At 33.8% G+C, this 72,089-nt stretch overlaps 1 protein-coding gene across 1 annotated transcript; it reads left to right on the forward strand.

The window, feature by feature from the left end:
- The first annotated feature begins 306 nt into the window (after nt 1–306).
- On the forward strand, nt 307–47,580 carry mirr (iroquois-class homeodomain protein mirror). The gene is made up of 5 exons (XM_013323950.1): nt 307–590; nt 21,185–21,529; nt 25,367–25,476; nt 45,513–45,811; nt 45,888–47,580. The coding sequence occupies exons 1-5, from the start codon at nt 549–551 to the stop codon at nt 46,400–46,402; spliced, it is 1,311 nt and encodes a 436-aa protein (XP_013179404.1). The 5' UTR covers nt 307–548; the 3' UTR covers nt 46,403–47,580.
- The last annotated feature ends 24,509 nt before the right edge of the window (nt 47,581–72,089 follow it).

Raw genomic sequence — 72,089 nt, forward strand, 5'->3', positions numbered from 1 at the left:
GAGAAAAGAAAGAGAAGCTTTTGAAAAAAAGAAAGGAGTGCATCTCCCCACCCGGAGGCTCCCCCACCACCGGGCGGCGGTGAGCGGGAGCGGGCGAGCGGGCGGGCGGCGGCCTCTCGCGGGCACCACCCACCGCAGCGCAAAAATCGAGAGCGTCGGCAGCGCGCGGGGTCAAACGGCGACGTGGAAACGTAAACGCACACAGAGAGAGACGAGGGCGAGAGGGACGGGCGAGGCGCGAGAGGGACGGCGGCGCCAATTACTATCACCTGGCGGGCCGCTACCGCATTACCCACTGGCGGCGCGCGCGCGACGACGCGCCCGCTGCTCTCCGCGGCCGCTCCGCTCCGCTCCAAGCTCCGCCAACACCCGGGCCCCGCGCCATCGATCCCGACGCGCCGTACTCCGCGCCGCACGTCGCACGCTGCACGCTACTCGCTACACGCTACTCGCCCGCGCGGACAACATGAAACTGTGAAGTGTCGTGCCGTGCGGACAGTGATCATTGACTCCAGTGAATATTACACACTTATTTAAAACTGTGAAAAATGACGTCCCAGTTCGCCTTCCGTGGATCGCCCCCCAATCAGGTAATGTCAGGAACCTTTTAATAATTGTTATTTTATTGTGTTTTATCATTATATTGTCATGTTTATTATACAGCCTTGCGATATCTTTGAATTTCTTTAAATATTTTACCATTAATTCAATGCGCTCGTGGTATGTTTATGTGGTTACGGATTTTAGTAAAGTTGTTCGAAAGTTACTCAAAGTTTAAACGGTTAACGTTTACTTCTCGACGAAGTTGTTTGGCTGAATTCAAAAGGAAACAATGTCGGTTATTTTACGGTTTAATATTCATAATACTGTAGGTATTTTACGTATGATTTCTTATTTTGATATGTTAATGTTTTAGTGTAATTTAACTAATTCAGACGATTAAATAAATGTAACTTAAAATAATGTTAGCCGATGCCGACGCTAGCTGATTTTTTACATTTTTCTTAAATTTACGGATTTTAGGATAAACTTATTTCGTAATATTGCAACAATTCAAATAGTTAATTCATTTCCTAATTTACGACAAATAAAAAAAACATTAAAATAAAAACATAATTTTCGCAGTTAATATTTTTAGAATTCAAATAAAACGTACATTAGTTTAATACTCATAAAGCTTCTTTACAAAATTCTAATACAAAACGCACTAACTTAAAATACGACACATTGGATATTTCTATTGAGAAATGTTTAAATTTGCGTTTTGATATAATAAATTAAAAATGTCTTTTAAAAAAATTAAAACAATCATTTTCTTACGCTGTAAGATCGTTTCCAAAAAGAAGCATATTTCTTCATTTAACCAAAATTCATCCGAGCTTTAACATGATCCATTGCATTTATGTTTCGGTAATTTGAGGAGTGTTCATATTAAGGCGTGGTGTAAACCAATACTGTATATTGCCATGTACTGATACTAATTTGATATGTACCATAAAATAAATCTTTAAGCAACGATATTATATTTGACTAAACTATAATGATAAACGCAAAAGAAATTTTGCGATGTAATTAATTTCGTTCGTTGAAAAACTAAATTATTTAAATACTTGTATGTAGTTTTTATTTAATTTAAGTTTTACAATAAAAGAATAGCTTATATTGTTGCTATTGAGGATATCTTCGAATTGGAATATGTAGTATATAATAGTCATATTGAAACAAAAATAATTTAAAGTAACCGAGATTTATAATGAAGAATGTACTACGCATAGTTGAAAAATTTTAATTTGTTGTAGTCCATTTTACGTACCAAAACACAACTGGCTAGAATTTTGTGAAAGCGTTGGTATATTGTTAATAAAAAAATATATTACGACTACTAAATGTCTATTATATCTCACGATCAAAAATTACAGCATGATTAATAGCAAATATCACTGTCTTCGGGATCGTCGAACGAGTCAGATAATTTTTGGAACGTACACTCGTACCTGTTGAATTGTTATTTCCACACATTACCGCTTGGCCGACACCCAAATAATATTCCCCGCTTTTAATATTCAAAATGTTTATTTATTTTTAAATGTCATTATAAATTAAACGTATTAATTTGTGTTTGTTCTATATTTATCTAAATATCATCTAAATTGTTTCTTCTACAGCCATTGTTTCCTTGATTTCAAATATGTAAAAAAAACGCGCCTGTTGATGTTACGTGATAGTTAATTCTATCTATTTTGTTACTTACAATCCATCCCACCGCTATCAGCGCCAAAATGGCGCAAATCGAATGGTCACAAAATACTATGTCTCCTAGCCAGTCCATTTATAGTGGTCAATCTCAAAATCTTCGTTAATTATATACGCTTTATATTATTCTCAGTGATAAAGTTAAAATTCGACATAGTAATGCTTGTCAAAATTCAACTTCATGCCAATTATTAATTTTTCTACTACAATCCTTAAGTTGGAATTTCGTAATTATGCTAGTAATGACGATATGAAGCAAACACGAACCAATTTGGTATATTATATGTTAATTAGTGGTAAGCAAGACAAATTTTATAAACATAAATTTACAATACATTTGACTTATTGACATTATTTATTTATTGCTTTTATTAATACTAAAGTAATTCATTTTTCATTACTTACGAATTACTTACGTTAAAGCAACATTCAGATATGTATACCAAATTGCCTTGTCCTGATATACATTACTATAAAAGTTTTTATACAATGAATAATGTCAAAATGGAATAAGTCAACGCATCAATTAAAGTCACTTAGTCGTAAATGAAGGAACAAAATATTATTCGAGACCATATCATTTTATTGCACCTATTAAAGTAACGAATACGAAAGCCTTACAATTACTGACGATTGCGACGAGAGTTGGCAATACCGCACTGTAATTAATAGCCTAGACATAATTATGTACTGAATAAACACGCGCTATTTGAAGTACGACACTGCAAAGTTTTAATATAAAGAGGCCGCGTTCTGAAGGCTAGGCATCCGCTATGTTAGCTCGATTTTATGCCTCGATCGAGCTGTTTTTTTTTTCGTCTACGTTTATTCAAGTTATTTGTCGTCAGTATATTCTGAGAAGACGCATGTAGCTCAACGACCAACTCTATTTGTATTCATTATTTAAGTATTGTCCTCCTAATTATCTCTTAAGTGCATAGTATTTCAATTATTAGATTCGCTGTCAACGATATTTGTTATCCGATAACGGCTTATTAAATTTCATGGGTGTTTAATATTGTTTGTGGGTTTTATCTGTCCATTGGGATCGCGCTATATTAAAATAGTGAATCCTAAGTAAGTAGAAGTTAATAAAGATAATATTATGGAACGATTCGGTCGGGGCCTCGTGCGTGACGTTCGAGCTCCACTTTTGCTATCTCGTTGATAAGATGCCACCATGTGGTGGGGGAGAGGGGAGAACTCCCTCCCCCCTTGGGAATTATCCTCATTATTTCTTATATCCAAGCTTTGTCCGCATCCAACTGCCTCTTTACTTTGTCTAGGATACGTGAGGACGTTCATTGTTTACTTTGTTTTGATCCACGTTGACTTTAAGTCTAATGCTTTTATTCTATAAATTACACAATCAATAAAGTTTGTTTACTATCTTTAAAAAATAATAAACCACTTTGAACGAATAACGTTCAAATCATTTTTAATTTGGTAAAATAGATTTTTTAACCTCAACAATATTTCGTTTTTCTTAAGACTCAATAATTAATTATTATACCAAAGCGACAGAAGCCAAAAAATGTCGTGGCAAATTTCGCTTGGAAAAAAAAATGTCACAATTTTTTTTTGTCATCTATGTAGTTTACTTCTGTATTTTATTTTGCTATAACGTGCCTGAAATTAATTCACTATTAATGGGTAACCATACTAACGGATAACTATTGAATAATTTTACGTATGAGCCAATACTAAAAGAATAGCTCCATATTTTTATAATAATTTCTCACTTATTTAGTAAACAATAATTATTTATCCTAATGATAAACAATGTATTAGGTTATTTTTAAACATCCTGTGTTTATATAAAACTTCGAACATTTTATTGTCGGCGTTTTTTCTGTGATCGATTATTTAATAAACATGATTTTGACGAAATAATTGTATTAAAAGTACCTTAATCTAAAATCGTTTACTTTTTTGGTTACTTTGACTTTGGAAGATTAAATTATATCTACCATAGTAGTCTAGATATATTAATAACTGATTAGTTTATGGCTCTACATACAGCGTGTTCAAAATTCATATCATACATTCGTAATTCTCAAAGCCTTTTTTTTAAAAGCACACGCTAGCTCGATGTACTCATATTCTTCTTCTATTATTTCTAATAGTGAAATTCTTTTTTTTAATTTCTAACCCTTTCTCAATACCAACTTTATTACAAAAACTAACATTATTAAACCTTTATTATATTAAATAAATACATTTAATGGTGTTGCACTCCGCAACAAGGATTAACCAACATAATAAAACAATTGAAGCGAGCATAAAGTTCAATCTTTAATACGTTCGCTTAATCGGAATTCCGACGGGGTTTTTTCTCCGACACCATTCAAGTCCCATTGCGTTCATGGTGTTTTTATTTAAATAGCAATTAAGTACAAGAATGGGCTGTAAACGTTTATGCCGCGTACGCTTTAAGAGTCTGCGTTCACTAAGCCCCTAGTGGCATCATTTTACTTGCCAAATAAACTGGTTCTCTGCCATTTTATTTCAAGTGGACCACGCTATAACAACTAAGAATTTAAACACATATTATTTCAGTCAGTTGACTAGCAACAATTATAACAACAAATATAATTCTTGCTCTTACGATGCTCCTATAATAATTCCAATGAATTTAATTTCATCGTCACTTTGTTAAGCGCAAGCGGTAATACTTTTTGGACAACGTAGGGTAGACACAATAACGCCTTTTATTATTTTGATAACAGCGCCATCTTTTGACTGTAGTTAAAATTCACTATTCACAATTTAAATTGTAACATAGTTCAAAAAAGAACCAATTTTTTTTTATATCCATGACAGGATCAATTATTATGCCAGATACCGAAGTATTACCTACACTATAACAGCAGCGAAAAAATATAAAATTTTTGTTAGCCATGTTAAATTAGATGAAAATATAAGTTCCGTACGTTTAGGCTTTATAAAAACTGGCCGTAGTAACTGTTAATTCTGTGCCAAGAGGTTTATAACTAAATTAAAAGCGGTATAATAAGGCATTTAAATAAGAAAATCACATCATTATTGCTCTCATTTCCACTATAATTACTCACAAATTAAGATTAAGTAAATGGCTTTTGTAATTGTAACTGTATTAAATTTTCAACGCCTTTTATTTTATAATTATATATACTTTTTTCAGTATTTAACAAATGAAGATAACTGTTCGCATATAAAATAATTTAACAACATCTTTATTCTAAGTAAAAAAAAAATCATTATATTTTATTTCATCCAATTACAAACTTGAAATTTGTAATTTTATTCACTATGAAGTAACATTCTATTGAAAGCACCAATAAGCTGTCTTTCTAACAAAAGGTTTCCATTACCAAACTTTTATAATTTACAACTTAGTAATACAATTACGCGAATTACAAAATATTTTTATATTTGCAAATCTTATCTCGTACAAATTCGATGAATGTGTTACTTCTTATCCTAGCTCATGATAACGAATCGTTCGACTTCTTGACCATGACATGATGTTTCTTGAATTGTTTGACAGCAGACAACAGTCTTATAAAGATGCAATTTAAGTAAAAATACTATTCTTTTGAATTGCATAATCCTAGAACTTTAGTGCTGTAGCAATATTACTGATTCATATTTCGTTTCTTACAACTCTTTACTATAGACTACAATATTGAGACAAGTTTCACTGCAATCGAAACACATACAAGTAATATGGAATACGTCTTCTTTGTATTTCAATGGTATTGCAAGAGGGACAAGTACAGTCAAAACTGTATAGGAACCGTGATTCTCGCTTTTAAAGGGTTCCCTCTTACCCGTTTATGGAGTTTTTCTCGCTTATGAAGGTTTTCTGCTGATCAAGGTTGTACTGTATCAGAATAAATATGAAAAATACGATAATCAAGACGTGCCTTCTTAATCAATTTATTCGTGTGCGTCAGTTACGTTCTCGTCAAAGTCGTTCCAGCCGATTCGGGGATTACCCGGAACAAATGCGGCCTTGCATCTGTATGTCCAGGAAAAACATTTAATAACAGTTTTTTCGTTATCAGCAACTAGAATTCTCCAATTTTATTAATATGTATAGATAAAAAAGTAAATTGAATAGTACAGTCCTTAGTTAACTTTTACAAAAACTTTATCGATTAAAATCGATTAAGTTAGAACATATTAATCATGTTGAGATTGAATCGTTAACGAGTATAGAGGTAACATTTTAATTTCGTTCGAGGTTTTGTGCAGCCGATTCTTAAGTATTTTCATTATGTTAAACGATGTGGAACAAAGGGCGACAAGGTTGCCTTATTCAGGTCGTATGGATATCGACGTCGTACCGACTGTTGTGTTCCAGATTAATATTTCGTGAATGGATCGAAACATCATCATTTACGCATTTCAATATCTATTTTTTTTAGAAATTGTCTATAAATCTTTGTTTATTTACTAAAATCTACATAGCGCTTTTTAAGATATTTTTTATTTAAATTTTATTTTTCAAACACATTTTGTGTTTATTATAATAATTTATAGAATGGTTAAGAAATTATAGAAAAAAAGAGTTTCTGAGAGCTATTTTACGTTCAAGTAATAAATATAATTATAAATTTGATGGTTATGGTTTCCATAAAGCATAAAGTATACACCGTCCTCCTTTACTTCTTTACGTAGAAAAAGCGCTTGAGCATTGTTCCAATATGGCTGACCTCATATTTTACCCCACTACTTAGTAAATGCTAAATAATCCAATAACTAAAGTAGGTATTCAATTTCTGTCAAGTATTCAAACTATAATCTCTGTAACTCAAAGGTTAAAAGAATTTGTACATTTATATTCTATTCGTTTAATATTTTTGGAAGAATTTGTTAAATGAACATGAAATCGAAGTTATGTTTAAAAAGTCAAACATAATAAAGTAAGGGAGAGACAAAGATTATTAGGTATTTATTAAAATTTCAATGTTCAAAATTAAGTTCATTAAGCAATAGCATATTTTCCGTGACTTGGTAGTTCGCTTTGTTACACTTTGTTATAAAAAACACAATTTAAGTTAAACCTAGAATACACATGCCTTCATATTTCAAATTCATAAGAAAACTATTTTATAAAAAGATTGTAATGAAAATCTTTGAGGTGGCTCTTGCGGTGCAAGTGGTCTCCAAGTAATTGACGAGTCAATGTTTGTGTCGGTACGTTAACTTCATTTCGAGCACACTGTACAAGAGGGCTCTAGTAAATTTGTTTACTCTGTCTCCAAAAGCAACGTTTGGTGCAAAATAGTATCAGTCCTCGGGGACGCGTTGAAAATGCAAATACATTTATGTAACTACACCTTAGGTGTTCTCTTGAAATACTGTTCAAAAACATATCGTTATCTTTTTCATTCTTTTTGAAAAAAGCGAGACCACAATACATTTACACTTGTATAGTTATTTCGGCGATGGAAATCCAAAGTAATAATACCTCATGAACAATATTGACCTTCCATTTTGCATTCGACCATCGCCTTGTGGACCTTTTTGTTCTTCTGTAATTTAACGTCCAATGCTTACTTTTTTATTCTTAAAATAAAACGGCCGTAATTAAGTAAACGTGCTTAAGGCTGCCTATTGTTCTCGATGATACGCTGACCGCGTGTGTTGAAGGAAAATAATATTTTAATACACATAACAGACCTGTTTTGATTTTCGGTTCTGAAACTATCGGAATATTCGAAACATTCGAGAATTCATTAATTAAATTCGATTTTTTGAATTTCGAATATGAATTTTTTGTAATTGAATTTTCGTCGCAATATTTTCGTACTAATCTTCTAAACATTTTTAGCGAATTCACTCCCTTCTTACGTAAAACTTTTCACACGCATTGTAAGCATCATATTATGATTACGTTAGCTTTGTATTTCAGTCTTGAATATTAGTGTCTAGATAATTTCCTGTTGGAAATAAGTTATCACAATATTTTCTAATTGGATATTGTCACGACTGACATTGAGTTGAATGCATTTCCTATTAAGGTTGTACCTGCAATAAATTGCTATAAACGATTCTTTGTTACACATACCTCACTTATAAGACCACCCATACTTTTTTATTAAACTTTATTCTTTTACATTATTGAGTTGCCAATTTAATAATCCTGGTATCTAGCCTTTGCCTATTCCTATACTAATTACTATATAAGTCTATTGGTATAATAAATTGTTAAGAATCATAATAATACTACAAAGGATGTTTAAATAGATGTTTGTTTTTCACTAATTATTTTATTATTATGCAAGTCCTTGCACATACATTACGTTATAGCAAATATATGTTAATTAACTTTTTACGAATTTTATAATTTTAATTATAAATTAATTAATAATGACAATAAAAATTATGATTAATTAATTTAAAATTATTACATTAATTAATAGTAATTAATTTAAAATTATTAAATTAATTAATTGTAAATTGTATGTAACATGACATGGTAAAATTTACCATGTAGTTCCTATTATCTATCTTCTAATATATGTGGCAAACAACTGCTTCATTGTACAATAATGTAATCATTAATATAATTTTATTACTTTGAAACTATTTCGTAAGCAAAGACATCAAATTATTATAAAATAATATCCGATAACATTAAAGCGTTCCATTAACCTTTATTAAATACTATCGATACTGACCATTAAAATACTTAGAAAGTTAAATTAAGATGGTGAATAAAATTAAAACGATATCTTAGTATGGACAAGTCATATCGCGTGTATCGAATCGTTTATCAACATCGAGAGGTGGTAGCGGCTTCGCGGCTCCCCCTCATCAGATAGTTGAGCCTGATTCTCAGAAAGTTCAATTAATTTCTCCGAAATGAAGGAAGTGTGTCCACGCTGTACGTAGGACCTTGTTATCTCGTTACAGTGGCATCGGATTGTGGTGGCCGTTCCAATACAACCGGATTTGTGCGAGCGTGCGCCCAGCACCGAGAGAGACAAAATACACATGAACACGTACCTGATGTTACACTGCAATTTGTACCCTCTAAATATACACAGAGAGTTTAATTTACTTTGTAACATTTCACGCCTACCGATTTAAAAAATATATCTCACAATTAAACTCGTATCGAACACAATTATTCATATTGCCGTATTGCATTTTAACAACGAAGAGCCTTTAACCTCGATGAACAGTGACACTCATGAATTAAATTCTTCGTCTGCCAGACTAAAGTGAAAATACGACATGCCAAAAAAGAAGTCGTAACATTATCAACGCCGAGGCCATAAGAAAGGGCGTTGCGGCCACAGATCTTTCGTTAATATTCCTAATCAGGTGACAGTAGTCCCGAGAGATGTTATTATGTGAACTGGAAATACACATGTATGACAATTAGTGGATAACTCTCGCCCACGGTCTGAGGCGATGTATGAAGTGTTAACATGCTATTAGTTGACGCCACGTCGTCACCAAGTTGTCAGCGGAACTGTTTCCTTGCACAAAAGTAAAATGTCTGCTTTATTACATTACAAATTCCTTCTCCGAGTTCTCTACATATTTTAAAAAAGTTAAAAAAGGAGATTCACAATTTGTCTGTATCTTTAAGAGGCAATTAAATATTATTTAACGTAGTACCAATCTTTATAACTTGATTTTTAAAAACATAGGATGTCTCCTTTAATACGACTAATATTTTGAATTTACTTTACTTCTCCTATATTGTTGCTTTAAATTTCATTAAAAAGATATCATGGCTTACTTGTGTCTCTGTCATATTAATAAATAGAACTAAATGTGAAAATTGATGTGAATTTACCGTATTGAAATGGAGTTATTTTGGTATTTCACTCGACGATTAGTGATTAACGACAGGGAGCGAGCAATAAAGGTTCGATCGGGAACCGCACGGGATGTTTTGAATCGCCACTGCTTTAATAGCGTCTGCACTAAACGACAAATCAAATTCCTATAGCGCATTTAAAGTTCTTCCCTGACATTTTGAATTATTTTATATTGTTAACATATTAAAAATGTAAATTTCAATTGATGTAATGTTAGTACAAAACAACATGTCTTTTAAAATAATGCTTGTGTAAACCCACTGAGTCAAGATAATCTTACTAATATAAATCCGAATGTTTGTATGGATGGATGTTCGTTTGAATGTATCTCCGGAACGGCACAATGGATTTTGATAAAATTTTGCACACATGTTGAACACAGTCTGGATGAACACAAAGGCTACTTAATAAGCTTTTTAAGAATATTTTTGTCTTCTCTTTAATGACGATTCGGTATCGAAATACAGTTAAACCCTGAAGCACTTTTAAATTATTTATATTAAAATAAAAATACTCATCGTCCCCCAAAAAATAATAAAACAAACTTATTTAACAACAAAACAACGAAAATGTATGCCTAACGCATTTCAATTCCTAGAAAAGACGCTGATTTTCAGCAGGCTTATGGATTCATATAGATTGGTAGGTTACATTGTCTAGTATATGTTAAAATTTCATTATCTTACCAACTGTTATAATCTCCGAGAGATCATAAAGATTTACTATTCATAATTATCATATTCGGCGTCTTAAGTTACCTCATGGGTATCAGCTTTCAAGAGTGCATTAATGTCAACGTAATTTTGTTGTTAGTGGATGTAGGAATGTTTGCGGCCACGTCACAGGGGTATTAAGCGGTATAATAGCCCAGTTATTATTAGGCCGCTGCCCAAAGCACTAGCACATGTTTAATACGTTGAGGGAGCTCCATAAATTGTGGCGAACACTCTGAAACAACTTCATTAGCGATATGCATGCGCCCGGCTCTAGCATTAGCTTACCGTGATTGAACGTTTATTTTCGGAATTATCAAGAAACTATTTAGAAATTTATCGTGTCTTTTATATCATATATTTTAAGAATAAACTGTATGTGACACTAGTTTTTAGTAATTAAAAATTATATTTATAACTTTAAGATGTTAGCGAATTATTCCGTTCAAATTGAAATCTAAAAAAACGGCCATTTAAATGTTTAGTCCAGCGAAGAATAAAATAAAAATAATACTGAAATTTTAATTACACATTAAATTTTAATAGTACTAACGATAGCTCATGACAAGTCCTTTTTCCAGGATTTTTACGAAGCAGTGTGTCTCAATTACATAGAAACGTTACGAAGCCCTTCAGGTCCAATACAATAATGCGTTTAGAATGATGCGAATACCGGGTAAGAGCGGGCCTTGAATAAATCCGCGGAGACCTTTATGCAATGATGTGGAAAAAGATTCCTTCGCTTGAAAATAATTTGCCAGTGATATAGCTACCGGGCGTTACAATATGATACTGGCAATTATTTGGATATATCTTTTCTTTATAATTTGTTTAAAATAATAAAATATTTATTTACATCCTTATTTCTATGTATACATAAACTCTTAAGCCTATGATATAAAATAAAATTAAAAAACCGAATAATTAACTAAAATATGTTAATAAAAGGAGTCCCTTTAGGCAAGGTCCCGAAGATAAGAATTGTTTAAGAATTTCGATTAAGTGACCAAATTAAAAAGGTAGACAAAAGCGCACTCACTATTATGGAATCTTATTTACATATACCTTGTAAATATAACAATTTGAAATTTTTTTTCAGTGTTATAAAAAATTCTAGAACTATAATTTGGATCGATAGTTCATAAAGTTTGTTTTTATTAACTTTACCGAGACCGAAAGGTAAACTCTATTTTTTTTTAAATCCAGCAACACACAAACTGTAACTTGCTAATTAATGCAGTTTTTGCAACAAAGTCACATCGAACATAGGTTCATTAATTCCCTATGAACTTTGCACAACTTTTAAAATACCATGTGCTTCGTTTAAAGTTAAGGTATTTTTTGCGAACATGATTCCAGTTTTATGTTTTCGTGCCTGGTTAAAAGTTAAATGAAATATATATATAAGTATTAAAATGTTTACCACAATTATTTATATAATCTATACATATATGCAGAATATAAGAAAGTCGTATTAGTTATGGCTGAAAATTGGCGAGGAGGTAGCTCATAGTCAGGAGACGGACATAGGATACGATTTATTCATTTTTTTCGAATTTATGCCTTGAAGAGTGATTTTTATTTTAGTTACTAATATTATAAATGCGAACGTTTCGATGGATGTGATGTGGATATATGGATGGATGTTTGAAGATATTTCTAGAATGGCTGAACGGATATCGATTAAATTTGGCATACGTATAGAACATAGTCTGAAAGAACACATAGGCTACACTAATTATATTTTTTATATATCCACGCGGACGGAGTCGCGGGCGACAGCTACTTGTTAATATTATTGGTTATTAAATAACTACTAAATTAGCAATAAAATATCCAATCTTTTGGTTCAAAATATAGAAACATATTCTACAAAACACAATATTGTCGTAAAGTTAAATTGATTTGTCGAAACAGGACATAAGAAAAAGGATAAAAATAATTTCGGCTACATTTCTTGGTTCACTGAAGTGTGTCGACGGTCGTTTCGAAAAGTTGCAATTTTATGAATGAGCTGTTTGAATGGAACACAATAATAACACGGTCTCGGTCGAGGGCCGAGTCGGAAACTGTACGTGTCCGAATTGCCATTTAAAAATTCATAATAGCTATTCGGGCCAGCGTTAAGATTTCAAATCGCCATAAAACACGTCATAATATACGTCTACAGCACGTATATTCCTCGATAAAGTAATAGTTTAATAAAAAAACAAACATACATTGGATTTCAATGTTCTTTGGGAGACCCAATTTTCCCCAATTCACTCCTTACCATCTCTTGTTACTTGTAAGTTCATTCCTGATAATCGAAGTAACACAAAAATTTTATCTTCGTAGTTACGATTTAATGGAATATGATTCAATATAATAATAAATAATTATATTGTCAATATTTGTCACGAAATTTACTTTCGTCATCGTTTGCTGTTAATATTTATGAATAAGTTCATCAGTGTAGTCGATTGGAACGATTAAAGGAGAAGATTATATAGTTTTCTTCATATATTCAACGTCTCTAGAAAATTATACATTTTTTTTCTTAATAATAACCAACCCTTACTAAAAACTGACATTGTAATCGACCAATGAAAAAAACATATTTCTCTAAAGTATTTTAAAAAGAAAATTCTTAACACTATTACAGTAATAGATTCTTCCATGGTAACTTTTAAATTTTTTACCACGAGTTGATAAAGAGCTGACCAATATTCCTCCAAATAAGTCCCCGTAAAAAGTATAAGGTGAGCGTACTTTTGACTTTGACTATCCTATTATGACCTAATACGTACTTCTTTGAAATAACTTTATCAAGCGTTTACTTTTTGAACTGAACTTTTATAATCCGATTTTAGATCTAAAAATAAGGCAGAATTTTACGCAACACTCTGTATTAAGTGGTTAACCAATAACGGTGTACTGGAGCTTTTATATCCCAAGCATCACATATCGTAATCGTGCCTGTTAAGTATGCGATTTTCAATTTTATGTCAAGGTACTTAGGTTGTTAATTGAGCGTACCCAACATTATCAATAGCATTAGTATATCAAGTCTTGGTGAAATAATATCAGTGAGCTAATGGCCTAAAACCATATTCGATCCAAAAATTATTTTAATTACTTTTTATGAAATTAATTACAATAATTAATAATTATTCGTCGCCATTTAATTAAGAATTAAATCGGTTAAATACGAATTAAATTTATAACACTACCTATAAGCAAAAACCTTTATTTAGGCAGCTAACTAGTGCTGTGAAGACCGAACAATTCTATAATTAAAATTACAATCTTTGCTTAGAAAAAAGATTCAACACTCGTCTTGCCCACTTGCTTGATCAAGATCGGATAAGACTCTATTATAAATTGGCAACACAGTTCATGATTTTTTTCCCCCGCCACAGACCGTATCCGAAACGTATTACAAAAAGACGATGAAGTACGTTTAACGCGTTTGCAGTCATAAATTTTAATTAGTCTCTTATGCTATTTATACAAAAAAAAACATTATTAGCGCAATTATTACACAAGGATTGCCGCGTATACAATCCTATCAAGTCTATCGTGTTTCCCAAATAACACCTGCTTACATAACAAATAAGCAAAACTGCAAAAGACCTTCGACCTTGAAAACCATAAAACAACGTGTATGTTAACTTTATTAGAATCAATTAGTAATTCTATTGTGAATTAGCTATTTAACAGCTATATTTTAAAAATAATTACCGAGCACTAAAAACTTTTTTTAATACTCCTCCACCCTAGTTGAATTCTTTAAAAAAAAACGTTGTTTATGATATTATTAACGTGAATACATTAGCATTATACACCATTATTACGTATTTATCTTTACATTATTCGACGGGATATTAGAATAAACCGGTCCCCCACCAATATTTATTCTTCCCTAATTCCGCCTTAATTAGGGAAGGTGTGAATTTCTTTAAGGCTTTGTGCATTTCAAGGGTGGGCCGAGGCGGTGTCTTATCTCTACGGATATCTCGGGCAGGATGCGGCCGGAATAGACACAAAACATCGACCCGATCCACCATGTAATCGTCCAATTAAAGTCACAATTTTATGTAAATAAGTTTATGAAAGGATACTCATTCAAATATAAAGCTTCGTGGAAAGGTGTTTGCCCATCACGCACTGTAACGGTCGAAGGTCGTTGACTTCATGAGTAGGAATATAAACACCCAAAGATATTTTTAATGATATTCGGTATGAATCATATTATTCTATTATTTTATAACATTAACAATTTCTTAGATATTTTTTTTATATCTAAAAAAAGCAAAGGATAGAACTCCTCTTAATCAATACTCTAAGCGAGTTTGATTTCCATTCAAATATTGTAATTATTTTATAAAATCTGTGTAAATACTTAAAAAATAAAGACTTATTTTATAGTCTGTCTATTGGAATAGAACTTTTTAATTTATTAAGACCAATGCATGTATTGTTAAGACGCCAATATCTTCTATCTTTAAATGAGCAATTCTTGTATATATATAATTGGAATCTCGGAATCGACTTCAACGATTTTCATAAAATTTAGTATATAGGGGGTTTCGGGGGCGATAAATCGATCTAGCTAGGAATCATTTTTAGAAAATGTCATTTTATTCGTGTTTTATCGATAATCAACTTAAACATAAAATTAAATTTTTCTATCGGTAAGATCGAAGAATATTATTCATATTTCATCATTTTATTAGTACTTAAATATAATTTCCAAAAAACACAAGTTAAAAAAAACACCGGTCATCCAGATTTCATTGTATTATGAAAACTGATCGATAAATTAATTACTTTGTTTTGCCTTTGCAAATGAACTGATCGAATATTATGTCAGGGATAACATTAAAAGAGTCTGCAATTAATTTTCACTTTTAACATTAATAAATAATTTAATACATATTACACTTTATATGTTAAAGGCTTTAAAGTGTTTTTAGGCATGAAGTGTGCGAGCTTAATTAATACGTGATGGTCGATGGTTTACCAATACAGCTTAGCACTTAAGTACCCCAAGATAAATTAATCGTGTTAATTATGCCTCGCTTACCCAATTGTCTGTCTATTACGATACAATCTACTATAACGTGCTAATTTCTATATATATGGATGTTTAAACTAAATGTGGAATAGGCAACACCTCGGCATATTCGGAGGCAGCACCAACTTTTTTAAAGTCCATCCGAGCTCTTCTTCAGGGTGTTTGGGGCTGATATATTTTTTGCGCAGTCTGTTTCTCAATGATTTGATGTCAATAAGCCGTTTCATATTTAACATGATGAAATTAGGATTGTATTTAACTGTAATGCATAGGTAATTTTTTTTAATTACAATGAGACATAATCACCGTTGACATTATACACATAAAGTAAAACGTTGTATTTGTACCTTTAGTTGAAATACTTAAGATACAAAAATAAGTTAAAGATTTCGAAGATAAAATTTATCTTAAAGTGTCCATTCACATCGAGATGCGGTCTCTTGATACGTGACACTTTTTTTTTCTCTCAATTTCTTTAAACGTTTTCTCATTTCAAGATACCACCTAAACAATGGCGCTGAACTATTAGATGTCACTTTGGGATAGAACGTAATTTAAGACAATGATATAAAATTATCGAAACCCGATTCTTTTAAAAAGAAATTGAAAATATATAGATAAATGCTTCAACATTAATTTATCAACTAAGTATAAATACAATATTGTCATCATCCTTTCACTCTGTACTACTGTACTCCTTCAATCTCTATCAGCTGTCATATCACAAAATTAATCCATACTTTCTTTGGTCCTACGTACCCAATATATTAATAAAAATATCATTCTCTAGTGATTTTTTTAATGTTTTATTTTGTTCCCATTTTAAATATCTAACTTATTTTTTATACTTTAACCATATAGCTCTATCGTCCAACAAAATTGTAGAACATAAAAAAAGGTAAATGAAAACCAATGTTATAACCAATGAACTGCATTAATCGATTGAGTAACTTACTAAAGTAAGAACACTTCCACAAAAAGTAACTAAATTAAAATACATTTATCTTAATAACAACGGTGATATACAAAATGGATCCGAACATATAGGTAGTTTTTATAACAAATAGTCGAATTAATAAATCAAGAGCGGCAAATCAATCACCGCCTATCGGAACAATCTAGAACAAGGAAAGAACCGCGGCACGACAGCAACTGTTAAACAAATTATTTTATTATTGATTTTAATCATTGCAATTAAGTCGGTGTTAAACCGAAGGAAAAATGTACATGATCGAAATGATTCGCATTACTTTTCACTCGCGGAATGGAATGTACGAGGGCAGCTCGCCGTGACGCCTTCGTCTTATCAACGCATCTGTTATATTGTAATGCTTTTTCTTTAGCCGACTGCGTGAAAGGGATTAGACGGGAACAACGGCACTCCAACTATTCAGGGAGCATGTACGCTTCGAATCCGACCAGAGCTTAGGCAGCATTCTAGTAAGCAATTACTGCATCTGCTGACAGTCCATCTAACTTGTTCTTGATACAATACAAGATCGGATTGATTTGATCCTAAGCAATTTGTCCTCCGTCGATAACGTGCTAATCTTAGAACTTTCTTAGAATTGCTAAATATTGTTCGCGAATTAAATTCGGTATATTTCGTCTAATTCGCATAGGCTCGGACATTCCGATTCGCGAAGTCGCATTCGCTTATCGCTCGGTCTTATCCACGTTAGTAAGAAATGCAGAATTATTTCGGTAATAGGGGTAGCCTTATCGTAAATTTAATACTTTAATGATGTCTGCTAAAGAGCCGCCTTTGATAAAAAAGCTCGACGTTACCTGGCCGCGGCCGGCTTCACCCACGGTTACGAACTGGCTAACATGTCAACGATATTTTTTGCCCGGCTGATGTCTTTAACGAAATTCATGTCATTGGGTCCGATTTCTCTAAGATTAACTTTTTTACATTATTTAACAAATAGATCGGGTCCTTATACGCTCGAATATTCAGTTACATGGTTTAACACTTAAAAGGGCTTAACGACGCTAACACATCCTGCGGGTTACGATAAAAAAAGACGACAAAAAGAGAATACTTCTCGTGTTTGTTTTTTAAAAGATGTCTGCGCGAGATAAGGTGCAGCGGCACTTTAATCCTGGGCCGTCCGATATTTGAAAAGGATATGACGACGAGTTTTTTCCGTGCGTTTTATCTAATAAGCACATATATGTAAGTGCGTAAGCAATAGTTGCGCTGAGCGTTTTGTTCCCCAACTCGTCGTGTTGATAAATGTGTAAGAGACGCACGCACCCACTAACAGAGTGTCGGCCTTATCGGAAACGGTTTGCTACAAATGTAACGTATGTACTAACTTTGATAAACCCGTGCATCTAATAATCTATTCTACTTTTAGGTATTTATTGAGATATCATTCATTTATCGCATCTCGTAAACACACCCGTTTTATTGTTGCAGTAGGTTAGTTAGGTGATCAAAGTACGTACATTTGTGTCATCTTCGCATCATAAGATTCTAGTTGTTTGTGTTTATTTCCGCGTTATCATTTGTGATAGGTCCAATGTTTTCGTTGTGCTTTGTAGATGAAGGAGACACTTTAACGTCGGTAAATTCAAAGCAATATCATTTCGATATAAAGATGATAATTTCAAATAGATATAAGTACTTTATATTAAGTTATTCCATATAAGTACGTGCTTCAATTGTCTTAGATTCATCGAATACTCTTACTCTTTAATAAGTCCTTTTTTGTAGGTCATTGTAATACCCTACAAAATACAAACACTTAATTGCGACTTGACAAATTTAAAACTATACATCTCACCAGAAAAAAACTACGAAATAAAAAACTAAATACAAATCGATATAGTCAACATCGAACTACTAACGCCACCTATGGAGTAAAAAAAATACTAAACTATATTAGCATGTAATAGGGATCTATACGTTCTTACTTAATAATACTACAAAAACAAACGGTAAAACAAAAGTAACTAAGAACAATATTAATTAAATAGCTGAATTATAAAGTATATAACAAAGTGAGAGGTTCATAGCTGGCCGGGCACAAAGTCGGAAGTAGTGCGGAGTCCGCAAACTTTAGTGCCTACTTAATGATAACACGATGCTCATAGTTTCACTGACTAGTTTAAATTCATTTTGCGCACTGTTAACGTCTATATTATGCACTGACTGTCACTTGTTATAAACGTCTGTATTGCTCAGAACATGAAACACCAATTTACATTAAACACAGAAACTATTTCCCAGCGGGTATTAAATACGTAATGAAACTAAAGCATCTCAGACTTCCATTAAATCTTGTAGCTTTGGTTTATTTAAGAATTATTTAAAAGATATTAGGAATTTCAAATATTGTTTAGATATTTAACTATCTGATTATAAATCTGGATACAATTTTGTATACATATAAATGAAATTAAGGAAACAAAAGATTAGAAATAATATGATGTCATGAAGTATTTACGTTAGAACTGTAATCAATTACTTAATTATTGTTTTAAATGTTATAAAATGATCCATACTACTACAACATTGCCCTCTTACTCTTCCCATCGTTTTTCTTATAAGGAAAGGATGGGAAGTGGAAGTGGACTTTCCGGATGAGAGGATGCATGGAAAGGGAAAATATTTTTCTTTCTGTGCATCCTCTCCTCGCGTCTATCTATGAGTATGTCTATGAGCAACGGTCACTTCGCTATTTCAGCGATTTCAGGTGGCTGCTCGTTCGTTTGCCACCTTATAAATAAAAATAAAAAAACATCGCTAAGCCTACTGTAAAATTTCACGTCACGATTACAACAAAATTCGTAGACATAATGTCTACAAAATGGTTGATCGTATAGTCAAACAAGGATATCTGTCCCGTTGAGAGAGGCGCTGCTATCGCGGTTAGTTGAAACAGAAACATATAAAAACTACATTGGCGTAGAGAATAACATAAAAAAACATGACATGATAGCTATATTACGAATAGTATTTTATGATAGGGCGCTAGTAAGCTATCATAATTTAGTTTGACTTTTGTCATTAATGTTGGCAAAGTTAAATAAATTATGTCGGATTGGACTCTTCAAAGCGCCGTTGTTTATATCAAATAACTGGATAAACATTTCATTAATGTAATTAGGTCCAATGGATGAAAATCATATCTATCTAACACATTTGCGGTAGCAATGTTGCGAGCAAGGATTAAATAACGATGCAGGGTGTGTAATGTAGGTAATATAGGGACTCGACGTTTAACGGCTTCGGGATTACCTCAATAATTCCCTCAGCAAAATAAATGTTTTTAGTTAGTCGAGGCGCGGCACAGTAGATCGAAATTTTCTAGTAGCGGGTAACATGGCGCGCCGCTGTGTGCTTGTTAACGTTGACACCGAAGCCATATCTCTAACGGGCGGGTCACAGCTCGTCGTGACTTCACCACGCTTACGTACATACCGCACATTATTTACCTTACAAAAGGTTAAAACGTTTCATATTCAAATTATCTTACCATTTACTTAACAAACTCGTTAACCAAAAGCTTTTCAACACCTATTAGAATTTAACGTCACAAACATCACTACGGATTTATAATAGATATTATAAATCCGTATATTATATTCTAAAAGATTTATAATAGAATATAACATATTTCTTCCGGTAATATCCTATAATAACAAGGAAAGGACACAAAAGTTTTAATTCATATTTTCTTACAACTGTCTGTCACAGAGTTGTATCATAAGCGGTCGACTGGCATTTCTCGGTTTCTAATCCTATTGAGAACACAATGATTGTTAGCCCGCTGAAGACCATTTTTCATTCCAATGACAAATATTTAGAAAGTTATTTATATACGTATGAATTCATGTCGGGCTCAATTAAGAAGGGCAAACGTGGCCGGGTCTCCACTGACGCTTTGTGTTTAGATATCAGACGGATGTTTATTTTGCGACCGCGACATTCATTCAGGTAGTCCGGCGAATAAATCTATTATAACAACAATACGCCAGCCCTGATCCCCATTGTCGGCGTTCGACAATCCCTAGTCGCGTCGCATTATTGCAACGATGCATAATCTAATTTCTTTATACGCATCAAAAGGGTTTCGGTGCGTGACCGATTTGCGTACGGATCATCATCACTGACGAGGTGTCGGCTACGCCCATGATCTACCCCTTCGACTCGTTAAAAGCTCATTTATTATTCGTCGCTTTACTAAATCCGTATCACATACTTATACTGTTATGCTTTGCGACTGTGCGCTGCGCGTTCGGAGGCCTCCTATTTCTCAGATGTCTGCAACTGCGAATGGTTAAACGCGCCATAAAGGCATTTCAAAATTTACAACTTACAGAGCACCATATCGACAGCCTCCAACAGTCCGCCGCCGGCGCAGGCGGGTGTGAGCGGCGGGGGCGGAGGCGGCGCGGGGGGCCCGGCGCGACCTACCTCGCCCGCCGCCGCGCCCCGATGCTGCGACACCGGCCGCCCTATATTTCAAGACCCTATCACAGGACAGACAGTATGCTCGTGCCAGTACGAGTTCCTCAACTACCAGCGGCTTGCTTCAGGCGTGCCTCTGTCAATGTACAGCGCGCCGTATTCGGAGGCAGCCGCTGCCACTGCCGCCACCGCTGCTGGTATGGCTGCGTACTTTCCCGCGCTCTCCGCTGATCAGCCGCCCTTCTATACTAACACAGTAAGTACCAACAACGCTATACACTAGAAAAAATAATAATATCGAATACAATAATTATAACCGACCCTCCTTTATTGGGTAAGATATAGAGTTTGTTTTTCATTAAATTGCGTTTCCAAATGAAAGAATCATTTGTTCATTTCCATATTTTTTGTTAAAATATGATATAATTTGTTTCATGTAATTACAATAAATTGCTATACAATTTTTGATTGCAACAGTAAGATCAATTAAGCTTTATCAATATGAGGTCGAGTAAAGTGTTTACTATAATTACAGCCAGGAACAAGTTATGAAAACTCCTTACTAAAGTTTATATCGTTACTCAAATCATAAGACTATCGTTACACATAATTTAAACAAAAGCTTAGAATTATATAGAGTTGTCATCACAAAATTAATATTTACATTCGTATACAATGATAGTATTAACGTGTTAATCGCACAAATGACAAGCTACTAACTAATTAGATCTATTACAGTTAATGTGACAGCCAAAGACGAGACGGTTATTAAATGGAACGGATTATCAATCCTCAGTTGAGAAGCTTACTGTTTTTTTTTCACCTCCGGTCCCATCATAAAAAGTATTACCTTAAAATAATTAGGACCCGATGTCAAAATAGTACGCTACAGAGTCAGCTATAAGAATCATTCACAATTTTAAGTAGACCCAACAATAAGCTTTACAGCACAAAGAATACGTATAAATTAGAATCGTAATCTGATGACGTATGTTCACCTGTATATCATCTCGAAAAAAAGGTTCCTACCTCGCTGCAGCTTAATAACTTAATGCGTTTAACGATTTCTTAGAGATTAACATTTTTATACAGCATTGCCTTTAACGAAATACAAACAGTAGTTATTCATTTATAATTTACGAGCTTCAGTTTTGTTAATGCCAATATACATGTAACTGGGGCATAACAAAGTATAGCTTCTTTATATTCAATATTCGTATTTATATCATTAAAATTATACTCGCTCTAGACATAAAGTTATAAAACAGAGAGTCGGTATTAGATTAAATGTTAGCGGCGCACCGCTCCAACCGCGTGTGGGTGACTTTGAATGATAATGATCGTAACAACATAAAAGTAGCCACGGATCGTAATATATGACGTGTAGTAAAACTTTGGAGGAAGGTGTTAAAAGGTGGGGCCGTGAACGTGTCCCGGCAGATGATTCAATCATTCATGTAGATATGATCATATATCATCGGTGGCGAAAGTGTTAAACCGAGCCGTGCCTATGAATGGAGCTCTGGTCCTTCGTTTTTTATTCCTTTTTTTTTTATCTACAACTTATTTTCAATTTAAATCTTAGAAGATTATGCTTCGAAGCGTTGATACTTTTTATTAATTTTTACGTAGGTATTAAGATTTACAAAATCACTGTTTTGTTTGTCGCAAAATAAAATCTTAAAAGAAAAAAAAAATTCTTTGAAAACATTTGTTTGGTTAGTTTTGATTCGAATCCGTCCGCACTTCGCACATGTGGCACCATCGCAGGAAGTTGACTGTGTCGTATTGAAAAAATTATAATTTATAGTTCTAATGAAGAGACCCGAAAATAAATCTCCGCCTCTCTAACGGCTCTTAATAGATTTGTGGTGCGATGTCCGTATATTAATGTTTGAATAAAGCGACATTTTGACAAATTCATAAAGTTTAAAAATGATAATTGTTTTACGCAAATGGTTAGGCAACTTATAGTATGATTAATTTAGGTTTGATTTTCACTTCAAAAGATTTATTTCTCATTGTTAAAATTTACGAAACAATTAATCAAGTATATCTGAGTACTATCTCTATTTAATGTAATAATTCATGTTAACTGTTGTGACACAAATTCATTTATATTTCATCTCATTCATAGTGTATTACAATATATATACGGACTGTGTTCAAACACAAATCATAATTTGCAATTAATATCACAAATAAAAAAAAAACTTTACCACATATTTTGACAATTAACAAGGTGTCGTAATACTTACATTCGCCTTATACTGGTAGGTTTGGAACATTGATCGGATTATAAACATGTTCTTACTATAAAAATAGCTAGACATATAATTAATGTAGATTGAATTACGCCACAGTTCCATTAAACAACCAATGTTGGTATGAATAAAGATTATCTAGCTAGATTTTTTTTATTCTTTTCATACATGAACATTTTCTTTACTTATTTGTAAATATCTCATTACTAATGCTTGTAAAGAGTAAAATCGAATAGTTATTTAATATTCGATTTAATATATTTTACTTTTTGTGTTGTTCTGTTTGTCTTCCTTATCTTATATCTTTAAATGAGCAATTCTTGTATATATAATTGGAATCTCGGAATCGGCTCCAACGATTTTCATAAAATTTAGTATATGTCATTTTATTCGTGTTTTATCGATAATCAACTTAAACATAAACTTAACTTTTTCTATCGGTAAGATCGAAAAATATTATTCATATTTCATCATTTTATTAGTAATTCGTACTTAAATATAATTTCCAAAAAACACTATTTAAAAAAAAAACGAGCAAAGGTCGGTCATCCAGATTTTATTTATTAATATACTTACATCGTTACAAAGATATTCTCAAAACTATTCCGACGTGATATAGTTAAACTGCACTAAGGATTCAAAGTTAGGATTCTACTGTGTGTGCCTCTCAGCGGCAAACGGTCAAACATCGTTTCCCCTCACAATAAATCCGAATAACAGATTCGCGTTACAGCTTAGTACGATTATTTGAAGTAACAGAAAACTGGAATTATATCAAAAAGGTCGAAGCAACAAAGAGCGACAGCGCGACTGGATTACGCTGTCGTACTTGAGTAAAATTTATTATCGGATTTTCGATTCGGCCACCAATGAAGTTGTTGGGACAACAAAATCTTTTGATAGATTTATCCTGGTTGACCGCTTTAGGAGTCGCCCCTGAGGTATTTTTAATGCATCGCTATAAATTTTTGTACCGTCCAGGTCCGGACTGTCCGGTCCTTTACGCAATTTTACCTTATAAAATACTAATAATAACTTTGTATATAATTGCATTTGTTATCAACGCAATCAGTTAATGTAAGAATTGAATTCTTACCTACTGTTCATGCAATAGCTTCGGCTGATTACTATCTAAATAAATTTCTATGTAGAACAAAGGACGACAACAGTACGATAAGATTTATATCAAAGTACTTATTTGTTTGATTATTTTATAAAACACAGAACGTATTCAATTCTTAAACAATCAATAAACAAATATTTTATAAAGGGCGATAGTAAAAAAGTAGTCGACAAAGCTCCCCACCGCACCGGTCTGCATTAATATAATTATGTCGAGACGTATCAATAACAAGAAACTAAAAAATACAGGCATTTGTCCTCAGAAAAATGATTGATGCGTGACTCAGATATCCAAAGCCATTAAATAATAATAGTTAAGACGAAAGGATCGGAGCGATCGATCAAGAAATCAATCCGACTAGAAAGAGCGCGCTCATAATGGATTATTTTAAAGCTACTGGAAATGTGAAAGCAGATTTAATAGACTAATTTACTGAGATTATTTGCTTTATTCGCTGACAAGTGAACGTCTAATTGAAAAGGGTTATGATGCGTGGTAACGTTTTGAATATTAAAGAGAGATTGTTTGTTAAAGTCGCGATTGTGCCACATACTGTGTTTGACCTCTTGTGATCTAATTAACAGATAATACACAAGTTGTATACATTATCGTAACCTCACTTTGTCGTTTACTGTTTTGTATACATGTATACTCAACATTTTTATTATTATCTATGTATTTGAAATGATTTATTTTTCTTCAACAGGCTGCAGGAATTGAGCTGAAGGAAAATTTAGCAGCGAGCGCTGCCAGCTGGCCGTATCCTACAGTTTATCACCCCTACGATGCGGCGTTTGCTGGATACCCTTTCAACGGGTGAGTTTTTATTATCATTTTAAACTACAAAGTGTTTTTAAATGTCCGTTACTTCAACGACCGCGTATAAAACATCAGACAACTAACGTATAAAGTAATAAACAAAAAATAATTAAATTCTAGAACAATAAAAAGTATAATCTAACTTGTTTTTGTCAACATGTGTAGTCGGTGGAATTTTATTAACATAAAATTATTTCGGAATTGATTACTGGAAAGAGCAGATTTGAACTGACGCATGCGGGAATGAAAAGATTGTAAATATTTTACGAGGTGCCGAAGTGCGATTGACAAAAGACTGCGGCGCGGTGCCATGAATTATTAGCGCTACTAATAGCACGCGTACAATACCGCTGCACTCTCGGATAGCTGTCCACTTTATTCAATATTAACGCCGCTCACGGGTATTCCCAATTCGTAGCTCTCACTGACAGCGTTCGAGAGTTTAGAGCTTGGCATAATTAATTTTTGAGCGAGATACTGAAGCGGCAGACCCGTACGGTATTGGACTCTCGGCGTTTTTAATGGATAAGTCCCGACGCCGGCAATATCGACGTTCGTTTCAAACGTGCAAATCTACAAAAGAAGTAAAAATATTTTACAATGCACATGAAGTGCAGTCCATCAACTGTGCGCTGTAAACGTTTAGGAAGACGAACATGTCCGTATAACGGACCGAATTATGCAACATCGCAGCTGCGCTCCGTCGAATTTGTTTGTAATAAAGTTCAATTTAAATAGTTGAATTCATTATTGCATAAAGACGTTCTTAAAGGTAAAGGAAACATTATTATCAACGTTCACACACATGTAGGTAGATTTGATATAGACAACGCTCTTATGTAAGGCGATAGCGGTAAATTGTAAAGGTAACATAACATGGGTTTATTAGATATGAATATTGTATCAGATTATCGACACTGTATCGGTGTTTGTCGGCAAAACGAACATGTCGGTAACATGGCGTCGACGCCTAATGCGCAATCACTATCGATCAACATTTACGAAACATTATCTTCTCGGCCCGAACTCGTCTTAAATAATAATATATTAATAATTCTTTTAACATACATCTGAGCATGTTACTACTATTATACATGTTATAAACACATTATTAATTATTATTAATAAAATAATAATAACATTCAATTTATTCAAAGCTTACTTATGCGCCGGACATTCGAAAGGTAAGCATTTTATTAAATTTCAATCCATGGTTAATAATTATTGAAGATGAGAAAAAAGTACATACAAATAAAATAAGAGATTATTGCATTTATCTAAAGTCAAATAACTTTCTTTCTAGAGAGTTCTAAGAGATAGAGAGAGTTAAGTAGAGTTCTAAAACTTCCTTGTGATTTAAATTTACTTAAACCAAATATAAATGAAAAATTAGTAAGTATATGTTATGTTGTTTCCTTACTGTAATGTAAAGTATTCAGAAATTTTATTTTATTTTATATCATTTTTTACACGTTATTTATGATTATCTTTTGTATATAAATATCTATAATACCTACGGTTGTTATCAAATTGATAATTAACATAAAGGAAAACTGACTTCTTAATAGTGTAGGTAAAACTCTTAGCATCTTACTAATATTATAAATACAAAAGTTTACATTTATGTATTATATGTATGTATGGTTAGGTGTACGTTAGACGGTATCTCCAGAACGGTCTAAAGGATCTCCATGAAATTTATATCTTTAATTATGCTGTTCCTTTTTTTTTATTTTTTGCGATTCGGACATGTTTACTCAAAATTACTTGTGGTTCCCAAACTTATTTTGTCTACTGCCGACTTTGACAATAAATATTTTTTTAGCGCCCACATATTTGAAAACCACTATAACTTCAAATTAAATTAATTAATTATTGTGACCCATATATGTATATTAACGGAGAATTCTAAACGAAACTTTTACTATAACCCGCAACTTGAGACCTGCAGCGCCCACAAGGGGGCGTTATCGCCCACTTTGAGAAAGATCGGTCTAAAGAATCTCCATGAAATTTTTATCTTTAATTATGTTGTTTCGCTATTTTTAATTTTTGGGATTAGGACATGTTAAATCAAAATTACTTTAAATAATGAGCTATTTCTATAAATAGGTAGGTGTTTAAAATAAATTAAAAATCAAACGTTACCTTACAATCGCAATGACTTTGAAAAATAATTTTATCTTAAATCTATTAAATCAATCAAAAATAATACTTTATAAATTATAAATGCGAACGCAAGCTATAAGTGTTCATTAAGAGTTACGTTGTTATTGTGCTTTTTAAGAAATATTTACGACGTCGAAGAAAAAAACGGTCTAGCACTTACGGTATCATGGTTAAAGCGCCTCAATACATGCGAGCAACACAATAACATGTTTTTCCAACATTTTTTTATTAATATCCGTCATTACTTTCACGCCCTGAGTTGAACTGAAGCTCTTTTTTGTTGAGTGAAACACTAAGTATCGGGTAAATAAGCATTAAAATTGAACTAGTCTTGAATGGAAATTCTATCGGCCGTTACACTTACATTCACACGTCGTGGTTTTTTCCAAGCGCCGACGATATTTTACAATTATAACGATTTTCGCTTCAATTAATATCGGGTTACACGATTTTTCTGTTTTGTTTGTCATGTTATCTTTTTGTTAATCTAAACAAAGACATGATAAACAGCGGGTAATGTTCACGCGTCGTCGGTTTACACGCAATTAAAACGCTAATTGACTCTTGCGGATCAACAACATATCGTAATTATAACCAATGCAAAGACAACGCGTGGTTATTTTTAATCAATTAAATTGTTATTACTACATACTAATATCTTCATTGGTTAGAATGTACCAAAACCTTACTCTACCTTCCTTATGATTGCCGAAAATTACAATCTTACGAATCAACGTTTAGATGGATGTTTGTTTGCAAGTATCTCCAGACTGTCTGTATGGATCTCGCTGAAATTTGGCAATGATGTAGAGGATAGTCTACTAGTAAAATTATCTTAATACCGCGCGGACGGATCACGATTATAGTTTGCTAAAAAATAACAATTTAATATTTATTTAATTATTGGTTTATTGTTCGTGAGCTACAAACGTGACAACATGAAACGATGCGTCTTGCCACATCGGGAAATAAAAAAAAATTGTTGACAATTCATGTGCCGTTTACTTTATTTATTTAGTAATTTGAATATATTGTTTAGGTACTTTGAATGAACATTAATTATACTAAACTAGTTACAGCCCGCGACTAGAGACCGCGGTATTAAAAAAAAACTTAATTAGTAGCCTTTAAATTATTCAAACTTTCGTGAGACATTATACTAAACTGATACCTGGCACCGACTAGTTTCGAGCCCATCGGGAGCCCTTCATCAGGATGAGTGGTACTGGTATTATTTCGCGGACGCGGCACGTCGCTCGGAACTCACTCAACACAACTCAAATTAGTAGCCTGTGTGTTCTTCCAGGCTATGTTCTACATTTATGCAAAATTTCATCGAGATCGATACATCCATTTAAACATTCGCTATGTTTGTCTAGCCAAGAAAATTAATGTTGTACCAAATTAAATATCTTATTTTGCATTTACAAGCCATTAATATTATATCCACATACAATTAAAGACAATAAACTCAATTTACAACTACACAGATGAAATAAGATAAAATCATTTTTGCTCTCATTTTTACAAACATATTGTATATTATTAAAAATTTTATCTATATTGATATCGTTTAAAGAACTTGTTAATTTATTCCGCATGAATTTTCATGATATTCAAACGAGAACAAAATAGAATGTTATAAATAATATAAAAATTGCTTTTTTTCAAAGCCGCTTTCATGACTAAGATGAGTCATTATATTTAATTTGTGTACATAAACGAATATTTTATATGTTTCGTCCTTAATCCGTGAATTTCAAAATACGTGGTATTTGTGTAAGAGAACCTTTTAATTTAATAGGAGACAATTACCGATCTTTATGTAATACATATATATATATAAGTGAGGATACATTTTGAGATTAAGTAATGAGATTGAATGTGGATGGCTACAGAGGTAGAGGAAGACCAAAAAAAGTATGGAATGACTGTGTGAAAGAGAGTAAGCGTAAGAGGGTAGACTCGGATATGACGGCTGATAGAGATGTATGGAGGAGTAGTTCATACTGTGCCGACCCTCGATAGAGATAAAGGCAGGTTGATGATGATGATGAAGTGAGGATAGATTTTGTATAAAAGGATATAATTATCTCACTTCTTACTAATATCATAAATGCGAAAGTTTGGATAGATGCATGGATGGATCTCGCTAAAATTTGGCATAGATGTAGAACATAGTTTGAAAGAATTCATAGGCTATTTTTTTTATAAAAAAATGTAAATCGCTCTTTGACCTGTAATTTAAACATTACCAATAAAATAACCATAATTTTGTATTGTATTAAGTTTCTTTAATGGAAGGAGTCGCGGGCGACAGCTAGTGTAAAGTAAATCCACTTTTTTGAATGCCTGTTATTGCGTGATATCCGAACAGTGACCATTGAATATCACGATCGTGATTCCTTGACAGGTTCGTTGATTCCACATTTACATGTACGGTGGAAGTATAGTGTCATCCAAAGTTTACACCGGCTCGAAACATAGCAAAAGACCCAGAAAACTTCACTATTTTAAGTATGGGCGGAATGTAAAGAAATACAAGGGCGGAGCACATATCTGCGGGTGGTTTCTTCAACTCGCAGTTGACCCACCTACGACGTCATACGCTAAAAATCAACCACGAGCGTCAATAAAGTTTGAATATTATTATACATGTTTCGGTACCGGTTTTTATCAACACCGATCATAGTACTATAAGTCGACTTACAAGAAACCTAATTTTAATTAGGTGTTTGTTTGTTCTACCTAATTATGTTGTTAAAAGAACACTTATAAAAATCATATTAATACCTTTAATTTTTGTAAGATATAAGGATATATTCCTTATGTCAAATTACAATAGTGATTTTTACAATATATCATTCCTAGTTTTTAATTATTTATATATTTTTTTATTTATAAAAACCTGTGGCCATAGAGGTGGCCGTTACGGTTAAATACGTTAAAAATTATTAACTTTATTAAGTTAAAATATTTATCAAAAATGCCTTATCGCTCAATGTTTTGAAATTGTTATGCAAAAATGAAGACACCCGGTAAATAAATCATTGTCAATATGTGCATAACGAGCGTTATATTACAATTAATATGTTGTAAAGTGGAACGTCTTCGTGCTAACAACGATGTAAAAGACGGCTTTAAGGAACATGCAGGTGCTATCCGGTCGATTCTTATCCGACACATCTCACACCTTATACTCGTGTCGACCATTCGTAATGTTCTCACTTATTCTTATAAAAGTGAAAGGTTGTCACTCAAATTATAACCCCACCAGCCGAGACCGCGACTCCTCTCGCGCGGCTTTAAAAAAACAACTAGTTTTAGACATTATTTGTTAGATTCCATTGCAGTTTTCGTTGAGTCAAGTGTCAGAATGATTAATGAGGGGACAAAAACGTTGATATTTTAATAAGGCTATTGTTACGCTGATACACCGGCACAGTGTCGGATTATCTTCCTAACGTAACCTGTGTTCTTCGAGACTATATTCTATTCCGTTCAATCGTTTTGGAGATACTTTCAAATAAACATCCGTCCATCTATCTAAACATTCGCATGTATAATATTAGTAAGAAGTAAGATTAAGCGACAGCGGCAAGACACTGCGAAATATTTTATATGTCATTTTAACGCAATAATTAAGTAAACAGAGGACAATTTAATTCGATAAATTATTGGATTCAAGCATTACAATCAAATCACGAATACATAATATTTCGTTTAAGTCAATACAAAAGTTCTTAACGAATGATGTACAATAACGCAGATAAAAATTGTTTTTGTGTTGATATTTAGATAAAACAGTTAGGTAAATTTTATTTAACGACTACCAACGTTGTATAATATCGAATGCAATAAAATACAAAGTTGCTTGTTTATTATTGGATAGAAACAAGATATACTTGTATTTGGCAAAGTCAAACTTAATGTAGTCAGTAGAGAGCTATCAGTGTTTATAATTTTAATATTGTGATTTTCTTTTGGAAATGAGAGTATTGCCGACTTAAAGTACCTACTTATTTTATTTATACATAGTTTTAGACATTATTAGTTAGAATTCTTTGGCGCGTATGGAGCGCTTTCATTACAAAGAAGTGTCAGAATGATTAGTGAGGCGACATAAACGTCGACGTTTTAGTAAGGCTAGTGTTGCGCCAGTACACCGGCACAGTGGCGGATTGTTTTCCTAACAATAGTTAAATAATAACTTTATAGTAATAGTTTTATTAGATTCTATTAAAAGTAGGTAACACATCTGCAACGCTTCACTTTGACATGTAAAAAAACGTATACTTCTGTATATTTTACCTCCGAATAGAATAGGAAATATAATCTGTACGGTAATTACCGTACGTTTTCGAGTGAATTTTAACAGAACACTTTGTGGAAAGTTGTCACCGAATTAACCTGACAAGTTTGACATGACAACGGTTCAGTGGAACGATTCTGACAAACAAACCCTCTTTACCTTCCCTTGACCCGACCTTAAACGGTCATTCGCTATGTCATCAAAATGTAATAATTGAAATAAATTAAATTCAAAACCAATTAATACAATGAAAACAGTAATATGGATCCCAAATCAATAACCTAACAAATCTGAAAAGACACCTTGCTTCTCGCTTACGTTTTTAACAGTGGTAGAGCCCGCTTTAACATCTTCGCACGAATCGGCCCGGCTCGCCCGGTGAAATACCACGATCACACAGAAGACAGGCGTCAAGTGGAAGCAATTCCGCGTTTCGTCTGATGAGTGTGCGTCCCGGAGGCCTTATTTAGTCCTCTTTCCCTTCCCACCCTTTTTCTTAGAAGGAAAGGATGGGAAGTGGAAGTGGACTTTCCGGATGAGAGGATGCATGGGAAGGGAAAATATTTTCTTTCTGTGCATCCTCTCCTCCGACGATTAAAGGTAGGCAACGCATACGCGATTGCGTATGTCTATGGGCAACGGTCACTTCGCTATTTCAGCGATTTCGGGTGGCCGATTGCTCGTTTGCCACCTTTTGATATAAAAAAAAAATACTTCCTTGTAACTTTTGCCGTAAGAAATAAAAACTTATAAGAAAAACAAAAACGACCTGTCACAGCAACATCGCCCTCAGGGAACGGTCACAGGAAGAAATAACTTTTTAAAGTTAGAATATACATTCAAATATTTTGTTCTCAAGGGAGCAATCGAACTTTCATCCTGAATACTCGAATCGAGTGCCATTGTATCAGTGAGTTTGCACTACTGAGACATTTACATAAACATGTTTCTGTTACAGCTTTCCTCACGAATAAATAAAGATAAAGATATGTATGGATGTTTTTTAAAAGTTTGAATGTGTTTATTTGTTGATAAATTAATACCAAAGACTTATAAAATCTAGATCTGGTATTGAATTTCCGATAGACATATTTGATACCTTTACCTTGAACATTCTTCTACGCTCCAATCTCACGGTGTTAGGTAGCATAAATAGTTCAGTTTGTGTTCGTTAGAACTCGAACAAATTCTGTTTACTAAAATAAAACTTAATAAGATTTAGAAATACAACTAAAAAAATTTAATAAATCTGATAAAGATATTATATAAACCACAATATGTTTTTTCAATAAAATATTTAAAAAACATATTTAGCTAAAATTATGTATGTTCGTCCTCCTAACAACGTAAAATCAATTTTCAAAATAATAGTCCTCATATCCTTAAGTAAAGTTCACTTATGACTAACTGTGCCCGCGACTTCTTTCGCGTGAAATACTGTCTTTGTGCTGCGCGCGGTACTTACGATACTTAGATTTCAACATCACTTAATTTTTATAATATTATTACATTAGCTACAAATCAAAGTTCTGTCAAAATCGGTTCAACCATTTTAGAGATTACACGTAACAAAAAGACAATCAAATATATATATATATATATATATATATTTATATACTATATGTAGTAAAAAACGATTATTTCAATATTACATACAGACACTCCAATTTTATTTATATGTATAGAGTATAGATAATAAATCAATTCGATGACCATCGAAAGGATATCATTAATATGTCAGTTTGGCTTTTTAATTATTTAGATCACATACAATACTTTGGCACCGACATCATTCAAAATGCAGACATCGATTGTTATTAAAAAAGAATATTCACAGATAGAATACCAGAGTACATTGCGACTGTTGGTCCCTAATAATGTAATAACGCGTCGAAAAATGGAGTCCCCGGAGAGATGGTCGCGCCACGAGCCATAGCGGGCGGGTTCCGTTAGCCGCAGTGGACAGCCGCCGCGTCGCCGCCGCGTGACTTGTGTCCCAACCATCGGCGACACTTCCGCTCTCCGCCGACATAATTACAAACGGAAAATTCAACTACACCATACATAACATCCAAAACGAAATTCTAAGAAACTGCGACCACGAAACGAGTCACCTCGTGACACCGTAATGTGCACCAAATTGCGTCGGATTAAGAGCGAAAGTCGATCGGTTTTGTAACGTTAGACACTCTTTTGTAACTCTTAGTAAGAGACAAAATGGGTAAGGATGCGACTCACGTAGCAATCTATTTGGCCCCCACCCGTTTCGATATTGTGCACACAAAGTAACGATTACTCATGCCCGCCGAAGTTTATTTACGACAGGAAGAAATTGCGATTGTATCCTCTTAATGGTTATAACTTCCCAATAAGATGGCGCCCGTCGGTATTTGTTTGAACAAATAGTTAATTATCCAATCGTCTCACATTTATGGCAATGTTAAAAAGATGCATTTTGTTTTATTACCAATTCGCGCTATTATGTGATGTGATATCTAAATGATTCGCTAAAATGACAACAATCAAAGATATGTAAATGATACTATAAAAGATAAACAATTTCACGGTTAATTTAAATTAAAATAATTCAAACAAACCGCAATTTTTGTTATGCACAAAATTATAACTGCACAATTTAGGCTTCAAGTTACATACAATAAAACATTTAGGAAATTCAACCAAATAGTTGGTCTTAAAGGTTGAAGGTTTGAGGTTTATATTTTAGACATCGTTATTTAGTTTATATTCTTTTAAACTATTACTATGCTTAAGCTTACTTAAACTCTTATAACTATAAGGAAACTATATTTATTACGTTTTATTGAACAACATTATTTACACCTGTGTGACTCAACGATTTAAAAAGAAATGATTCTATCAATGGTTCAAATCTAAGATTAAACAATAAGTTGTAACATTAAATAATATATATATATAAATTAAGGTAAAAAGACCTTAGCTTCGTAATAGAAAAGAGTATAAACAATACTTGGGCTAAATATACACGTGTATAAATCTGTATATATGCGTACGATATCCGTAAACAACAGTTGTATGTTACGTAAGTTTCGTGGAAAATGCCTGTAGTAGGACTGGCCGGTTGGACTGTTCAATGATGCGTCATCTGGAATATGATGGAACGTGGTGGCACAATAAGCCTGTCAGCACGTACCCCGCGTGCTCTGTGTGGCCGCGCCGGTCCGGACATGATGTCACTCGTCCACACTTGCGCAGTCGGCTTGTACTGACACCCTGCCCGCTCCGCCTATACCCACAGCACACAGTTAATCGAGGATACGTGTACAGACAACGATTTACAGCACAAAGTGCCAGTCCTCCCGTGTATTACCAATCTATGAAACAATAAAGAGTACGCGCGCTCGCATATAAATGAGCGGTGTCGTATTCAGGCAACGCCGCGTGTGCCATTAGTAAGCCACTCTCGGTTCGGAGTAATTGACCGACGGGCTAATTTCATTCTAGGCGCATTGGTCGCTTCCTCTTTCCTTTTTCCTATCGGTCAGCGACTACCACGAGGCAAGGTGCATTCGCCACGAGTCATGTTTAAACTTTAAACTTGATGCAATAGTTTTAAATTTTGATATCACTGCCTTGCCACGAATTGATTTGTGACAGGAAAATTCACAAATCAAAAGCAGTCTGCTTTATGACATTATTGCAATTGAATGAAACGCAATGCATTAAGGAATGTATGTAACGAGGAATACTTAATTTTGGTACTAAATAAAACTAAACATACTAAATATAAGTAACTTAAATCGTAATAAGGTTACATAATTCAGACTTAACATGCCATTGATGTTCTATTCGTATAACTTATCAAACTTTAAGTGCTTTAGCTTTTTGAAATACTTTTAAGCGCACGTTAAAAAGATAAAACAGCTATAAGGTGGCAGGTGTTGAATTATCAAATTAGGCCTAATTAATACTGCGATAATATTTTATTGGGATTATTCAATGTAAAATTTTATTACATATTAATGTTGCATTCGAAACCTTATAACAATTAGATTACGGTTTAAATTCCCTTACTTCGCAATTTCATAGAATATAAGCTTTACAATTATAAATATATCTAAGCGTATTGAATATTAATGTTACATTCATTGTCACTATACGCACGTTAGTTACGATGTCGCTTTCTGTCTGTGTCACTGTGCAAAGGTTTTATAGTGTAATCTTACTGATATTATAAATGCGAATGTTTAGATGGATAGATTGATATTTGTTTGAAGATATCTCCTGAACGTCTACACAGATCACATTGAAATTTGGCATAGATGTAGAACATAGTCTGGAAGAACACATAGGATACTAATTAAGTCTTTTATCCGCGCGCACGGAGTTTTTCCGGAGACTTCTACGGAAATGTGTATTTATTTTGATATACTAATACCAAAGAAAAATTAACGTCAAATATATAAAAATTCAAAATATCGTCCAACAATATTATAATGAAGTCATAAAAAATAAATTTAAAAGGACACAGAACTTCTCCGTCCACAGAGAAATGTACTAAAGTTTCATTAAAATCTATTTAGGGATGCGTAAGTAACAAATTTATATACGTAATTATTTTAAAAGCGTTGAGATAATACTAATAATTATAAGAACATCTTGTTATAAATTCATTCAAAGGAAACTATCAATAACTTGTTCTTAATTATTGTAACAAATGGTCTGTTACGACACTGCAAGTTACATACTACGCTATTAACGAAAAAATGAAAGATTAGTCTGTTTTTTTTTTATTCAAACTCCTGACATAAGATAAATCAAAGTCTGTTGTCATCTCAGGAGACCCGTAACAAACTTCGGGTGTCAAACTGCATTACGTCATTCTACAAACAAAATGTTATCACCTTGGTAGAATATCTTTTACCTTACCCAAAAGTCATTGATAAGGAATAAAAGAAATATTTATATTAACTTAAGACATTTATATAATAATGATTCGATAACTTTTACGACGGTATTCATATATTCGTTTTCGAACGCCAATATTTGCTTTGACTTGATATATATCATTTATTTCTACCTACTATATAATCGTTCATCATCAGCTCACTAGAGGTCCCCACCGAGGGACTCGGAGCCTACCAAATGCTAAGGGCGATTAGGCCACAGTCAGCCATACTGGCCTAGTGCGGGTTGGTTGACTTCCACATATCTTTTAATTTCTTCGCAGATATGTGCAGGTTGCATCACGATGTTTTCCTTCACCGTAAGAACATCGGATGTACATATGTAAATCAAAATTTAAAAACACATTGATACCAGGCGGGATTCGAACATGAGACCTACAGATTACAAATCAAGTGCTTAACCCCTGAGCCACCGACGCTCTCGTTATGAAAGAGTAATTAAAATAATATTGATTTATATCGTTCCCAATTATTCGTTGCTACGTCACTCGTGTATTAATTAAATTGGACGCTGTGAAGTGACACGAACTAATCTTTACGCGTCACTAACGTACGTTTTAATATCGAACGCTTGCACAATAGAGTCCCAGTTAAAACAGTTGCGAAACAATGCCTCACAACCGCATAAAATTCAATGTTCATATTGATATCAATAATATGTAGGCAATAAATCGAGACTTGACCCTTGCGATAACCAGTGATGACACTTAGTTTTCACTAGTTTATACGTTCTACATAAGACTTCTTGTGAGGTCCGGGACTACGTATCGTCGCTTGGTCGGCGCCAACGCACCCGACGCAGCGACAAATGACTAACATGCTACGCTTTAACTATTGACTGATGAATGATAAACAAATCATCCGTAGAAAATAGTTACATCTAATATGAAATGTTATTCCTTTCTATTTTTAGACATTATTAATTAGAATCCTATGGCACAAACGACGTGCTTTCGTTACAAAGTCCAGTGTCAGAATGAATAGTCAGGGGACACAAACGTCGAGATTTACGTAAAGCTAGTGTTGAGTCAAAACACTGGCTCATTTTCGGATTTTCTTACTAATACTATGGATATTTTAGAACCTCTGTTGACATTTTCCACGTGAGAGCTTAATCTTGACAAGGCTACAGAGGCTTGGGGACTTTGCATCGGAATAAAAACAACACAAATGCACCTATATAACCTCCTTGTACGTATTACTACAAAAGCGGTCAACATAATAATATTATGAGACGAATTATATTAACATAATTAAAAAATAATAAAACTAGCACATAGGAAGTTTAACAGCTAGACACATGTGTAGATGTAGATGTACGAATCTAACTCGTCCTGTAACACAAATCAAATTACCTAAGTCTGTTAGATCTAGCACAGATTCATTGATATAGGTTAGAAGTACTTGACAACAATCGCAACGAAAAGATATGATACAGAATTGAAGAGATACCCAAAATGTAATTCTGAAGCGTTGTTTGGTGTGGTATTATATGTTGGTCGCATCATGTCGCGTAGAGTTGCAAGTCATAGCGTCGTATTATTCGTAGGATAATTTCTAACATGTTCCCAGAGTTTTTTCTATTTTTATTTATCTAATCTGTTTTAGCTGCAATACTTATTTGTAGCAGAATTCATATACATTTCTAATGAAAAATTTAAAAACAATATGAACGCTTGACTATTTCCTAATCACCCTTAACTTAGGGTAGGCTCCGAGCCCCTCGGTGGGGACGTATAGTGAGCTGATGATGATGATGAACGCTTGAATCGACAAATATATGTATAAATTGTATTTAAATAAAGTGTAATAAAAATCTAATATTAACTTGACATTTTATACAATCGAATTGTAAAGTCAATAAGAAAACAAAGTAATATTCAAAACCAATTTCATTCAGAAATTAATGTATTCACGTATTACAATAAAAGTATCTTGAACCATATAGTGTTGTTAAAGAAATGTAATAAAATGTTCAAGTCGTTTACATCAATAACAATTTATATCTGACGAAGTATAAACCCGTTGTGACGACCAGTAATGAAATTCCCTTATCTAAAAAGTTTTATTATAACCACGCGAAACATAATGTAAATGCATTTATCAAAGATGTGTTAAAAGTAGGAACAGTAAAATAAAAAAAAACCGCGTAAATCATTATCGCATAATAATTATTAAATCCTGATTGATTAAAATTATCATCGTTTTAGATAAATCAAGCTGCCTGTAAGTGATTCTCATAGAATTTTTTTTAATATAAAAATAGCTGTCGCCCTCGACTTTAAAACTTTTTTAGTAGCCTATGTGTTCAGCCGGACTACGTTCTATATATATGTCAAATTTCAGCGAGATCCATGCAGCCGTTCTGGAAATACTTTCAAACAAACATACGTTCAAACATTTGCATTTAAAATATTCGTAAGAAGTAAGATTCATAAGTTACAAGTAATTAGAAAATCATGAAAATGTTCCTTATTTGATAATTAACGAATTATCAAGTGGTTTTTACATTGACGTATATAAAATTCTTTAACTTGACGTGTTTTTATTTCGTCATAAACGTCATGAAAAGTATCAAGATGTTTCATCATCATCAGCTCACTATACATTCCCACTGACATGCTCGGAGGCTACTATTAGTCAGGGGCGAATAGGCCATAGTCAACCTCGCTGGCCCACGTGGGTGAATTTCTTCGCAGATATGTGCAGGTTGTATCACGATGTTTTCCTCCACCTTAAATCAAAATGTGTGATACAGTTAAAAGCAGGTGTAGATAAGGGATTCCTTATTTATTTATTAAATGAACATTAAATTGACAAGAATTAGTCAACCCTTGAAAATTTATTAGTTTAATTAAAAATAGATAACAAAAAATATTGTTAATTGGAAAGTTTCAACTGGCGAGGTCAAATTCAATAAATATGTACAAATGTAATGAAATATAGAGCGTAATAGAGCGTCGGTGGCTCAGTGGTCAAGCACTTGACTTGCAATCTGCAGGTCCTGGATTCGAATCCCGCCATGTACCAATGAGTTTTTCGATTTCCGATTTACATATGTACATTTATCCGACGTTCTTACGGTGAAGGAAAACATCGTGATGCAACCTGCACATATCTGAGAAGTAATTCAAAGATATGTGTGAAGTCAATCAACCCGCACTTGGCCAGCGTGGTTGACTATGGCCTAATCACCCTTAACTTAGGATAGGCTCCGAGCCCCTCGGTGGGGACGTATAGTGAGCTGATGATGATGATAATGAAATATTTCTGATAAAGTACATACAAGGCATGTTTACACGCATTTGTAAAACTGTCAAGTAACAAATCAAAGACGTTGTTATATTTTAATTAATGTAAATTCTCTTACGCACACATACAAATATACCACCCAACGTTATCTGGACGTTAAGTAAGAGGTCAGGCAGCAAGTGAAACAGAAAAATAATTTGCCACAGATAAAATGAACAATAATAATTGATGTCATATTCCAAGTACATAAGTATAGTGCGACAAATTTATCTGACCCAGTGAGAGAGGCGCTGTTATCGCGGTTAGTTGTAACAAAACATATAACACCAACTTAGATATAGAAATTGACACAAAACAAGACAGCAGTATGACAGATTCTTGTGGAACTTTTTTGACATTGAAAGGCTCTAATGAGCTATAGTGATATTTCACTTATCCCCACCGGGTCAGATAAGTTTGTCGGATTGTAGAGACGTGATCAAAGTTTGAAATAACAGTTTCGTTAACAGTGAAGTTGACCCCTGTCATCTGTAAACTATAAACTTCACGATTCGAAGCGATATAGCAAGTTTTTTTTTCAAATACAATGTTACGACAATCCAACAACTAAAGGCCCGAAGTAGGTTACCGCTCTAGAGGATTTTAAAGTTAGTATTAATGTTCCACAATCTATTTTCAAATATTGAACTATTTGTGCATCCTGTCCTTGCAACTACAAACAAAACTTTTCCCGAAACGAAACCTATTTGCATATTAATTGTTGATTGGCCTACATTCTTATTTAAAATTTTCCCTTTATAGTCGCAATGTGTTTAAAATTTTCCCTTTTATATATGTTATGATTAAATCTGCAAATGTTTGAACGTGCATATTATGTATTTGGCATGTGGAAATTTTGGTAGCAGGTGTTACTAGTAAATGATGTGTATAATACGATACAGAAAAAGTTTTATTAAGCCACCCCTTGAACAAAAACAAAGATGGCGTTGACAGGGCAGCGGTGGTGAGTTTACGCTTCGTTTGTCACGTGACATGCGCCGCCCAGGCCCGTAGATAACACGCCCTTTATACCTCGTTACCTAACGATTCCGACTTTTATGTACATGTATCGTCGAAAATATCTCACTCTCTCAATTATAACAGAGGTCGCGTCGGATCGTTTACGTTTTAGGCTATAACGTAGGCTTCCCTCGGCGCAGTTGTCCCTGTTAGGGGTTTTTATGCATGGGCCCGGGCAATTAGTCGTTGGATAGCATGTACGAGCGGGTATCGTATAGCAGGGTATCGCGGACGCGTGCGGTCGCCTGTAATAGCGCGTTGGCGGCTCGTAATGTGTTTTTGGCGTGCCGCGCCCCCGGCCACCGTATCTACCCACCAATATTCACCAACTGTATACTACCTTTTAAAACATCGCCCATACCCGAGATTGGACTTTGCGTGCGCCCATTTCTATATTACGACCACGAATAATTAGCTTAATCTGATACCATTTTTTACGAACACGGTAATTTATTTGTAGCATGAAAGGCGATGTTTGTATGCCATTCAGGCCTCTTTATATGTGTTAAGCTTTTCAATGTTTCATTATGTTAACGAACTACATTTTTATAAACGGAAAAATTTTACTTATTAACTAAATTGTTTGAATGCGGTACCAAGTATTTGCTAAGCAACTGTTAGTGAACGAATTATAGTTCCTTCACGCTATAACCTAATACCTTCAATGTTAAATTTGTTATTTGAATACATTCCACTGTTTAGCTCTTAAGAAAGTTGATACTTACATTATAGAACACAATCCTCGAATAATTTTTACACAAAACTGTCACCAAGGATTAAGTGTCGTTTTCTATTTCATGGGATCATCTCTTTAATAAAACTGATGAAGTGTGAAGAAAAGTTGTTCACCTATTACCTCACACAGTGTCGCGTCTATTCTTGTATGGGTGCCGCCGATGTCATTGGTGATTTCAAAATGTTAGGGTAACATGATACATGAATGGCTGTTTAGCTGCGTCTTGTCTACGCCGTGTCGACTATCGGCACTTGTATTAAAAGGGATACAGTTTCATGGACGTGTTCATTTCTGTTTCGTTTATGCTAAATTATGAACATTGTATTCGAACACTGTTTTGCGTTCATTTAATGTCTAACATAAAACAATACATTAGTGCAATTAATAAACTATTAATGTTTTTCAATGTTACATCAAAAGCCTTTTAATTTATAATGATTTAATATGTATTACTTTATTTGAAAAATAGACTAAGAGCATTTCAACAAAATATAAGTCACGTGACGTTCTAACCTTCTCACTGCCGGCACGTGGCCGTATTACTTACACAGAGGAGCTTTAAGCCCATCATAGAATAATGCATAAAGGGTGTTTAATTATATTGTTTCGCAAACGTTACTTGCATGAACGCTGCCCCTATATTAATACACGCCCTTGGGATTCTGCTTATCTTCGTATAGCAGGCTTGTTAATCTTTCAGAATTATTTCTACATTATATTGATATCGAATTGGTAAAAATTTTATTAAATAAAAGGAACACAAGACGGGGAATCTTTAACGACCTTTATTAATAACAATATAATTACCAATGGATATTCTTCTGTCAATCTTTGCTGTCGGTCCAGCATGAATATTTGCGACAAGCACCTTCGTATCGTCATCGTCAATTATGTCAAAATTAGTATGAGATTTTTGATGTATTTTAAGTCCCGATAGATGCGCTGCAAAAACTTTAATACAAATTTTGTCGATAACGATACGATTGTGCTTGTTACAAATATTCGCGATAGTCCCGTCCCACTGTTAATAAAATACACAGTATGATTTTCGTGTGAATAAATCTAAATTGTTTATGTTATATTATGTTACGTTTAATCGGTGATCGGTAACTGTTGCACGATCTTTTTTTAAAGTACCAGAAAAGCGAGTGACTTTTTTGCAGTATCATCGAAAACAAAAAACGTGGTGCGATATTAAAAATAAAACGAAACGCGTTGGGGGTTTTGATTTATTTTTCAGGCCGGCGCACGGATCGTCCCGCTCGTTCTGGGATATTAACAGCAAACGCCCTGACCATTGCGGCTCATTCTTTTGCCTTTATTTCATTATTATGACTCTCGATTCATGCCCGCTAACTCCGAATGTTTTTTATAACACCTACCTATGCGTTTATCGGCCATGCTATGTAACACGCCCAATGTTCATTGATTTTAAATATCGTTATTGGATTTTAAAACGTTAACACGTTTTCGTTGACTCGTTATCTTATTATAATCAAGAGTTTTAAAAAGGGTTGAAATTAAAATACAACCTTCCTTTTGTCCTTCTAGATATGTCCCTTTTAACAAAAACAACCATTTATATGCCTACATGTATTTTTTGGTTCGAAAAATAATATTTTATTTAATTAATCCTTTAACTTTAGAGTTAAAAGTAACCGAAATATGTTCGCAGATATATTACATAACGTATTATATATCAAGAACAAAGGACAAAATAAAAGCGCAAAAACGAAAAGCTGTGTCTCAATTCTTAACCACTACAAGGACCTGTCGAAATGATTATTCGAAACATCCCGGCCCAATTAAGCGGAACAGCATAGTTAACTTTAATAAAAAGTGTGCGGTACGAGCAATATTTTTGTGTTTATCTCATTTTTATGAGTTTAAGTAGGAAGCATGAGGTGGCGGGCGAGATAGGGATTTAATTGAAGGCGAAGCGGGGAGGCGTCAAGGGGTGGGTAGCCGCAGCCTCCGGGGGCGCACGCCCCGGCTTGCAAAATAATAAAAAAATGCGCTCCGCGCAGCCATCCCCGCGAGCTCGGATGCCGTGAAAGTGGCACGCCGTGGATAAATGAAGCTTTTTTTGTTTGCGGAATACGCCTAAGCCCGACGTCGCTCCACTTTCGTATTGTCACTTGAATTCTATGGATGTTAGTTCATTCATAACGCTAACACGCCTGAGAACGTCATTAAATTTATGTCGTATTTAAACGTTTCATACACTAGTCTGCGTATACAACCAACGTATTGCAATACTTTTATTTTAAGTAACACCGGACGATATCGCAAACAATTGTTATACGAAATGATTAGGCGCATTCACTAACAAACGATCTCGGAATAAAATAAATTTCATTTCATATTTATTTACGAGAATCACATTCAATTGAGGGCGAGAAGAATTAAGTCAACAACGGACTTAACAATAGAGATCGAGTTCATTTTATGTAGGCGTCAGTGTAAAAAGTGACCTTGTTGTCTTGTATTTAAGATATAATATTGGATAACTCGGTTCGATGAAAGGGGATCGAGCCGTCACTTCTGCGATTTAAGTGACAGTTTTATTAATTTCCTATACTACTCATCCCCATTTTCCACCCTCGCTGTTAGTAACAGTTTTGCGCTGGCGGCATATGTTGTCGGCAGTATTCGCGGCGCTGCTTCTAACTGAGAACTTTTTAAAATTTGAAACGACAATACAGTTGCGCACATTTTATTAACTTCACAATAACATCTCTTTATTTTTATTTTACAGAAAATAATATTTACAGATTTATTAAATTAAATTTTTAACACATAACCTAACAAAAACCATTATGTAATCTACCATACAAATTGATCATATTATAAACGCATATTTCGAAAGTGATATTAAGACTGAATGTTAAAAAAATCGAAGCAATGAATGTATAAATATATACTGTAATAAAACAAATGCTGGCCTACAAAGGGCGTTTTGTTTATCTGTTAAATTGAAAAGCGAAGTAATAATTACAATAATACAAACGCCCTAACGCGTATCTGGCTTAATAGAATTGCGATACGGGGGCTGCATCGTAATAAAGATAGGACAATTGGAATAACGGTGCGTGGTCCGCCAACAAATGCGTATAGCTGTGTCTGAGATAAGCTACAGCTTAACGCCGGCGCAGCAACGGATGGTTTATCTCGATTTCAATTATTATGCTACCGTTTTCATTGGCCCAACGATCACACGAGCGGGGGGCGGAAAGCCGGGGAAAGGGGCGGCCACGATTCGGTTTATCTGAAATCTCGCCCAAATCACACTTTACTTTACGCTTTGTTGTGTCCATCTCTAAATACTAAAGGATAACAAGAGTAAACTTCACTTGCGACATTGCTCAGACAATTTTACTTTTTGTAAATTTATCCATCATCATAAATTTTCAATTCGAAGTCACGCACATTTTAATTGTATAATAAAACAAATCCATGCATATTACAATACGATTCATGTTATTTTCATTATCAATGAGCTCTTAACAAAGTAGGTGAGACGAATTTGACTATTTCTAATCATTTATTTCTTTACCAGGTACGGAATGGATCTAAACGGTGCGAGAAGAAAAAATGCAACGCGTGAAACAACAAGTACATTGAAAGCCTGGTTGAACGAGCACAAGAAGAATCCATACCCGACAAAGGGAGAGAAGATAATGCTGGCGATCATAACAAAGATGACGCTCACACAAGTGTCCACGTGGTTTGCGAACGCGCGCCGTCGCCTTAAGAAAGAAAACAAAATGACCTGGGAGCCCAGGAACAGGGTTGATGATGATGACAATAACAATGACGATGATGACCACAAGAGCAACGATGGAAAAGATGCACTCGGTGCGTACTAAATGACAGTAATCAATATTATAAATTCTTTATTCTCGTACTTTACTTATCTTTTATTTTGTTTTAGATGGTAAAGACTCCGGTACCGGTTCGAGCGAAGATGGTGAAAGGCCGCAACAGAGGTTGGACTTGTTAGGACAGCGAACAGAATCTGAATGGTCAGAGTCACGTGCTGATAGTGGGCCTGAGTCTCCCGAGCCCTACGAGAGGCCCATACATCCGGCTTATCAACATCTACCTTCACGCGCTCCACCCGGAAGCACTTCAGCTTCAGCTAAGCCTAGAATTTGGTCGCTTGCTGATATGGCAAGTAAGGATGGGGAGACTCCGGCGCCGCCGCCGTCGGCTTCGGTATTCTATCAATCAGCAGCCGCGGCAGCTGCCGCTCGCCTCGCGCATCCTTACAGTAGGCCCGAACTGTACCGCGGACTATATCCTCCTGCACATCCTACGGACGTGGCGCTGCTTGAGTACTCGCGCTCGCTGGCGATGGCGGCTCCGGCCCCTGCGCCGCCAGCCCCCTCCCCGTCCTCCTCGTCGACCTCTTCGCTGGCCGAGCCGCCGCCCCCGTCCCGCGCCTGACCGCCAGCCCCTCGCCCGCCCCTTGCGCACCGACAATAACTGCGAGGGCCTTCTCCTCTGTAAATAATGATTATATAAATATGTATACATACGTATATATACGTGATAATAATTAATTTATGCACCGGTAGAGAAGCTTAGATTTGTGATAGCGGACACAAGCGTGAGGTTGACAACTCGCAACCGACGTCGGCGCCGCGCCGCGCCGACCGACCGACAATATTAGGTGCTAATACAAGTTGGACCTTGCGACATGTTGCTCTAGTTATTATTGGAAGTGGTTAAACGAAAGTGAAAAATAGGTATTAATATGTGTTATGTTTCTTATAGGCGAACGGTCACGTTCTAGACTATTAATTTGGTAATTATGTAGAGTGTAAATTATTTTCGAAATGTTCTCCTTTATATTTAGTGCCTAATTACGTCCAATTTTTTTTCTATTAATGTATGAAAATATATAACCTTCGAATTTTAATATTTATTGATACGAGGTCAGTAATAATAACAATTAATTATTTTATCTTTTAATATTATATAACACATGTACCGCTACTCACCAGATTTTATCTTAAAGTTGAGTGATATCTGATTGATTCACTTCTAGTCAAAAGACTATGATCGTCTAATTTAAACATTACCTGTAATAAAAGCGTCATTTTAATTAATTAAGCAATACATTTTGTATGTAATTTCACATTTGTATGGGAATTTGTTAGAACAGTCAGACGGCCATCAGTCTCTACATGTTTACTTACTATATTTAATAATATTTAAAATAAACAAAATCAATTAAAAAAACACTATTAAACCTAGTTACTGCTTTTTCATCTCTATCATTGGTTTCAAGGCCAAAATCTCTGTGTAATACTTATTGTCATCCCTGTCATTATCTTTGAAAAAACAGAGATAACAATATACTTTAAACGGAGATTTTTGGTTTCAGAAACCCACGGTTAATCGCGTATATTTATTAAATCACAGTAGCGTGTTAAATATATGTGACCATTGAAAAATTTAAATATTAAATAAGTATATTTATAGTTTTTTTTTAGAGATCTAAATTATTTTTAATTTTTTATAAATTTAACCAAAAAAACTATCAATATTACGTTCCTTGATTATTCATTTAAAATATCACAAAATTATCATCTTAATAAGTTTTTCACTAAATTATTCACATTTTCATACATAGCCAATTTATTTATTTTTTCCAAAATCAAAGTAAACAATACTTTTCTCCTATATTTCAAACACGTTGTGATAATATGTAACTAAATTACCTGAAAACAATCTCTTTAAATCTTAATATTTATTTGAAAGGCGTAAATTCAGCTGTTTAATGTGCACGTAATTAAAATAATTATTAAATTTATTTTTGATTTAAATTATCTGTATTTTTATTTTTCTTTTCGATATTTATTAAAATCCATTTATTTGTAAGAAAAATGGTATTAATAAATTAATATTACATCAATTAAATTAATAACCGATTATAAACGATTTAGAGAAAAAAAAACGTTGGTCGGCGAATGTTAAAGGATGAAAGAAAATTCCATATTTATGTAATTTGCAGTGACGTAAACTAATTAGCAGACTTTATAATGTGCATTTTACGCAAAAACAAAACTTATCGTTCATATAATTACCTACGTAATTAAGTAAAATTATTCCATGAACTAGGTCACTTGAAACGTGGAATGAAATACCTATAATACTCAAAAATTAAACTCTTATTAAAATCAATCATTTTTCATCTTAAATATCACCTTCATTTTTAAATACTTATTTTGAATTAACATTTTGAAATTAATTTTACTTCCATTTTTAATTAAAAATATTTCTTTATATTTTTATTTGAAAATACAAATTCAAAAATTTGTACAAATAAAATATTTAAAATATAAATTTCATGCTTATTTTAGCAATTTCAAATAATATGTGTTTTGTAAAGGATTATGTAACGTTTGCTAATGTTAATAAAGTTCAATTTGCGCTCTTGCTGATCTCACGTCATAATTTAGACAAAATTAGTTCATAATGTTATTCTTTAGATATATTATAACAAATTATATATAAGAAATTAAAATGTCTGTTTATATAACAAAATTGTTGGCTTAATCCTGTCGATAAGAGCGGGCCGTCTGCACATACATAGTACTGCGTTCCGACGAACTTATTTAGTTACGTATTTGCGGCACATTCAATGACCTTGTATAATTATATTAAATAATATGTATAGTTATTGGACTCCATATGTTTTGAAATCAATGTAAAATATATTTCCCATATTGTAGAGACTGAAAGTCCAAAATTGAGTCTATAGTTTTGTACATACATACTTCAATGTTGTAAGTAAAAATACATTTAATAATAAACGAATATTTAAGTGAAATAAACGCAATAACTTTTCTGTATTAGAGAAACAATTTGATGTAAATAAAATAATGTATCAAAGACGTTGATCAGCGGGGTTAGGTAAAGTGCATTCGCTTCGAAACGATTGCATAGCGAACTTCAAAATTATATGAAACAGGGGGGATTCGACAAAAAGCATTCCCTTCGAAGAGCATAGCTAACTTCAAAAATGTATGAAACTGACGCGCGATAATCATGTGGTTATCGAAAGATATTAACAGTTCTATACATTTTTGAAGTTCGTTAAGAATCGCTTTGTAGCGAATGCACTTTGTCTAACTCCGCTGACGCGCGATAATCACGTAACTTATCGAAAGTTATTGTCAGTTTCATACAATTTTGAAGTTCGTTATGGAATCGCCTCATAGCGAATGCACTTTGTCTAACACCCCAGCCGTGTTGGCAATGTAAACAACGAAAACTAAAACAAATGCGATGTCGAAACAGAATTTTAGCTAATTCTTTATTTAATCAATTTTAAAGGATTTAAAACAATGTAGCACTGTGTGTTAGGTGTAATCATAACTAATAGATGAGATGTTCTTTTTTAATTGTTAAAGTCGCTAATAGACGTCCCTGTTTATGTCATCTTTATACTTTGCTGATGGATACAATCCTTAGGTTTACATTTGGCGTTAATTAATTAGGAATGCCTTGTTTTTGATAATTATATTTGTTGGCTTCAAACGTCTTTTAACCGTTCTCCTGGAAGGTGTGTGAATAGATGCAATAAAATTTAATACAGAAATAATAATAACCTTTTATTTACTACCCATACCCTTAGCATTAATCTTACTAATATTATAATATAAATATGAATGTTTACTCTATGGATCCATCTAGGATGTTTGCTTGAAGGTAACTCCAGAACAGCTGCATGGATCTCGCTGAAATTTAACATAGACCTAGACCATAGTTTGGAAGAACACATAGACATTAAGTTTTTTTAATAACGCGCGGACGGATTGTCGGGCGACAGCTAATTGCTTCATATAAAAACATCAACCATTCAAGCTATTGAGATTTAAATAAAATAGTAGGCACAGAGCGGACACAAAGACAATTTTCCTTCAAATGTTTTTATTGTAATTGCACATAATCGTCAGTACTGCTGCCACAATAGCCAAATTAGACAATAGAAACTGTGCTGGTAGTTCATCTCTTTGACAGTACGATTGAATTCCTAACGTCCTGTCTATTGATAAATGTATCTTAAATATTTGATTCTAAGTAGATACATAGAAGAGTGAATAGGCACTTACTAAGCTAGCGCGTACCATCTTTCGACCAAATCTCCACTTCACCAGGTGGGATCGTGGTCAAGCGCTAGCTTATAAAACGTAAAAAAAATACATAATTACAAAATACTTATGCCAGTAATCAATTGATATTAAGGATTTCCGTGACTACTACATGTATTGCGCGTCTATTCGCTCCGTGGAAAAAGGGTTTAAGTAGCTATTTAGCGGGTAGGCGCAAGCTTTTAAAAGAATTTTCATAAAAGCCTTTTAAAAGAGAATTTATTAGTTTCTATTTCAAAATACAAGATATTTATAAAACCAACCAGAATTAATATTAACGAGACAGTTTTGAAATGAAGTCATAACATTAAATCGTCTTTTGTGACTTTATTCTTCTAATGTAAACTCTTAATAAAATAAAATTAATTTGAATAAAAATTTAGAACTTTTTTTAAATGTGGCCTTTTTGGATAGTATTCGGAATACTGATATAAATCTATTTACTCTGAGAAAAAGTACCTTTATTTTTTAATAAAACAAGTATTGTTTTTGGAACATTAAGAAATAGAGAAAGTCTTTTCTAATTTTATCATAACCTAAAATTATTGAAGAGCATTTGTTCCTATATATCTACATAAAGTATGTAATTTCGGTATAAATAGACAACTAGGAAGTGTAATAATTGTTTACTTTTAGTCACTTTAATAAATTTTTTAACTTATAATTAACAGTTAATATATGAACTAAATATTATTTCACAGAATGTGCCCTTTGGCCGGACCACCCAATGGCCTCGTCTCTATCTTGACCACGTTCATAAATATTTGTTGGTACATGTATATAGATGGCGCAATTATAATGATACACTCAAGAAAATAATACATCAATATCGTACTTTATATTTAGTAACTGTCGTGATTGTAACAATTCGCATTGTTTGACGCATTCACATCGACGTTTATTAATTGATACTTAACCTATGACATCGTCTCACGAACTCCAAATGAAATACATTGAACAATCAAATTGGAAAAGAAACTAAAAATAACCATTTTTGTTATCTCCATGTATCCCTAGGTAAAATCGATAGTATTTTATCATTCCAATCTCCATTCCCTTATTAATCATGACAAATTTCACATCTCATCAATCTCGACTGATTTTAAGTTATCCTTGTTCCATGCATTTCTTCCTTCCTCATACTAGAAATACGATTGAAAATAATTTTGCTTTAGAATTCAAAAAAGACATACTTTCTCTAACAAGAAACAAGTTGCAAACGCTTGCAGCTACTGGACGTTAATTACGACAGTATTAGACATATTCAACCTCTCTCACTTATGTATGGTCAAATAAATCAATCAATGGCGAGCCTAGCCGAGCATATATCCAGCTCATCACAAACAGCTAATTAGACATCAAAGAAACTTTAGCCGCTAACTTCATATAATAGGAATGCACAAAATTTTCATCGCCGTAATTGGGCCAAAGAGTAACAAATACACATAAATCATTGACAGTGATCGCTTTGATGTGACCGTGTCCGGTGTGAGGTCAGCACACCGGCCAGTGATATGTCGTACATTTATTATTTGCTCACGTATAATAGATGAAAGGCGACTACAATATAAATAAACAAATCGTGTGAAGCACAACCTGAGACAGCGTTGAAAGGACGCACGATGAAATTATATTGAAATTCATGAGAACTACTCAATTACTTTCATCCGTCCTGTTATAACATAGTTACTTTGGCCATTGAGTGATTTGTCGGTATCGGTCGGGGCTACTTCATAGTCGATATTAATTCATAAAGTCACCTTGCGTCCACGGCTGAATAAATATTATGGTAAAATTTTTGAATAAAATTAAATCGTTCTTGGCAAGTACGAAGTTTGGTAATTCATTAATTATCATTCCGTCAATACATTTTATAACGGTCTTGATTATTCAACGATTATTCTATTTATTGTTTGAAAGTTTTCCAAGGATCATAGCAGAGGAATTCTTTATTACGCCTGCGATTAATAGAAGTTATTTATATTAGATTATCTGATTATCTTATGTTTATAAATATGCTGAAGTATTCTGACCGTTACTAATGTACCTTTTGTTCTCAATCGATCAATTCTACGAAAACTTTGTTATGTCAATTATTATGTTTAACAATACCTAATCTATATATATAAAAGAAAGTCGTGTTAGTTACTCTATTTATAACTCAAGAACGGCTTTACCGATATGCCTGAAAATTGACGAGGAGGTAGCTTAGAGCCAGGAGACGGATATAGGATACTATTTATTCATTTTTTTTTCGAATTTATGCCTTGAAGAGCTACTTTTTATTTAACTTACTAATATTATAAATGCGAATGTTTAGATGGATGTGATGTAAATGGATGGATGGGTGGGCTACTCTAATTAAGTTTTTTTATATATCCAGGCGGACGGAGTCGCGGGCGACAGCGAGTAATTTATACAATCTTTATTTGTATTCAATGCAACATTTTAATATACTTTTGTTTATTATTAAATAAACATCCTTACACTTGTGTTCGAATAGAGAAACAAATAGCATTATAATTAAACAAAGTTCAATGTTTGTAAAATGAAAAAATAAAAATAATCATGAATATAAAATCTTTTTCGATCGTATGTTCAACTCTTTCTTAACACAATCGAATTAGCCTTGGAAGCCTTTACATACTTTAGTTACATCTTGTAACCATAATGTTTCTTTGTCGTTTAAGAATTTCAGACATTTACTAAAGGATTGCAGAATACGATGAAAAGGTCGAGATTGTGCGCCATTGTGCCCTGTTCTTTATTACTTACGTACCAATATATAACATCGACCATTTCCAGTTTTAATATACTCCATCACCACATACGTTATAATTAAAAAACGTAAATATTAAATCAGATATCTTGAACATGTCGACGTCTAACATTTGTATACAGATCCGTTATCAACCGATGACATTGTTACAAGATGACCATCGTATGAAGTATGGGCAATCAACATTTTTAGACGATGACTCAGTCAGAGGTACTCAAATACACATTTCAATTACAAACCCTCAGCCGGCAATTACGCGTCATTGTCACCTCGAGACGTTCACATTGTTGCATCTTACCAATCTATAACGCCGTTCACACCTCATAATAAAGATATCGAAACGATTCATGTATTAAAAAGCAAATTCTAACGTCGCATCGCACTAAGTGACTTGAGGATTTCATTCAACAGTCGTGAGAGCGATACTGACCGACATCGAAAAGGAAAAAAGTGTAAAGTTATTTTTACAAAGCCTTTCTGAGCAACGTGTTGTGTATATAGTCCAACATGTTTCTATAACAAAGAAATCTTAATAGCCGATGACGAGCAAAAGTCAATATTACAATCAAATAGTTGATTGCTTATAATTTCGTATGCACAGACATCGGCATGTAAACTCTAGCTTTGTCGTCCAACATCACGTCTCACGAAAGCTCTCGAAAATTTGTAAGTTATGTTTCTGTTTATAGGATTAGCATAAAACATTGTTATCTATTGCATACCTGGTTACTAAAGCGTTGTACGAGAGTCTGCGATACAGTCTCATCGTGCGACAAATCGCACAGGGAAATTGCAGCTTTCGTTATATTGATTTACAGATGATTTTTCAATCTGCTGATGTAGAGAATCCTTGAGGATGGAATTCCGATTTCGTAGCGGCGACTGCTATGCCATCTAAAATATTGGACATCTCCATCTTGGTTGCTGTTTTGCTCTTGCTTTGGAGACAAACAATGAGTCGGGCCGTCAGGGAATGTATGCATATTTTAAAATACATTAAACTGTTCTCCCACGTGGCTATTATAATATTTTGACCAAAATGTTAGCTCATAGAGAGTTGAAATTTAAATTAAATAAAAACAAAATTAAATGAAACAAACGATCTTCACATTGTTAATACTAGCCGCGGTATGAGTTGACGTAAAATAATTAAAAGAATCCATAATATTAATTGGATTCCATAAAATTATTAAAAGCATATCTCTTGTTTAGATAACATCGAATCTTTAGACTGAATTTTGATGACAATAGATAAATAAATTAGGGACGAAATTCATATAAACATTCGATATAAATTCGCGTTTTGTTAGCGTTCGAATCGTGATCGGTTAAGGTTGGCAAAACCATGTAGAATGGATGAATTGCTAGTTTCTTTTTATTCGTAATACTTGGCACTTCAATAAATAAATTTGAACACTTCATAAGAATACGGTACGATATACGATATTCTTTAAAACTAATATTAATTAAAAATTAAGTTCATTGCATAAATATAACACCAAAATTATAATTTATTTGTTTTTAATCCTAGACATATTTTATAAAGGTCTTTTATGTTTTTAGTTACCTATAAATTATTGAACATATATTATAATTTGCTATAATTTATTAAAATAAAATATTTATAATAGGTTCAGAAAATAGAGGTTGTAAGCAAAATGAAGTGTTAAATTAAAATACAAATAATGATCAAGAGAAAGGAATACTAACTTACAACCCTATAGCTGAGCTAAGCTCCCACCCAATTCTACGGGGCATCTGAATGATGGCTTGTATTATTTTTTGTGGGCATACCATGTCATCGGAACGATTGTGGTCGATTCCCTATGATTTATCGATGTCCATATTACAAATACGACACAACATTATGCGATTCTTTATTTCTTCTTTAAGCCATATTAGTATTCCGTCAACAATCCTGCCCAGAGTTTGTTTTGTAATACCGACTAAATGTTATTTTGTTGGAATTTCAAATAAACAATTGTTGGACATTTTTTTGTGATATTCATTTGTAATATAATTAATGCGGGACTTCAATCAGCACTGATGATGTCCCCAATGGTTGATTCAGCCGCTCATGAATTAAAACTACCGTATTATGTTTTCTTCGCGACCAAGCTACAGATACGTCTTAATTTGTACATAAATAATTAAAACAATTAGATGAATGATCGCTTAATTCAATCAAATCATTTTAATTAATTAAAAAAAAATCAGTCAAAGTAATAGACAATTTTCTACGATAGTCAGTTAGACGAATAATTTATTTTTTTACGTAATAAACCAATTCTTTATTGAAATGTTCACTGAAAATTATTTACTGCTTTGTATATGCGTTTATCTATAGTATTATATTGTTCCTTAATAAAGTGCAGGCGCGTTTATTCAGCACATTATGCTCCGGCCGTGTGGGAATCCTCATAAGTGTCTGTGTCAAATCTCTTTCAGCACGCATGGATATTAATTGATCCTTCGTGTGGTCAAGCGGTAATTGTCTTTAGTCTCGCCGAACTGTGCACTCTTTTATTTATAAATGAAATAATGAAAATATTTTCCTCAGGATTTCAATCACGTGACCCAAATGGTCCTTCGAGATATTTTGACATCATTTTAAAAGTACCGTTAATAGTCGCTGTTACCGTTTTAAAAAATGAAATCGATTTTGCTATCTATAAAGTATCACAGTACAATAGTGGTAGAGCCCGCTTTAACATCTTCGCACGTATCGGCCCGGCTCGTCCGGTGAAATACCACGACCATACAGAAGACAGGTGTGAAGTGGAAGTAATTCCGCGTTTCGTCTGATGAGTGTGCGTCCCGGAGGCCTTATTTAGCCCTTTTTCCCTTCCTACCCTTTTCCTTATAAGGAAAGGATGGGAAGTGGAAGTGGACTTTCCGGATGAGAGGATGCATGGGAAGGGAAAATATTTTCTTTGTGTGCATCCTCTGTTGCTTACCTTTAATCGACGGAGGCGATTAAAGGTAAGCAACGCATATGCAATTGCGATTCGCGATTGCAAATTTCAGGTGGCCGCTCGCTCGTTTGCCACCTTATGATATAAAAATAAAAAATAATTATCTCTCTAACACGTCGGAGTTTTGTACAATTAACAATTTGTTAGCTAATAACAATGGGAATCAAACTCCAGCACCTCGCAACTTCTCCAGTTCGTCCACACAGGCGTTGCAGTAATAAATTAAAAACAAGAAAAACTCACTAATGAAACCTTAAATATTTGTAGTGTGTTAATTAGAAACGCATTTAACACCGAATGGCTGCATTGTTAAAATATTTCATCAGTTTTGAAATTTGATAATCTTCCTAGCGTCGAGTTTAATAGTAAAATTAACTACCCATAGATATTTTCCCACAATAAACTACATTAGTAGAATATCTAACAAAGAATACAATATTAATTAAATTGTATACACAAGAGTATACAAGTACTAGCTGTCGCCCGCGACTCCATCCGCGCGGAAACCATAATAAACTTAATTAGTAGTCTATGTGTTCGTCCAAACTAAGTTCTAGCAATAACCATGTAGCTGATGCGGATATATCTACAAATAAACATACATTCATCCAAACATTCGCATTTACAATATTACTAGTGATCACACGCGAGTCCGGCCTCGCGGAATTAATAAAAACTTAATAAGTAGCCTATGTATTCTTCTAGACCATGTTCTACATCTATACCAGGTTTCAGGGAGATGCTGCCGTTCTAGAGATAGTTTCTACCGTTTGGTCTAAACATTCGAATTTGTAATATTAGTAAGATGTATACATATTATAACTTGCTACTGCTTGAGTAAAGCTTCGGCATGCGAGATACCATTAAAATAACTTTTGTCCTATTAATTCCATTAGTGAAGAGCTTAATGCTTTACTTTACAGTCTACTTGAATCCATTAAGTGGTTGTGCATATAAAAGAATTTAACTACTGTACAGCAAATGAATTTCACATATAATAGTATGTTAATGTATGAGTATCATATTAAACAAACACAACAATAATAAAATATAATAATTATGTTAAATCGCTAAACTGGTCTGACTAGAATCAGAGCGTGAAGTCTAATTCCCGTGCAGTGAGACCCGTTGCTGTATTCCACTCACACTAATACACGTTATTGTCACTTCTTAAACTATAATTTTACATATTTTACCGTGAGTTTCTGACACCAAAATCTATATATATAAAAGGAAATCGTGTTAGTTACACTATTTATAACTCAAGAACGGCTTTACCGATATGGCTGAAAATTGGCGAGGAGGTAGCTTAGAGCCAGGAGACAGACATAGGATATTATTTATTATTTTTTTTTCGAATTTATGCTTTGAAGAGCTGCTTTTTATTTAACTTATATATACATTTAGTTTTTTATATATCCACGTGGAGGGAATCGTGGAAGACAGCTAGTATCTGTATATAATATACCGTCATCCCACTTATAATCTTTAAAAAGAACAGAGATAACAATATATTTTAAACGAGGATTTTAGTCTCGGAAACTCACGGTTAATTTTTATTTGTAATTAAATATACACACACAGTTATACTTCTACTAATGTGAACGGAGTCAAAAAAATAATTGTTAGAAAAAGTTGTCATGTCGTGGGAATAGAACCTAAAATTATCGATACGAAGTGGAATAGTTGCACTACAATCTCTAAAAAAGTATAAAATTCGCGCCATTTGTAAGCCTGAGGCAACGAGATTTGGAAAATAATCCATTCCGCTGTTCACTTTTGCATATATTTTAATTAATTCTATACTTATTATCTACTTATAAAAATAGACGCTAATTTAAAAGTGAACTGGAACTATTAACGTGTTCAAAATTTGTATATGACGTCACACGTTTCCATTTTTACTTCATAATTAAAACAAAGAAATTGTGATGATTACGTGAATAGCATAAAACATACCTATTCCAGTTATCGTTAAGCCTCTTTGCACGGTTTCAATAAAACCATATGAACAAACACACTTTCGGCCAATGAAAACCCACCGTTATACGAAAGTGACCCTAAATCGCCGCATCCTCGGACCAGATAACTCTTAATTTACATATTAACGAGAAACTTTGCATCTGCAATACCGAAAAATTGCGGAGCCTCGGTGTGAGCGGACAGGTGGCAGGAGCTAATCTCTTACGCTAGTTTCACACGGAGGCAGAATGGCGAGACGGTGTAGTATTGCTATCTGCACCTAGCGGAGGAAGAGACGCATGAAAAGAGGAAATATCCTCTTTACTCGGGTCCCTTTCTCTGTAGTTTAAAGGTAAGCAACGCATCCGCAGTTGCTGATTCCTATAGGCACTGAACACGATCACGGAAAATTCCTTTATGTAAACATGTCGTTTACCACCTCATATTATAAAAATGCTAAGTAGCATATTTAGTAGCTATATATTTAGATATATAAAGGTGTATAGTTTTATATTATCTGGTACGGTTTTTTATTATCTGTGAAAAAAGCAAAGACAAGACAACTCTGCCTCGTGTGAAACTAGCATTACCGCTTTCTATATTCATTGAGTTCGTTTGTTGTTCTGTTATGAATCTAATTTAATTGTTATTTCGAAGTTATTACTTAAACACAGATTTATATAACGATAGGCTTCTACCGGCTAGATTTAATGTATATCGTGGAAGATTGTACGAACTAGACGTTACGAATGTGAAACTGTACCGTTTATTTTATATACTCGCATCTTTTTAAGTATGAAAATAGTCAAATTTGTAACACTTGCATAACACTAGAATTAGTAGGATTGCAAGTATAGTGCAAAATTTTTGTGACTGGAGACTCAAAAATACACAGATTTCCATTATTTTGTCTGCAAACATCTTTAGTCTGTACCTACTCCAAAGAATGTCGCTTCTATAACGTCGGAAGCTTCATTACTGTACCTATGACACTCAGGGGAAGAATACCAATCGAATGACACCTCACTTGTCAGAATCTGTCCAAGGGTTCAAGCTACAAGAGGTCACAAATGTATTGACATTCATACAAACCCATATACATACGTACTCGCAAAAAATCATTACCCTCCACAGTGAGTGAGGTAAAAAGAACACAAAATCGATTCAGAATGAATATAAATGAGTCGAAATGTGTCGAAGGTGGAAGGCTAGTGTTGAAATATTTCAGAAATCAGTCACACCGCGGCGCAGTGCGGTTTCGAATATCGTTTCGAGTTATTGGAATTGATGGCTCCGCTCTTGTTGTTCTCGTCTCCCGACTGAATTCGAACCAGCGATTGTTTAACTTATGCTACTTTCACACGGAGTCGGTAGTAAGTAATGACAGTGCAGTATTTGCTATTATTTTACGATTAAGCAGAGACAGAATACCCCACGTCAATCGCTAACCGAGGAGTCAAAAATTTATGGAACTGACTTTTGATTATGACACATGCTTGTAACATATCTGGTCGTATTTATATTAAAACATTTAGATGATCATAGAATGTTTTGACAGTAAGCGAACGGTCAGTGTATTACAGTGTATTTAACGCCAGATAGGGTCGCTTCACAAATATCGAAGACGATACGACGTCACTTGCCACAAATATTCATACTAAACCCACTGTTGTGCACTGTCTCACTGTGCTACCCTCGTGCAAAACTAGCATTACGTTCAACCGATGCTTGGACAATTAAAATTTCCAACTTATATTGTTTCATGTAGGGTTTCGCGCTAACGAACCTCACTTGTTTGTTTTAATGCCTCGATGATTTTCGGTTTCGCCACGTAAGTTTCTTAACTATTGCAAATTAATTAGACAATAATAAATAAATCAATCATTAATTAACCGACATTTAAGGTTAGGAATCGAAAACAATTATTAATATTACATACATAATTTATTTTAAAGAAATGTTCACTATGCTTCTTCGTTTTATCCATGACTTGGGTTGGCTTCAGAGTTCTATGTTAGGTACCACTTAAAAATATCCCTTTGTATTCGAAGCCACATAGTGGATAATTTTGTTTTAATAATACCGAGGAATAACTTTATTCCATATTGTAATTTTGTGGAAAACTTATTAGCATGAAGGAAAAGTACTGGAATCCTTCAATTTCGTCTCGTATTTACCGTATGCTTAGTAAATCTGCTAATTTTAAAAGCTACTTTTAATAGTGCTTTTATACAAAACATTGAATTTATAAATTCTTGAACGTATGATTTAAGATATGCACCTGCATTAAAACTTCTTAAACTTTGACGTCAGGTCCTGCGTTTTCATTTCACAAATATTTGCTACTTTGTCTATTTTTTGCTATCTATATTAAGATTATAAAGAGGAAAGATTTGATTGTTTGTTTTCTTTGAAAAGGCTCACATTGAATTTGATAATCAATCAAATATAATATAAAAAGCTCTATTGATTACATTTTTATAAAATTTTCAGCGGACGAAGTCGCTGACATCAGCTAGTATAAATAAAACGATACTAAATATGTTGTGATAATGTGGTCGCATGTGTCTAATTAAAAGCTAATCAATAGAGTCTTTTATATATTTCTACTATCTCATATTAGGATAACGATAAATGAACCATGAAAGTAAAGTCAAATAAATCAGAACTAAGCCCGATTCAGCGTAAGACAATTTAGAACAGAATACGTGAATTATATTGTTTTGTCTTGCCTAAAGCGGTATTAGCTTAAAGTGAAAAATAAACCAATTTGAACAGTTCACACCAATTACATAAAAACGAAGAGACACGATTTATTTTAGAACTGCATAAAAGACGGACCGAAATATTCCCCCGTAAGTTTAAGAGACTAAAATATGTATAGAGCGGTAACTTCAGGGGACGTGTGGATAGCAATTACGTAAACAAACAGGGAATCCAAATGAGAACTACCATACCATATTAGAAACGGCTCATTAGGTCTTTAAGCTGAGATGACAGCTCTATAAATAACATAGCCGATGTCTTCGGCGCTTATAATTTTTTTTTGTTTACTTTAAGTTGTTGAGTCGGAACGAAAGTATTCATCGAGGATAGGTGTTGCGGTGACGAACATCTGTTTATTTTGAAAAGTTTTTTTTAAAAATCACTACTATTTGAAACGTGTTCACATTGGCTTCCAGGCGTTTACGCGATCGACTAGTTCAAAACGGTTAAACTTACCTGTAAAACTATCGATAAGTCACGTGATTGTCGCGCGTTCATCATCATCAGCTCACTATACGTCCCCACCGAAGGGCTCGGACCCTACCTTAAGTTAAGGGTGATTAGGCCATAGTCAACCACGCTGACCAAGTGCGGGTTGGTTGACTTCACACATATCTTTGAATTTCTTCTCAGATATGTGCAGGTTGCATCACAATGTATTCCTTCACCGTAAGAACGTCGGATAAATGTACATATGGAAATCGAAAAATACATTGGTACATGGTGGGATTGGAACCCAGGACATGCAGATAGCAAATCAAGTGCTTGACACCTGAGCCACCGACGCTCTTGTCGCGCGTTAGTTCCATACAATTTTGAAGTTCGCTATGGAATCGCTTGGGAGCAAATGCACTTTGTCTAATCCACTTGATGTCTCTAGTGAATCGCGTACTCTGACGCTAGTTCAACGTAGACACTTCCTTCTAACATCATATTTTGATATGGTCACGAGCGACTACATCAAAACAAGATATGGTCTGTCACTAACTAGATTGCAATCGTACTAGGGCCGCACGTTCAACGTGAACAAGCACTAGCTGTACACAAAATTGTCTTACAGTTACACAGGCAGACCTGCAGTATACATGTAAAGGGCCATCTAAACTAAAGGAGTGATTAAGTTAGCATAATAAATACATATGACTCTTAAAATTTTAAAATTTAAAAAGATCACAAATAACCACCTTGAAATTAAATCGTCCTATATGTGTTAGGTTACGTCAAAAGTATCTGAATATCTTGGGTACAGTAAGAGACTAGAACAATTTTCTTAGTTTAATGTATACTACCAATTAATGCAAGAAGTACAAGAGAAAATAGACTAATATTTAAAAAAATGTTTAGCGATTTTTTCCACAGAATCGCCACTAACTATCAAATTGGTAAAATATTGCTTTATCGAAGTAAATTTAAAAAAAGTAAAGTAAGGCTACAGTTGTAAGTGGGGTGTGGCTACGATCGTTTTGAGAACGACACCCAAACGAGCCTAACGCGTGAAGCGATGACAAATATAATCTTTGCTCTAAGACGACTTGACTTGACACTGTTGTTATTCCGAGAAACTGAGAGATTTATTTTTACTCAAAGAGCTAAATACTCAGGTGAAAGATTTCTCTGTTGTTAGTTCGGCTCGTTAAATCTGTCCGCGGATGCCATTTCTGTACAATCACGTCAATGGTAACGAAAAATATTCCCCGATCTTATTGCTTTGATATCTCTCAAAGGTGAATAAACATTATGAATACCAAATGACGTCCACATCAAATAAATAAGTTTTCGTTTCATGTCACCGGTCATAAGAATATTCTGTTTAATTATAAATATTAGCTGTTAATAAGAATTTAATTCAATGAATCAATTTAAAATGTATTACAAATTACTTTATAAGTATTTCTAGTCTGGTTTTATACGATTATATTAAAGATAACTTTGTACGTTAATTAACCACATTTATATAATTTTTCGTTTTATTTAAATCTTGAATTTTTCCAGAATATTAGAGACGTAAGTAGACATTAGACAGACTTAGGATTGTTATGTGTTTTTTGCAACATAAAATGTTATTTGCAATACAATAGTATGTTTTTAAAAATATGTTTTTAAGTTAAAACAATTCGAATTCTTTTTGTAAAACAACTTATAAAGCAAATAAGGTTTAGATCAGTTATGATGATAATTATTATGTTTTGGATATTACTTTTTTGCGAATCGTACAAAGTCGTAAACGTGATTTTGTTATGTAATTATAAAACATCATTTTTTCCTCTTTATTTCAACTTAAATATTGAGAATTGTTTGTACAAACGAGATTAAATAATCTGTACCAGCTAAGTTAATTAAATAATTAACTTAGCTGGTACAAATTTATCATTGTATTTTAAAGCTATTCCTATATTTAATTAGTCATAATTTTTATGTAGCATTTTTTTAAGTATTACGTAATCGTTTAAGTTAATTTTGAGTTGTATAGAAACATATCTATTCGAGACGCAGCGATAATCGGTTATTATAGCTTCACTATGATTTAGAGACGACCTCAAACTTGTTACGGTTTAGTATAAAAATATTCACTACGGTTCTCCCTAAGATCTCAATTAAGGACTCTGAGTAAAACAAATTAATGTTAAAATTAATTATCTTATACATAAAAATCAATTGCTGTTCGTTAGTCTTGCTAAAACTCGAGAACGGCTGAACGGAATTATCTTTTCTTGGTCTTAAAATGTTCGTAAATGAGGTCCAGGAAAGGTTTAAAAGGTGTAAAAAATTGGAATAATTGCCGGGAACTAAGTTTTTTTTCATTTCACGCGGACGGAGTCGCTGCCGACAGCTAGTACGGTATAAAAATTATCATCATCATCATCTGATCATTATACGTCCCCACCGAGGGGCTCGGAGCCTACCCTAAGTTAAGGGTGATTAGGCCATATTCAACCACGCTGGTCAAGTGCGGTTTGGTTGACTTCACAGATATCTTTGAATTTCTTCTCAGATATGTGCAGGTTGCATCACGATGTATTCCTTCACCGTAAGAACGTCGGATAAATGTACGTATGTAAATCGGAAATCGAAAAACGCATTAGTACATGGCGGGATTCGAATCCAGGACCTGCAGATTGCAAGTCAAGTGCTTGACCTCTGAGCCACCGACACACTATAAAAATTAACCTAATTATAATTGTATTCAAATGGTCCTAACAAAGAACACATACATTGTTGTAAAGGCGTCATATTAATGCCCCATACCGCGATCGCTCTATTTCATACAAGCTAACAGCCGCAAAACAATTAATACGACGCTCCCTCACTTAGTAGTACACATAAAGAAATCTCTATTTTTATTATAACGATCTTGCTTACATTATACTTCCTTATTATCACGTTTTACACATTATATTTAATATACAGCGCTAATTATGAACTTGGTGCTTCGTTACTCTGAGAAAAGGCACGCCCGGGAAATATTTGAGAGGAGGTTAATAGCTATTGTCTTTTTTATAGCTAGGGTTCAGTGGCTTTGTATTCTGGATATTGTACTAAGGTTTTTCTTTTTAATTACGAACGGTGACAATACATCTGACTGTGTGATATTTAACGCATTATTTTATCTGTGATAATTCCGAAAAAACTACGATTTAATTTACACCTAACATAAAAATATGGGAAGCTGTTAAGTCGTAGCCGTTAATACTTATACAATTTTGCTAATATTATAAATGCGAATGTTTAGATAGATGGATAGATGTTTGTTAGAAGGTATCTCCGGAACGGCTAAACGGATCTTGATGAAATTTGACATATACGTAGAATATTGTCTGGAAGAACGCATATGTTGCTCATCAAGTTTTTTTTTAATTCCATGCAGACGGTGTCGTGGGTGTCTGCTAATCAATATGGCTTAACGTGACATCTTTAAAGGTTTTAATGTAGAAAATATAGATTCAGAAAAGAAGTAAATAATAATATAATTAAAGGTTTTGTACAAGTAAAAATAAATCATTTCTGCAACTGCAAACCAAGGTCTTATGTTACAAAAAAAATCTATCGTAATTAAATATAATTATAATACGAATATTTCGTAATAATAATTATATTTATTTACAAACATGATTTTTGTAACTAAAAATAACTAACATATTTTAATTATGCAATACATTTAATAAGTCAATTATATTGTTTACAATTAATTGTACGAAACCCTCTAAATAAATAACGAACACCACATTCATTGCCGTCAGATCTCGAGTTATTTTAATTAGACACACTTATTATGCTAAGCAAGTGTGTTTGGACATGTAAGTTTTTGGTTCTAGTTAAATGACGTGTGTAGTTACATATACCATTCAACGGTTTCCACACACTCGAATCTCACTTCAACTGTGACATACTTTGTCACGTGGCATTTATTGCTATGTTAATAAGGGTTAATATTGCATGAAGATGTACAAAGCACTGTCAACGCGATATTCTCAATTAGCAACTGAATATTGTAATAGGAACTAGAGATGTGAAATTAACGACAAAGACATATTTTCGTACGTCATAATGCGACAATTGTTTAAAAATATACACGTAAGTTTTTAACCGTAGGTTTCTAAGACTAAAATAAAGGGGTTATTGTTTTTTTCAAAGATATTAACAGGGATGACGATATGTTGTATACAGAGATTTTGGTCTCTGAAACCCATAGTAAGTCGCTCGCAACTAGATATTACTCTACTGGGTACTACTAAGAAATTTGCGTATATAAGTAGATAGGTACTTTTTGTGCTATGTATATTAATACTGTTCTAATAAATTCATTAAGTATATAAAAAAAGAAAAGCTAATGCCTATTTTAAATTACACAATTTTACCCCGTTGTATATGAATAGTCGAATCCAATGCAAACGAGAAATTATATTTCCACATGTCACTGGCTGACAATATTATATTGTCTATGGATTAGTTTTGAATGAACATGAAACAGACATGTCTGTTTTTAATTAGTCTGTGATTCATTGTAACGGCCATATTAAAGTTCAATTGTTTAGATACATGTTTATAAATATATACGACTATAACAAATATAACTAATTATTAAATATTAACAAACATTCCGATTAAATATTACATTAAAGTTTCAAACCGATTATATATTCGATTCGATTCACGTTACATGTATTATTAAGCAGACATACTTTTAAGTAACGGAAGCAACATCAGACAGAGAGATACAAGCGGCGTCCACTAAATGGACATAATGTATTCAGAAAGCCTAAACAATACATGCTTTATTAAAATGCGTATTAAAACATATCATAAAACGCGACGGAGTTCGTTCACACCGGCTCGGTTTCCATGGAATGCTTTGTGAGACGTTACCATCGGACGTTTCCTTGACATATTTCATTTTTAATATTTCGATTGTCGACAATTTTTCTTTTTCGGTGCAACCCTTTAATGTAAACGTAAACGAACGCTTTATGTGCGAATATGTAAGCGATTTTTTTCCGACGTCTTAGATTTACAAATGGCCGTTTCACAAGCGAGCGGACATTAAAAGACTCGGTAAAAAAAGAATGTCTCCGTAAGTAGGTAGTTAAAAATCCGCTGTACCATTTATTTACAAGAGTGAATCCGTCTTAGAAAAACTAGCGTTCAAAATTATTAATGGTTTGTTTGAATGAAGCGTCACAGAGTTCATTGTTGGCGCGCACTCGGCCCGGATGCGCCGCGCTGACACTAATTATTCCCATAGTGCTTGAATGATAGATTGCCCTGGACAAATCACTTCTGGCCTCACTCCTAAACAACTAATAAAAAAGTGATGTGATTAGTTATTTAAGACGGCCCACCAATTGTTAGCTAGTAGACTTTGTCAAGTGAAAAGAAGACTCTCTTGATTTAATATCGCATAGTTTTGTCAGATTACCAAGACGATATACATTTTAAATCAAATGCCGATACTAAAACTTAGCTGGTCAACAATATATTAAAGTGTAAGAATAAACGTGAACCTTTTATACGCGAAATTTGTGCAACTAAACAATTTAAAAGAAATAATTTCTATTTCCAAACGTAATTACCGAAGCGCGACCGGTGAAAAGGAAATAAAAAGGAAAAAAAGAATCAGGTTGAATAACGCTATAAAAATCAAAAGCCGTTTAAGTCGACCGTGAAACTAAGTCTTGGCGCAAGTTAGCAGCGAAATTTTCGACAGACGTTAAACCAACGTAATTAATGCTAATCGTGTACAAAGCAACCCTTATCCATGCGAGCTATTTCAAGCAGCAGGTGGGGCTCTAATTAAGAACTTCGGATGTTGGTTAATTATTAGCTACTGCCTAGCTCTACATAGTCGGTGGGCAAAGCTACAATAGTATTTGATCGGATTTATCAGTCACATATATGTTCATATAAATATATTGTACATTTTAAACAATAATACAGATTATAAAGTTATTTTCACAGATTCTATATTAACGTTACGAAACTTTTTCTCTTAGATATGAGATGAATTATGCACATTAGTGTAAGCCATATTTTATAGTCTATAACAGTGGGTTTCTACTGTAGTGACTGGGTATTGATAGTGTTGTCTTTGTTTTTTTCAATGACTATGAAAGAGAGGACAAAATTAATTAATGTCACGTTGAAACGTTACATATGTATACACGTTGTGCTTTGTTTGTATCTTCTTTAACATATGAAAACTTTGTAGTGACAGGTGAAAACAGTGACCGAGTTTTACGAAAACAAATTTTTCATACTGATTTCAGACGGACATCAGTCATTCTTGACAACTGAAGAGTTATTTTTTTTATAAACTTTGACGCCACTTTATTTTTTGATATTTCTGACAAATGTAATTAGGACAAGATTATTGTGTAACTGGACCCCGTTAATTTCTGAGACAAAAACCTCGGTTAAAAACATATGGCCATCCCTGTCATCATTTTGGTCTCAGAAACGGTACGTGGCCTTGTATTTAAATTATATTTTAAAACGTACAAATAATTAAATATAACTTACTGATGAAAACTGAACCTAAGTAAAGTAAGGCAATAACTTAGATCTAGGAATAAAATACAGAGATAGTGGTGCGCTACCCCTTTGCTCACAATTGTACACAATTAGATTAGGATTTGTGAAAGATAGTTTTAAGTTGACCTATCAACCTCGAACAAAGTAACAAAGATAAGGTAACAAATCGGCTGAGTGAGTTCGATGTTAGCTGAAACGATAGCGGTGCGCCACAGAGCTCGGCTCGCCGGTGAAATATTATCTCCTATGATTTACCAGTACCGGTCCACCGGCCGAGCCGAGCATAATGACATTTTAGTATTACAACATTTTATCTGCGCGGGACGAAAAGTTTCGAGATAAGTTAAACGCCAACCGGTATATTGTTTCAGAAAGTTGACAGCCGTTGTAATTTGTTAACGTCAGCCGTGTGCCGCGGCGACAAAGAGTCGTATCTACGCCACAGGGCCCGAACCCACCTACATAACCTAAAAATATCCCTCGACCGTCTCTTCCTATCTAACGTACTGATTTAAACAATGATATTTATCATAGGCAGTGCACACAGACGCATAAAATATCCAACATAAATCTATTAGTTACGTTACTTAATAGCGGCTACCGACTGAAATAGCGATAATAAGTTACCCGATGGTATCACGATAACTTAAACTCATTTTGTATGAGGCATTACTGTTAAATTTACTTGAAATTTTGAATGAGGCATTAGTAATAGATGACACTGATAAGTAAAAGCCGAGGCACTCCGTCTCGCCTACACGTACATTAGCTATTAGTACAATCGGGCTTCGTAAAGTGACGTGATTGATTCTTCGCGAAAACAACGAGCCTGCCCGTCTGTACGGAGGAGGCGACGCGGCCATTGCTACCGTAAGCTTACCATTATTAATATACCAACTTAACTAGCGTAACTAATTCAATAAATCTAAATCAGCCTTCACAAGAGATGAATTTAACGAGATAAAAAGTTATAATAAGTAACAACTTTTAATGTACTAATGTCATTTGGTAAATCCATTTAAGAAAAGCTCATCTTTAAAATCACAAGCTTAAATATATCACGAGATAATAACTATTAATATCAATAATATATAAATGAATAAAACACTCCTAGAGTTGTTAATTAAGCATTGTTTTAGTGTTAATTTTATGTGCATTGTCTCGCATAATAGATTTCTTTTCCAATATCTAACAAACAAAGGTTTTTCCTCTTTACGAAAAGTCTAGTGATTGCCTAACTGTGCGTTTCCACTGTTATTTTCTTTTTTTTTTGAAATAACAGAGATAGCACTGCATTTTAATACAATCTAATGAATCTGTCGTAATTGGCAGACGAATGTTCTGATTACATCCGACGTGTAATTTAACGTACTAGTCACCGAGCCTCATACAATTGCTTTGGTAATTCGGTTACTACAGACTAATGCTAAATAGACCTGGTCGTTGGTCCCCAATGCTTTTAATGAAAAGCCAATACCATAATTATCTCTACGTTTATATTGCTTGAGACTTAATCCAATGCTTAATTCCATTTACAATTAATCTATCTTTTGTCTATCTTATACTAGTGACCCGCAAAGAATACACATACAATTTCTTTTCTGTTTTATCATATATTTTTCAATAATAGTGTTTCCCTTTGAGTTCCCATCTAGAAGTACTTTACTAATAATACTGAACTGATATAAAAACGGCTAAATACCCACGTATATTCGTCTGGTCGCGGCACCGACTAGTTTCAAGCTCAACGGGGGCCCTTCATCAGGATGAGTGGTACTGGTATTAATTCGCGGACGCGGCCCGTTGCTCACGACGATGTGATAATACCAGTACCACTCATCTAATCGGTGCCGCCACCGGACGAATATACGTGAGTGTTTAGCCGTTTTTATATCAGTTTAATAATACTGCCTCGCTGACCCCTAGTTGTCTACCATGTGTTTTTTCGGTTGCGCTAAAACGCGTTTAGACAAAAAACAAAACACAAATCAATTCGCTTGGCGATATTTTTAAAACTATCACAACGGCGTATCACCGCCTTTTTCGTGATTATTCGTGAAAAGATTATCCAGATGATCCCTCAGGTCCTAATTCCCGGGGGGTCGGCTTTGATAACTGTACCGCGGCTCTCGTTTTCAAATAAGTAAATTAACGTGGAATTGAATTAAGTTTCGTCCCGAGTCGTGATTATGGCGATTTAGTGAGATTACCCGAATGTGTTAAACGTCTCTTGTTGGGTTGTTGTGGAGGGCGGGGTCGAGGCTCATTGTTTAATTATAGATAGTGCTTTGTCGTTAAGTAACCGTGGTGATACAAAGTAATAGATTTAATAAATGAATACGTATTTTGATTGTTACAAAAAACTCTTAAGAGTTTAAAATCTTATGACCTTGTAACGCGAATTTTATTTTAGTAAGGAAATGGAAACATCGCAATTTTATTTTATAAAATAATCAAAACATTTAAATATAAAGGTATAGAATTAAATAGTGTTCAGATAGTGTTTGAGTGACGCTACCTTAGCGTGTGGCCTCTTAATGCGCGGATTTCTTTTTGTTCCTGTTCGGCCGCGAGGTGGCGTGTTCGACGCTCGGTAGCTATCACAAAGCCTCGTGAAGATCGATGCCGATAATTGAGTAAATGTTACGAACGCTGAATCTTAACACCGATTTATAACTGCGACGGATAAATTAAAAGAATCCAAGCGCTGGAGTCGATTGTTTTTCTCTCCGATTCTTCAAGCGATCGGTACGATAAGCTCGCGACCGGACTTTATGTTTAGTTGTTGGTACGTTTGTACTGTGTAGGTAGCTCCTCTCGCCTCCGTTCACATTTATCGGTCGATTTTGATAACACTTTAGCTCCATTCAGAACTCATTAACTCGTTTGGATCATTTACCTTTGGTTTTTGAGACTAAAATCTCTGTATAAAACATCCTCATCCTTGTCATTATTTTTGTCAAAACGGAGATAACCCAAGATTAGTGTCAAGAATGTGATTTACTTTACTCACATCGATTCACTATTACTTTAAGCTTTTCTTTTATAAACTAATATATTATAACGACAAAAACAATGACATATCCATATACATAAAAGAAAGTCGTTTTAGTCACACTGTTTATAACTCAAGAACGGCTTTACCGATATGACTGAAAATTGGTGAGGAGGTAGCTTAGAGCCAGGAGACGGACATAGGATACTATTTATTCATTTTTTTTCGAATGTTTGCCTTGAAGAGTTGTTTTTTATTTAACTTGCTAATATTAAAAATGCGAATGTTTAGATGGATGTGATGTGGATAGATGGATGGGTGTTTGAAGATATCTCTAGAACGGCTGAACGTATCTCGATTAAATTTGGCATACGTATACACTAATTAAGTTTTTTTATATATTCACGTGGACGGAGTCGCGGGCGACAGCTAGTAATGAATAAATGCTTTCTTTTTTTAATGTCAGTGAAGCAAAAACTCATCTCAAAGAATTACCGCATGTTTCGTCAATTTTAAGTTTATTATCTAATTAAATTATTTTACAACAGATTAAAAATGAATGTTTATGGAAAATAAATAAAACATTGTTTAAAACTTTAATTACCAATTAAATATTGTGTTATGGTTATATCAAACAAAAGTATTAACTATGTACATTTTAATTTTTTTTAAATCTTAAATAACAGTTGCATTAAATTTTGACATCTTTTACGACTGCTTGGGAAAATTTAAATACAAAGTTTTGTGCCGAAGTGTTTCGCAAAGTCAATAACATTGCCTTTTTATGTCTTTCCGCCATTGTTTTGTTTCTAAAATAATAAAGAAGTTGTTAAATACAGATGTTAATGCAGTACGAGTTGAAAGTTGCGTAAATTCATCGTCTTGAGTTTGTGCTTTAAAATTTTCTAATTAAATACAATCATTAAAATCAAAACATTATAAATATAGACGTAAGGGTTAGGGTTTATTCATTTTTATTGTATTTTGGTTTCAATTGGTCTGTTTGTTTTATTGTGGTTTTCTGATCCACAAAAAATCATCGACTAATAAAATACTGTAAATTGCTTTAGTTTGGTCATCTTAAATTTAGAAGTACTATTCTCATGGTTCTTGATAGCGATAACAAAAAAAAAACAAAACAAACTTCCTTCAAAGTAATGTATTACAATTAATAAATGTGATTTCCAAAACATACACTCTTAGTTAACTTAATATCACCCCTCAAAACACGAACACTCTACGGATCATTAAATTCCTTGCGACTTAGTGCTCAATACCACTCTACGTCCCTCCGAAGTGGAGCGACTGATCAAAAATTGAAGTAAGCGTGTCATAAAGAGAGGGGGTGTACTCTACAGACGATAATTCACAAAAAGTACCCACGCTTTATATCCGCAGAAGTCTGAACGCGACATAATCATCCGCAAAACTAAATTTAATGCTAATAGCACTTTTTAAAATAAAACCT

The sequence above is a fragment of the Papilio xuthus genome, unplaced genomic scaffold, assembly GCF_000836235.2.
Source record: "Papilio xuthus unplaced genomic scaffold, Pxut_1.1 DF825017.1, whole genome shotgun sequence".
NCBI lineage: Eukaryota > Metazoa > Arthropoda > Insecta > Lepidoptera > Papilionidae > Papilio > Papilio xuthus.

Bases quoted from the DNA above. Each gene is read 5' to 3' on its own strand.
- mirr (XM_013323950.1), top strand. From the start codon at position 549: ATGACGTCCCAGTTCGCCTTCCGTGGATCGCCCCCCAATCAG. The intron at 21,530-25,366 runs GTAAGTACCAAC...TTTCTTCAACAG, and splicing joins CGCCCTTCTATACTAACACA to GCTGCAGGAATTGAGCTGAA. The intron at 25,477-45,512 runs GTGAGTTTTTAT...TTTCTTTACCAG, and splicing joins GCTGGATACCCTTTCAACGG to GTACGGAATGGATCTAAACG.